Source organism: Hyperoodon ampullatus (assembly GCF_949752795.1).
Source record: "Hyperoodon ampullatus genome assembly, chromosome: 5".
NCBI classification, from domain to species: domain Eukaryota; kingdom Metazoa; phylum Chordata; class Mammalia; order Artiodactyla; family Ziphiidae; genus Hyperoodon; species Hyperoodon ampullatus.
Window position 1 is genome coordinate 33183160 of NC_136918.1, and position 72089 is coordinate 33255248.

The following is a 72089-nucleotide window of genomic DNA, read 5'->3' on the forward strand; positions in this document are numbered from 1 at the left end:
TGAAACCATCTGAACATAGGGTGAGCCCAGGAATTCTTGAGTTTCAACCTCAGCTATTCCTGATTCGTCCTTTCTTACAGAAAGTCTTTGTGTTTTCTGCCCCAAATGTCCCCATTGTTAAAATGGGAGTTGGGGGGATGGAGGGAGGAATTAATCTCATAGGAATGTTGGGAAAATACCTTAGTTGGGATGTCTAGAAAATACTTTGATTTTTTTAAAGTGCTACACACTGCCAGTGCTAAGAATTTTATCGATAGTAACTTTGAACATTCCAGGATTTCAATATTCATGTCTTTAGATACCATTTGAAAACTCATGAGATTAAATTCTATAAATTAATTTTAATTGGAAGTACTAGGTGCTCTTTGTCTGAATGTTATTTGGTCTTAGCCTGTAATTTCAATCATTTAAAAGCTTGTTACAGAAAAAGGTTAGGAGAGCTGATGAAGTGTTTGTCAATAAACTGTTTTCTCCAGTATGTCTTATGGCAGAAGCAAAGAGTGAGATGCCCTCCAAAGCAACCGTGACGCTCTTCTCAAGCTTTATGCTCTAGAAAAATTGACAGAGAAGAGCCCAAACAGCCACTTTCCTCACTGGGAGTGCAAAAGTGAGAATAAAATATTTTCTGATATCACAACTCATTTCTTCAGATTCTCACAGGTATCTATAATGAGGCAAATTAAACACACAGGTGTAGAAATGAATTGGACTGTTAGTTTTTGGAGGGCAAACCTTGGATTTTTTTTTAAAGATAATTAGGTGTTTCAGGAGTAGCATATTTGCTTTTCCATAGTCTCCATGATTTAGTGCCCGTGGGTTAGTCATTACTTTTTTCTTGACCTGTGGAAGAGCATGGAAATTTAGATTTGTGAGAATATGAGGGAGCAAATATGTTATAAACTAGATGGTGGTTACTTCTGTGTATTAACTAAAACCTTGTCCCATGAATTTGATAGAAGAGGAAATATTTCAAACATAAGGGGTCTCTGTGGTAGGGCAAAAGTGCAAACTCACCACTTCCTTGTTCAGTTTCGAGGAATGTGGGCCTTATTTATTTCTCTCCTGTGTAGCATCTCTGTGGAGTCTGGCAAACATAGTATGTGGGCTTTCAGTGTATTTATTTACATTACAGTTTTTCTTAACTACTTAAAATCTAGGGATCATTTGGAAATGAATGATTAAACCCAGGTTGGAGTTAGGAAGGATAAGGTTTACCAATTCTCCACTAAGAAAAGGGGAGCTACCACATTAATATCCATTTTCTAAAAACTATAAGGCTCTTAGTTGTTTCATTCATTTTAGAGGATTAAAAACGGCTGAAATTTGTCCATAGCATTAGACGTCTTTAATAGAGAATATTATGCATGTGAGAAATCTATATAAAAATAGTAGAACACAGAAATATCACAGGCCATATTTTCTATGAAAGACATTTCTTCCTCATTTTCAGTACATGTAGAAGTTAGAGGAGAGGAAAAAACAATTACTCTAAGACAAATTTTCATCTTTAAGGGACATTTATGGAAATACTGAAATTAATACTCATGGGCTATTGTGTTTCCTGTCAGCCTATTTACTGGGAGATTCTAAAATGTGGTCAGATTTACTTTTTATTCAAATGATCAAGATTAACTGTTTATTCAGATAAATGTTATTTCAGATAGTGAGGGTGGCTGAGAAAATGGAGGGTGGTAGAAAAGAGTGCAAATGACAATTCTCAGAGTCCCAATCCTGAGACTTAATTTAAGCAAGCGAATTTGCTAGCCCAGGAATAGCTAGTATAATAGTTCCATCAATGCCTGATTTCCATCAGGAAATGAAACCACATTCTGGAGTGTTATGGGGACTGTTACTGTGATCTCAAAGACTGTGGTTATGAATTTGAAGTTAACAAAACACACATCTTCTCTTACTAACTTAAGCCATATCTGTCATCTCTGTGTTTGATTTTTTTGACCCTGGTGCTTTTACTTCTGTTTCTGCCAAACTTCGGCCTACTCTGTGGGGAAGGTGAGTAAAACTAGTAGTTAGGACAAATGTGAAGACTGTGAAAAAACTAAACCTGTTCTTCAGAATGAGATCCTAGTCAGAGAACAGTAGTGATCAAAGTGCAAACTGTTGGAAAATATGGATATATGTACATCTGTACATGTATATAGTGTATAATATGTATGTATATGTTATTGCTCATATGCAGAAATCTATCCGGTTAAAGACAGCCCAGGTGTGTCAATTTTTCTAGTAGAAAACCATCTAAGGCCATTCAAAACCATTAGGGCTGATAGGTAGGGTTAGATTCTACTCACTGGGGAATTATTTGCTGTCTTTTGAAGTCTACAAGGCCAAATGAACAAAGCTTGAAACATAGTGGGACCATCATATAGGTTATTCCTTTTACCTGGAGTCAGAAGGATCTTTATATTTGAATATTTAACAGTTGGTTTGCAAACTTCACTGGCACCTCTTGGTTTTGAGTGACCCCTCCCCACCAAGTCTTTTGAGAGTTTGGGGTGGGCTTCTCTGGCCATTCAGATAAAGGGCCTTATCCATAAGTGGACAGGTTTCCCCATAGGGACCATTATGCATATACATATAAGTACGTACTTCCATCAGGCTTGTAACAATTGATTTAAAATCACTCCACAGTATTGATAAATAGCTCTATATTTTCAAGGTGCAGAAGAATTCCACAGCCTTAATTATTTCGGTGTCTTGCTGGTCTGCCTTAAGTGTATCTTCTGGGTTTTTGGTTGTCTCATTATTTTTAAATTTTTCTGCAGTTGTTCATTTTGTATGCACACAACGTCGTTTTGTAAAGGTAGGTTGTAAATATTTTATTTGTAAGTCAAAATCACTCATGTGTGATGTTGTAAAGTGATGACCTGCTGTCTTGTTATTATTACTACAGTAAATGTTATAAGTTATGGATGAAACTTCAAAATGTACATCTCAAGTTATGCATTCCTATAAATATACTATATTAAAGATATTATTTCTGGTGGTCTTTTGTTTTCTAATTAAAACTTCTGGTAGGGCTTCCCTGGTGGCGCAGTGGTTGAGAGTCCGCCTGCCAATGCAGGGGACACGGGTTCGTGCCCCGGTCTGGGAAGATCCCACATGCCGCGGAGCGGCTAGGCCCGTGAGCCATGGCTGCTGGGCCTGCGCGTCCACAGCCTGTGCTCCGCAACGGGAGAGGCCACAGCAGTGAGAAGCCCGTGTAATGCAAAAAAAAAAAAAAAAAAAAAAAACTTCTGGTAGAAAGAAAAGAGTAATTTTTTTTTTTTTGCTCTTCCTCCAAATATATGAAAGCCTTTGACAAGGTGAAAATGTTGCGTTATTATTACATAACACATTTTGCCCAGCATTTGGAAAGAAAGCAACAATTTTGTTGCCTGGAGAAGTATTCAAAGGCATTTCTCTATCCAAAAGTGCCAAATACGCCTCCCTGTATGTTGTTAACTTCATTCTGATGTTTTATTTGGCAACTTCGTTAGAAAATTGGCAGGCCATTTGGGATGGATCTCACAAGTTTATGCAACATATTGTGGACTCCAGGAATCTGGATTAGACTCTGCAGACATGATCAGGCTTTGAAAGAGTCTGTGTGTGCCACCCAAGTGCAAATGAAAGTGATTCATAGTACACTGTAAATTAGCTAGAGTGTGTGAAAACTAATAAAGGAAAATCTCATTTAAAGTAGAGTGAGGAATTCCTGAAGGAGGAGCTTTCATGCACACACCAGCACATACCACCCTATGCAGCTTATTTTACATCCCTGGGCAGGAAGATGCTTACTTAACTTCCCTAGCACGAGGGCGGAATATGTTCTCCTTGCACACCAACAACGCAGCCAATAAGAAACTGTCACGACTCTGAACTCTTGATTTCCTCCAATGGACTTTCCTTCAAAGCAGCCCCTCCCAACTTCCCCTGTTTCTCTGTAAAGTAACATTCCTCGCCTTTGTTCTCCAGACTTGCCTATGTTTTGCAAGTTTCCATGCCTCAAACGCAATTCCTCTGACATTCCCAAGTAAAACTCATTTTGTTGGTAAACTAACAAGCCATTTTATTCTTAAGGCTGACAAGCATTTGGGATTGAAGTATTTTGATTAGATTATTTTGCACATAAGAAGAAAAATGTTTTAACAGTGGGTTTCTATTTCATCAAGATTTTACTGCATTTATTTGAAATGAGAACTGTCAAAAGCATGGGCTCCTTCACACTGGCTGGTCATCTTGCCTTCAGAGAAAACAGACAAATATAAAAGAACATAGAAACATAGAAATGACTTGAGAATCAATTTTATGAGTAACAATCGTGAGTCTTATGGTTTTAAAGGTAATTATCCTTAAAGTATTGCCTTCTACCCACAATGGGAATTTCCTCTACTTTAAGGAATTTGTGAATACAAAATACGCTTAGATTTTCAGATTAGCTGGCATGATTATCCTCCTGCATAACCTTGATACCAAGGTATCAATTCATCTTCTTCTGCTCTCTTCCCTCTCTTCTTCATCTGCTATACACGTATTATGTGCCAAACACTTGTGCTACTCTAAATGGGACTAAACCCACGTCCTCCTCCAGACGCAGAGGGCCGACAGAAGAGGTAATGAACAATTACCTGCTAAGAGCTTTATAGTCCCAAGTGCAAATTGCTATGACACTGACATTTGCCAAATGCCATGAAGTTAATAGAAGAATTAAGCAAAGGTCCCCGTCTTCCAGAACTTACACTCTATTTGGAGAAAGGGGAGGGGAGGGGACAGTGGTGTTTAATAACGGGCAAATAAAGATATGCTCGCCCAAGAAGGAGAATTAAGAGGACACTGCGCTATAAAAAGTAGGCAGGATTCATACAAATTCTCTTGAGAGTCTTGATTTTATGATCCTGGAGCCAATCTAACTATTGGGGCTTCAAAGTCCAGCGATCTCACCCACAGACAGCGTCGGGGTAAAGTTCGCTACCACTGCCCGGAACCGGACCTGAAACCCTGAGCCCTCGCTACCTGGCACCCGGAGCTGAGCGGAGCGAGCTCGCCCAGCCGCCGGAAAAAGGGCCGGAAGAGGCGGGATTTCTCAGGTGACGTCACTGGGCGCCGCGGGTAAGCGGCGATTTGGAGTTCGGAGTGAACTGGGAGAGGGAGACGATGGCGGCCGATGTTGCAGCTTTGGAGTCATTGGTAACGGGTCTGTACGACGTGCAGGCTTTCAAGTTTGGGAACTTCGTGCTGAAGAGCGGGCTCTCTTCCCCCTTGTACATCGATCTACGGGGCATCGTGTCCCGACCCCGTATTTTGAGTCAGGTACCTACCCAGGAAAGGAAACAAGAGGGTTGGGTGGCGGGAATGGGGACCAGGAGGAGCGGGGGGATGACAGGAGTTGGGCTGTGGGTGAGAGCAAAAGAGCCAGGCAGGCGGGTCGACCCTACTATCGGCCTGGTGGAGTCTGTTTGCGAAGCCCAGAGACCAGGAACTGTTAGGCTTTTGAGGACCTAGAGGGCAGCAGCCTGCACTGTCACTCGCTTGCTTTGACACGTGCTCTGCAAGAGAGTCGGGGGAAACCCAGTTTGGGGCCTTGTCTTGCACAGAAGTACATGAAGGAGTTCCGCGTATTTAGCCTCGTGACAATGGGACGGCGGGGGGAAGGGAGGAAAAGGTGTGTGAGGGGAGAATTTGGTAGCTGCTTAAATACTTGGAAGGGCTCTTGCTAGGAAAGGGGGATTCGATTTTGCACTGTGTGTCCAGGAGCAAGAATTAAGGCCAGAGAGTGGACATTTCATGGAGGCAGTTTTTTGGTGAATAAAAGGGAAAAACTTTGTACAGATTAGAGTTTTCTAGCACAAGGCTTCTTAAACTCTGAGTAGATAGGAATCACCTGGAATTTTGTTAAAATGCATACTCTGATTGAGTAGGTCTGAGGCAGGGTGGGAGGTTATGCATTTCTCACAAGCTGCCAGCAAAAGCTGCAGACCACAGTGTAAGTAGAAGGGTCTAAATGTGCTGTCTAATAGAGTATCTACTAGCCGCGTATGAATATTGAGCATTTTTAATTTTTAATATTGAGCATTATGAATTTTTAAATTTATAGTCATATGCGACTAGTGGCTGCCTTATTGGACAGTGCAGATATAGAACCTTTCAGTTATCACAGAAGTTCTATCTAGAAGACTTATGTAAGTTTTCTCCACCACTAAGGGTTTATGTTCGTTCGCCCTTTGTGAACCCCAGTCTGATGTTATTATGAAAAGGACTGAAGCACTGGGGCTTCCCTGGTGGCGCAGTGGTTGGGAGTCTGCCTGCCGATGCAGGAGATACGGGTTCGTGCCCCGGTCCGGGAAGATCCCACATGCCACGGAGCGGCTGGGCCCGTGAGCCATGTCCGCTGAGCCTGCGCGTCCGGAGCCTGTGCTCCGCAACGGGAGAGGCCACAACAGTGAGAGGCCCGCGTACCGCAAAAAAAAAACAAAACTGAAGCACTAGTTGATGTGGGTTAGACTATTCTCACCATCCAGAATCTTGCTGTGGTGCATCTCATCAGTGCTGAGAAAGTGAATGACTAGGGATCTTCCTTTGAAAAGTTGGTTTATATTTGAAAAAGTCACCAGTTAACAGATGACTAAGAATTATTTTTGATACTAGATTTTGGGGTGTGTGTATGTGTCTGTGATTTTTGGTAGTTAACTCAGAAGGAGTGCAAAATATTGAGAGAGCTAGATGTAACAGAACTCCTTTCATGTCTACTTATTTATGCAAATAGGGTTTCTTATTATTTGCACCCCCAAAAAGCAAAAGAACTTACACTGAACTCTGACTTCCTAGTAGTAAGTAATAGTCAACTAGAGTAGATACATAAATTAATTGCCAGGATCAGGTACCATTCATCTCACTAAGAAATGCATTTCCAAAATAATCTGTTTTTATGCTTCTATCAAAATTTGCGGATTATGTTTTAATTAATTTTATGCTTATAACAATTGTAATAATAACAGAATTTTTAACACTTAGAGACTTATGGTCACAGGAAATTTTTTAAATTTACAATTTAAAATTTCAGTTTACATACATTTTTGTTGTGGAGAAGTATCATAGAATGATCAGTAAAAGTTTTTCAAGCACAGATATATATTGCATTAGAATAAAATTTTGTGGAGACAATGGAATGAAAATATGAGTTCAAAAAAATGTAAAATTTTCCAAGTTCATAATTCAGCATTTTCTTTTTTTTTAAAGCAGATGTTGAGTATCAAATCAGTATAGCATTTGGATCCCATTGTATTCACTTAAAGGAGTGATGTAACAGTTCTAGGATAATATGTTAATTTCTTCAGTACTCTAGAAGTTACATTTTTTGTAGCTTAAAAATATTCATAAATTTTTCAAATCTTTAGAAATATAGGAACAAAAAATTTTGAACACCTCTGATCTAGTTCACTAAGTAACTCTGCTTTTCTTCTTAAAATAAGATGGTGTTGGGTGGGAGTATGCATTCTGGCGTTAAAATGTGATGATTTATGTAGAAAAGGATATTATCAACTAATGCTTCACACAGTAGGCTCTGTATTTATGAGACCTTTATTTTTTTTTAAGTCACCTTTCTTTTTAATTAATTTATTTATTTTTGGCTGTGTTGGTTCTTCGTGTTAGGTCTTCGTTGCTGTGCACAGGCTTTCTCTAGTTGCAGCGAGCAGGGGCTACTCTTTGTTGCGGTGCACAGGCTTCTCGTGGCACTGGCTTCTCTTTATTGCGGAGCACAGGCTCTAGGTGCGCGGACTTCAGTAGTTGTGGCTCATGGGCTCTAGAGTGCAGCATCAGTAGTTGTGGCGCGTGGGCTTAGTTGCTCCACGCACTTGGGATCTTCCTGGACCAGGGCTCGAAACCATGTCCCCTGCATTGGCAGGCAGATTCTTAACCACTGCACCACCAGGGAAGTCCTATGAAAACTTTAAGAAAACACTTTGGTGTATATTCTTCCGTTGATTTTTTATTGAGATATAATTGACATATAAAATTATATTAGTTTCAGGTGTACAATGTAGTGACTATTTGTATATATTGTGTAATGATTGTCACAGCAAGTCTAGTTAACACGTCTGTGTTCATAGTTACAAATTTTTTTTTCTTGTGCTGAGAACTTTTAAGATCTCTCAGTAACCTTCAAATATGCAATACAGTATTATTAACTCTAGTCACCATGCTGTGTATTACATCCCCATGACTTACTTATTTTATAACTGTAAGTTTGTACCTTTTGAATCCCTTCACCCATTTTGCCTACCCACTACCCTCTGCCTCCAGCAACCACCAATTTGTTCTCTGTATCTATGACTTATCTTTTTGTTTGATGGTTTTTGTAAGATTCCACATATAAATGAGATCATGAAGTATTTGTCTTTCTCCGTCTCACTTATTTAACATAATGCCCTTAAAGTCCATCTACGCTGAGCAAATGTCAGTGTTTTACAATTATCATGGCTGAATAATATTCCATTTTGTGTGTGTGTGTGTGTGTATACCACATTTTCTTTATCCACTTGTTCATTCATGGTTGTTTTGCAATTTAGGTTGTTTCTATATCTTGGCTATTGTAAATAATGCTGTAGTGAACATGGGGGTGCAGATATCTTTTCAAGATAGTGTTTTCATTTTTTTTCAGATAAATATCCAGATGTGGAATTGCTGGATCACATGGGAGTTCTGTTTTTAATTTTTCGAGGAACCTCCATACTATTTTCCACAGTGGCTGCACCAATTAACATTTTCTCCATCAGTGCACAAGGGTTCCATTTTCTTCACATCCTCACCAACACTTATTATTTCTTTTTTTTTTAATTAATTTATTTTATTCTTGGCTGCATCAGGTCTTAGTTGTGGCATGTGGGATCTTCATTGTGGCATGTGGGATCTTTCATTGCAGCATGTGGGCTTCTCTCTAGTTGTGGCATGCGGGTTTTCTCCCTAGTTGTTGCTCATGGGCTCTGTAGTTTGCAGCACACGGGCTCAGTAGTTGTGGCACATGGGCTTAGTTGCCCCGTGGCATGTGGGATCTTAGTTCTCCAACCAGGCATCGAATCCGCATCCCCTGCATTGGAAGGCGGATTCTTCACCAGTGGACCACCTGGGAAGTCCTTATACTTATTATTTCTTGCTCTTTTGATAAAAACTATTCTGAAAGGTGTGAAGTGATATCACATTGTGGTTTTGATGTGCATTTCCCTGATGATTAGTGATATTGAGCATCTTTTCATATGCCTGTTGGCCATTTGTATCGATATGTCTTCTTTGGAAAAATGTCTGTTCAGATCTTCAGGTTTCTTTGGGTTCATCTTCTTTGGAATACTCTGGACTTCCTGAATCTTCAGGAAATTTTCAGTCATTCTTTCCTTTTTTTTTGAATTGTGTTTTTTTTTTTTTAATATTAGAGTATAGTTGACTAACAATGTTGTGTTAATTTCAGGTGTGCAACATAGTGATTCAGTTATACATATACATGTATCTATTCTTTTTCAAATTCTTTTCCCATTTAGGTTATTACAGAATATTGAGCATAGTTCCCTGTGCTATACAATAGGACCTTGTTGGTTATCTATTTTAAATATAGTAGTGTGTATATGTCAATTCCAAACTCCCAATTATCCCTCCCTGCCCCCACCGCCTTTCCCTTTGGTAACCATAAGTTTGTTTTTTAAGTCTAGGAGTCTATTTCTGTTTTGTAAATAAGTTCATTTGTGTCATTTCTTTTTAGATTCCACATATAACGGATATCATATGATATTTGTCTTTCTCTGTCTAACTTACTTCACTTAGTGTGATAATCTCCAGGTCCATCCATGTTGCTGCAAATGGCATTATTTCATTCTTTTTAATGGCTGATTAATATTCCATTGTATTTATATACCACATCTTCTTTATCCAGTCATGTGTTGATGGGCATTTAGGTTGCTTCCATGTCTTGGATATTGTGAACAGCACGGCAGTGAACATTGGGGTGCATGTATCCTTTTGAACCATGTTTTTTTCCAGATATCTGCCCAGGAGTGGGATTGTTGGATCATATAGTAGCTCTATTTTTAGTTTTTTGAGGAACATCCATACTGTTCTCCATAGTGGCAGTACCAGTTTGTGTTCCCACCAAGAGTGTTGGAGGGTTCCCTTTTCTGCAAGCCCTGTCCAGCATTTATTGTTTGTAAACTTTTTGATGATGGCCATTCTGACTGGTGTGGATGGTACCTCATTGTAGTTTTGATTTGCATTTCTCTGATAATTAGCGATGTTGAGCATCTTTTCATGTGCCTCTTGGCCATCTCTATGTCTGTCTTCTTTGGAGAAATGTCTATTTAGGTCTTCTGCCCATTTTTTATTGGGTTGTTTGTTTTTTTGATATTGAGCTGCATGAGCTGTTTGTAAATTTTGGAGATTAATTCACTGCCAGTCACATCGTTTGCAAATATTTTCTCCCATTCTGTGGGTTGTCTTTTCATTTTGTTTATGGTTTCCTTTGCTGTGCAAAAGTTTTTAAGTTTAATTAGGTCCCATTTGTTTATTTTTTATTTTATTTCCATTACTCTAGGAAACGGATTGAAAAAGATCTTGCTGCAATTTATTTCAAAGAGTGTCCTGCCTATGTACTCCTCTAAGAGTTTCATAGTTTCTGGTCTTACATTTAGGTGTTTAATCCATTTTGAGTTAATTTTTGTATATGGTGTTAAAGAATGTTCTAATATGCTTTTACATAGCTGTCCAGTTTTCCCAGCACCACTTATTGAAGAGACTGTGTTTTCTCCATTGTATAGTCTTGCCTCTTTTGTCATAGATTAATTGACCATAGGTGTATGGGTTTATTTCTGGGCTTTCTATACTGTTCCACTGATTTATATTTCTGTTTTTGTGCCAGTACCATAGTGTTTTGATGACTGTAGCTTTGTAGTATAATCTGAAGTGAGGGAGCCTGATTCCTCCATCTCTGTTTTTCTTTCTCGAGATTCCTTTGGCTATTTGGGGTCTTTTGTGTCTCCATACAAGTTAAAAATTTTTCTGTTCTAGTTCTGTGAAAAATGTCATTGGTAGTTTGATAGGGTTGCATTGAATCTGTATATTGTTTTGACAATATTGAGTCTTCCAGTCCAAGAACATGGTATATCTTTCCATCTGTTTGTGTCATCTCTGATTTCTTTCATCAGTGTCTTATAGTTTTCAGAGTCAAGGTCTTTGGTCTCCTCAGGTAGGTTTATTCGTGGGTATTTTATTCTTTTTGATGTGCTGGCAAATGGGATTGTTTCCTTAATTTCTCTTTCTGATCTTCTGTTGTTAGTGTATAGAGATGCAAGAGACTTCTGTGTATTAATTTTGTATCCTGCAACTTTACCAAATTTATTGATGAGCTCTAATAGTTTTCTGGTAGCATCTTTAGGATTTTCTATGTATAATATCATGCCATCTGCAAACAGTGAGTATTTTATTTCTTTTTTTCCAATTTGGATTCCTTTTATTTCTTTTTCTTCTTTGATTGCCATTGTTAGGACTTCCAAAACTGTTGAATGAAAGTGGCAAGAGTGGACATCCTTGCTCGTTGCTGATCTTAGAGAGATGCTTTCACCTTTTCACCACTGAGTATGATGTTAGCTGTAGGTTTGTCATATATGGCCTTTATTATGTTGAGGTATGTTCCCTCTATGCCCACTTTTTGGAGAGTTTTTATCATAAGTGGGTGTTCAGTTTTGTTAAAAAGCTTTTTCTGCATCTGTTGAGATGATCATGTGATTTTTATTCTTCGATTTGTTGATGTGGTGTAGCATGCTGATTGACTTATGGATACCAAAAAATCTTTGCATCCCTGGGATAAATCCCACTTGATCATGGCGTATGATCCTTTTAATGTATTGTTGGATTTAGTTTGCTAGTATTTTGTTGAGGAGTTTTGCGTATATGTCCTTCAGTGATATTGGCCTGTAATTTTTTTTGTGGTATCTTTGTCTGATTTTGGTATCAGGGTGATTGTGGCCTCATAGAATGCGCTTGGGAGTGTTCCTTCCTCTGCAATTTTTTGGAAGAGTTTCAGAAGGATAGGTGTTAAGTCTTCTTTAAATTTGATAGAATTCTACTGTGAAGCCATGTTGTCATGGACTTTTGTTCGTTGGGAGGTTTTTCTGTTTATTTATTTATTTTTAAAATATTTATTTATTTATTTATTTATTTTTTGTTGCATTGGGTCTTTGTCGCTCCACGCAGACTTTCTATAGTTGCGGCAAGTGGGGGCTACTCTTTGTTGCGGTGCACGGGCTTCTCACTGCAGTGGCTTCTTTTGCTGCAGAGCACGGGCTCTAGGCATGCGGGCTTCAGTAGTTGTGGCACATGGGCTCAGTAGTTGTAGCTCCCGGGTCTAGAGTGCAGGCTCAGTAGTTGTGGTGCACAAGCTTGGTTGCTCTGCGGCAGGTGGGATCTTCCTGGACTAGGGATTGAACCTGTGTCCCTTGCATTGGCAGGTGGATTCTTAACCACTCTGCCACCAGAGCAGTCCCTGCTGGGAGTTTTTAAATCACAGTTTCAATTTCAGTACTTGTGATTTGTCTGTTCATATTTTCTATTTCTTCCTGGTTCAGTCTTCGGAGAGTGTACCTTTTCAAGAATTTGTCCATTTCATCTAGGTTGTCCATTTTATTGGCATATAGTTGCTTGCTTGTAGTAGTCTCCTGTGGTCATTTGTATTCCTGTGGTGTGTCCGTTGTAATTTCTTCGTTTTCATTTCTAAGTTTATTGATTAGAGCCCTCTCCCTTTTTCTTGATGAGTTTTTCTAAAGGTTTATCTGTTTTGTTTATCTTTTCAAAGAATGGAATTTTAATTTCATTCATCTTTTCTATTGTTTTCTTCATCTCTGTTTCATTTATTTCTGCTCTGATCTTTGTGATTTCTTTACTTCTACTAATTTTGGGGTTTGTTTGTTCATCTTTCTGTAGTTGCTTTAGGTGTAAAGTTAGGTCGTTTATTTCAGATGTTTTTTGTTTCCTGAGGTAAGATTGTATTACTATAAATTTCCCTCTTAGAACTTTTCTGCTGCATCCCATAGATTTTGGATTGTCATGCTTTCGTTTTCACTTGTCTCTAGTTATTTTTTGATTTCCTCTTTGATTTTTTCAATGATCCATTGGTTGTTTAGTACCACATTGTTTAGCCTCCACTTGTTTGTGTTTTTTACAGTTTTTTTTTTTGTTGATTTCTAATCTCATAGCGTTGTGATCAGAAAAGATGCTTGATATTTCAGTTTTCTTAAACTTACTGAGGCTTGCTTTGTGGCCCAGCGTGTAATGAATCCTGGAGAATGTTCTCTGTGCACTTGGGAAGAATGTGTAGTCTGCTGCTTTTGGATGGAATGTTCTATAAGTATCAATTAAGACCATCTGGTCTAATGTGTCATTTAAGATGTGTGTTTCCTTATTGATTTTCTGTCTGGATGATCCGTTCATTGATGTAAGTGGGGTGTTAAAGTCCCTCACTATTATTGTGTGACTGTCGATTTCTCCTCTTATGGATGATAGCATTTGCTTTATATATTGAGGTGCTCTTATGTTGGGTGGGTATTTACTTATAATTTTTCTACCTTCTTCAACTGATCCCTTGATCGTTATGCAGTGTCCTTCTTTGCGTCTTGTGACAGACTTTATTTTATTTATTTATTTATTTTTAACATCTTTACAGTCTTTATTTTAAAGTCTATTTTGTCTGACATGAGTATTGCTACTCCAGCTTTCTTTTGATTTCTGTTTGCATGGAATACCTTTTTCCATCCCCTCACTTTCAGTCTGTATGTGTCCCTAGTTTTGAAGTGGGTCTCTTGTAGACAGCATATATACTAGTCTTGTTTTTGTATCTATTCAACCAGACTGTGTCTTTTGATTGGAGTGTTTAATCCATTTACATTTAAGGTAATTGTTGATATGTATGTTCTTATTGCCATTTTGTTAATTGTTTTGGATTTGTTTTTGTAGATCTTTTTTCTTTCTCTTTTGTTCTCTCCTCTTGTGATTTGAAGTTTATTTTTAGTGTTGTGTTTGGATTTCTATATCTTTTTTGTATGTGTATCTATTGTAGATTTTTGGTTTGCCATTACCATGAGGTTTTGATATAGCAGTCTATATATATACAAGATTGTTTTAAGTTGCTGGTCTCTTAATTTCAAATGCATTTCCAATATCCTGCATTTGTACTCTCCTCCTCTCACAGTTGCTGGTTTTGAGGTCATATTTGTGTGTGTATGATTTCCTACCTTTACTGTGTGTTTGTCTTTCCTGGTGAGCTTTTCCATTCGTAATTTTCTTATTTCTAGTTGTGGCCTTTTCTTTTCTGCCTAGAGAAGTTCCTTTAGCATACGTTGCAAAGCTGGTCTGATTGTGCTGAATTCTCTTAGGTTTTGCTTGTCTGTAAAAATTTTGATTTCTCCATCAAATCTGAATGAGAGCCTTGCTGGGTAGAGTATTCTTGGTTGTATGTTCTTCCCTTTTATCACTTTAAATATATCATGCCACTCCCTTCTGGTCTGCAGTTTCTGCTGAGAAATCAGCTGATAACCTTGTGGGGATTCCCTTGTATGTTATTTGTTGCTTTTCCATCATTGCTTTTAATATTTTTTCTTTGTTTTTAATTTTTATCAGTTTTATTACCATGTGTATCATCATCTCCCTCTTTGGGTTTATCCTGCCTGGGACTCTCTGTGCATCCTGGACTTGGGTGACTGTTTCCTTTCCCATATTACGGAAGTTTTCAGCTATTATCTCTTCATATACTTTCTCAGGACCTTTCTCTCTTCTCCTTCTGGTACCCCTGTAATGCGAATGTTGGTGTGTTTAATGTTGTCCCAGAGGTCTCTTAGACTGTCCTCATTTCTTTTAATTCTTTTTTCTTTATTCTGTTCCACAGTCGTGATTTCCATCATTCTGTATTCCAGCTCATTTATCTGCTCTCCTACCTCCATTATTCTGCTGTTGATTCCTTCTAGTGTAGTTTTCATTTCAGTTACTGTATTGTTCATCTCTTTTTGTTTGTTCTTTAGTTCTTCTAGGTCTTTGTTAAATGTTTCTTGTATCATCTCTGTGCTTCCATTCTTTTTCTGAAATCTTGGATCATCTTTACTATCATTACTCTGAATTCTTTTTCAAGTAGATTGTCTGTCTCCATTTCACTTGGTTGTTCTTCTGAGGTTTTATCTTGTTCCTTCATGTGGGACATATTCCTCTACCATATCATTTTGCCTAACTTTCTTTGATTGCAGTTTCTGCAGGCTGCAGGGTTGTTGTTCTTACTTCTGCTGTCTGCCCCCTGGTGGATGAGGCTGTCTAAAAGGCTTGTGCAGGCTTCCTGGTGGGAGGGACTGGTTCCTGCCCACTGGTGGGTGGAGCTGGGACTTGTCCCTCTGTGGGGCAGGGCCACGTCAGGGGGGTGTGTTTTGCAGGCAGCTGTTTGCTCAGGAAGACTTTAAGCAGCCTGTCTGCTGATTGGTGTGGCTGTGTTCCCACCCTGTTGGTTGTTTGGCCTGAAGCATGCCAGCTCTGGAGCCTACCAGCTGTTGAGTGGGGCCAGGTCTTGGTGAGTGAATGGCACCCTCCAGGAGGGCTCATGCCGAGTACTCCCCAGAACTACCACCGCCAGTGTATTTGTCCCCACAGTGAGCCACAGCTGCCTCCCCCACCCCACCTCCATAGGAGACCCTCCAGTACCATCAAGTAGGTCTGGCCCAGCCTCTTATGAGGTTACTGCTTTATTCCCTGGGTCCTGGTCACATGAGACCTTTTGTGTGCCCTCCAAGAGTGGAGTTTCTATTTCCCCCAGTCCTGTGGAATTCTTGTGATCAAACCTTGCTTGCCTTCAAAGCCAGATTCTCTGGGGGCTCCTCCTTCCATTGCCAGACCTCCAGGCTGGGGAGCCTGATGTGGGGCTCAGAACTTTCACTCATGTTGGAGAACTTCTGTGGTATAATAATTTTCCAGTTTGTGGGTCACCTACCCAGCAGGTATGGGTTTTGATTTTATTGCGATTGCACCCCTCCTACCTTCTCATTGTGGCTTCTTCTTTGTCTTTGGGTGTAGAATATCTTCTTTGGTAGGTTCCACCATTTTTTTGTCTATGGTTGTTCAGCAGTTGTGATTTTCGTGTTTTTGTAAGAAGAGGTGAGCTCAAGTCCTTCTCCTCTGCCATCTTGTCTTTGCTCCCCAGTCATTATTTCTTCAAATAAGTTTTCTGCCCCTTTTTTTCCTCTTCTTCTGGGACTCTTCTCATCTATAATGTGAATGTTATTCTCAATATTTTTCCTTAGGTCCCCTAGGCTATTTTTGCTTTTTAAAATGCTGGTGTTTTGTTCTGTTTATTGCTGCTCTGTTAGGGTGAGTTCCCCTGCCCTACTGCCCTGTCTTCCAGATTACTGATCTTTTCTTCTGCTTCATCTTGTCTGCTGTTGAACCCCTCTAGTTTATTTTTCAGATCAGTTATTGTATTCTTCAGCTCTTTGACTTGTCTTTGGTACGTTTTTATATTTTCTTTCTCTTTGGTGAAGTTCTGTGTTCATCCGTTCTTTTTCCTATTTTGGTGAGCATCTTTAAGACCATTACTTTGAGTTCTTTATCAGGTAAATTACTTATCTCTGTTTCATTAAGGTTTTTTCTTGGGGTTTTATCTTTTGCTTTCGTTTGGAACGTATACCTGTTTTCTCATTTTGCTTGACTCTGTTTCTATGTGTTAGGTGATACAGTTATCTCTTCCAGTCTTGAAGGGGTGGCCCTGTTTGGGAAATGAACCTTACTGTTTAACCTTGCTCTAGTTCTTGGTTGTTTCTCAAACTGTGTCTTTGATTGTTTCACACCTGTGGGGCCCAGAAATGCAATTCCCCCTAGCAACGAGAGCACACACTCAAGTGCTGTCCCCTATTTGGGCTACATGTGCCCGCTGGCTTTGGTGTGTATCCACACCACTGGTGTGGCTGCAGGGTCAGTGGAGGGTGGGGGGACGGGCTGCAGCAGAAGCATGGGGAAGTGGTGTATTTACCCACTGCCTCTGGTGGGGCTGGGGCTGTGGTGCAGGGAGGGCAGGCAGTAGCAAGTTAGAAAGAGAGTGTAAAAATGGTGTCTGCCAGTGGCTCCATACCTGAAGAGAGCCCCAACAGAGCCCCTCTGGCAGACCCTTTAAGATTAGCAAGTGAATTTACTTCACATATGATCTAGGCTTTTTTCAGACTTCAGCTTTTGTGCTGGGTCCCAGGGTGAGTGAGTCTGCACACAAGTCATTTAAGAGCAGATCTCTATTCCCTACATCCATATGGTTTTCCTGGATCCAAGCCCTGTTGGTTTTCAAAGCCAGGTGTTTTAAGTGCTCATCTCTCTGGTGTAGGTCCCAAGGGTTGGGGTGACTGATGTGGAGCATCAGGGAGAAGTTCCGTATTTGTGAGATCCCTCCTGGTTATGGGTTGCTGAAGTAGTGATGGAGTTTTTGCAAGACTGTCTCTAACTCTCCTACCCATCTCCATGTGCCCTTTTATTCTTTGTTGTGGAGTAGCAGTTCAGCTAGTTCTCAGGTTCTTTTCAGAGGGAATTGTTCTTAATGTAGTGGTAGATTTGTTGTGTCCATGGGAGGAGGTGAGTTCAGGATCTTCTTACTCCACCATCTTTAACCACCTTCCCACTTGTGTATTTTTGGTTTTATTTCTTTGCTTTTGGTGTCAAATCCAAAAAGTCATTGTTAAGACCATTGTCAAGGAACTTACCACCTGTTTTCTTCTAGGAGGTTTATGGTTTCAGGTCTTACATTCAAGTCATTAATCCATTTTGAGCTAATTTTTGTGTATGGTGTAAAATGTAGTCTAGTGTTCCCAAAACCATTTTGTTGAAGAGACTGTTCTTTTCCCTTTGTGTATTCTTAGCTCCTTTGATGTAAATTAATTGAACATAAATGTGTAGGTTTACTTCTGGGCTCTCTATTCTGTTCTGTTGACCTCTGTGTCTGTATTTATGCCAATACCATAGTGTTTTGACTACTATTACTTTATAATATAATTTGAAATCAGGGAGTATGATACCTCCAGCTTTGTTTTCTTTCTCAAGATTGTTTTGGCTATCCAGGGTCTTTTGTGGTTCCATACAAATTTTAGTATTGTTTGTTCCATTTCTGTGAAAAGTGCCATTGTAATTTTTTAGAAATTTCATTGAATCTGTATATTGCTTTTAGTATGGACATTTTAACAGTTTAATTTTTCTGATCCATGAGCATGGAATATTTTTCCATTTACTTATGTCATCTTCAGTTTGTTTGTTTTTTAAATCAATGTTTTATGTTTTTAGTGTCCAGGTCTTTCACTTCCTTGGTTAAATTTATTTGTAAGTGTTTTATTCTTTTTTTTCTTTTTTTTTGGCCGTGCTGTGCGGCATGCGGGATCCTAGTTCTCTGACCAGGGATTGCACCCGTGCCTCCTGCAGTGGAAGCACAGTGTCTTAACCACTGGACTGCCAGGGAAGTCCCTGTTTTATTCTTTTAAATGCAATTGTTTTCTTAATTTCTCTTGTGAAACTTTTTAATTGAAGACTTCTGTTGGGAAAATAAAGCTAGCAGGTGATAGGTTTAGACATGACAAGCATGATGAATTACTAAGGAAAACTGAAGCCTAGGGGTCATCCTTAGTCTTCAGGGTGAACATCATAGCCTTTCCTAACACATTCCATGTTGCCCTTGGAGCAGCCCTGAGTCTAGCTAAGTAGGTTAATTCTTCTGTTTTTATATTTATATTTGTAAACTGGGATTTGTGGAGAGAATAATTTAACAAAAAGGCATTTATATTTTTCTGATCAGGTTTAAGACTCTCCCCTGCTGGGTTGTTACTGTCTTTATGTTGTTACATGATTTATACACCACTTAAAATAATAATAATAATAATTGGTTTATGTGTTGTTTTTTAACAGGTTGCAGAAATTTTATTCCAAACTGCCCAAAATGCAGGGATCAATTTTGATACTGTGTGTGGAGTACCTTATACAGCTTTACCATTGGCCACGGTTATCTGTTCAACCAACCAAATTCCAATGCTTATTAGAAGGAAAGAAACAAAGGATTATGGTAAAGTAAAAATAGTATAAGCTTTAAGTTGATATGTAACCTGATACTTTTAGAATTTGTTCTTCTAGGCACTGATGTTCATAGTCACCTTGAATATTCTTCATAGGGCCTTTAAGTTGTTATGGCCTGTGGAATTTGTTAACTGTTGTTATAAATCACCTCCCTTTCCTTTAGAGTCTAGGGGTGAAATGCTTTGTATTAATTAGGCAATGAAAAAAAGTGCTTTTTTGGTGCACCAAATTTATGAAACCCAACATTTTTACCAGCGTTTCCCTCATCAGAAGAATGTTCTAAGAGCGCTTACTTTCCAAGTGTATTTATATTTAAACTGCATGAATAAAATTAATCTCTTAAAGCAATGTAAGGGAATTCCCTGGTGGTCCAGTGGTTAGGACTCTGCACTTCCACTGCAGGGGGCCCAGGTTCGATCCCTGGTTGGGGAAATAAGATCCCACAAGCCGTCCAGGGTGGCAAAAAAAAAAAAAAAGACAATGTAAATGCCACATGAAATTCTAAATGGAGATTTTTTTATGGGTTCATGGCAGTAGGTTATCAGGTGGGTGTTTTAAACATGGGCTGCTTTAAAACTAAATCAATCTAAAAGTATTGGAACTGACTTCATATTTGACGACCTTAAGAATTAATGATTTTTTCGTGTTGTTTTATGTTGGTGTGATACTGTTTTTGTTACTTATTTTTGAAAAGAGTCCTTTTTACAGATGTGTTCTAAAATTTTTATGATGAAATCATATGTCTGGGATTTGCATCTAAAATTATGGGGGGAGGGTGGTGTTGGAGTTATAGTTGAAACAAGATTGCCCATGAGTTGTTAAGTGGTGAGGTGCTGTATTTGTGGAGGTTTGTTATACTATTTTGTCTAGTTTTGTTTGAAATTCTCCATTATAAAAAAATTAGACAAATATTTTTGCCACTTAGTTTCACAGTGTTTATCTATATGAATCCTTGCCATAAGACTACTGTTTCTATTTCCTTATTATGTATCTTCAAAAATATTTCTTAGAATAAGATCATTAATTTTAAAATATACCTATAAGTACTCTCAGTCTTATGTTCTCGTCTAAGGTGATTCAGTTAAACTTGCCAATTCTGCAAGAGAAGGAAAGGAGCTGGGGAAGGGGCAAAGACAGTACCTGTGGAAAGTTCAGAAAGTAGGCAAAATGCCCACTATATCTATTCTGTTTCAAAATAAGATAAATTTGGTAGTGGAAAATATAAAAATGAATCTCTAAACCATGAGTCTGTGTAGTCTACAGCCTGAGTATTTACAGTTTGTAGATTATCTGAAAATAGTCTGCGGTAGGGGTTGGAGTGGGGAAGTGTGTTTAGTCACATTACATTACATAGCTCATAACACTGTGGTGATTGACCTCAATGGTTGTCGAATATTTTCCCTCCTGCATTTATATGCTCAGAAGGCCAGTTGTCTGGCTGATCTTGAATAAAGAAATTGTTAATGGAAAAAGGAATGATTTCATTGATGATATTGGGCTATTCTTTGTTTCATAACTTTCAATGACCTAGGTGATCTTGCCTTAATAAAACCTGTATTTGAAATTTTGATCATAAACACATTAAATGATGTTTTACACTGTTAAATAATTTGCTAGTTTTACTAAAAATGTTCTGTATATATAACTTTGACAATTTTGAAATACATAGGCACTGAACAAAACAGTAATTGTGGCACATTGAAGATTCATTAGGAATTTTAAAAATAAAGTGGTTCCAAAGTAGATGATCAGAAAATATAATTTAGATTATCCCCCTCTTCATGAATACATGCCAAATTTATACTGCAATATACATCTTGAGTTGGCTGAAATATATAACTTTAAAACAGAGTCAATGTAATTTTTTCTTTTCTAGGTACTAAGCGTCTTGTAGAAGGAGCTATTAATCCAGGAGAAACCTGTTTGATCATTGAAGATGTTGTCACCAGTGGATCCAGTGTTTTGGAAACTGTTGAGGTTCTTCAGAAGGAGGGCTTGAAGGTCACTGATGCCATAGTGCTGCTGGACAGAGAGCAAGGAGGAAAGGACAAGTTGCAGGCGCATGGGATTCGTCTCCACTCAGTGTGTACATTGTCCAAAATGCTGGAGATTCTTCAGCAACAGAAAAAAATTGATGCTGAGATGGTCGAGAGAGTGAAGAGATTTATTCAGGAGAATGTTTTTGTGGCAGCTAATCATAATGGTTCTCTCCCTTCTGTAAAGAAAGGACCCAAAGAACTAAGCTTTGGTGCACGTGCAGAGCTGCCTGGGATCCACCCAGTTGCATCAAAGCTTCTCAGGCTTATGCAAAAGAAGGAAACCAATCTGTGCCTGTCTGCTGATATTTCAGAGTCCAGAGAGCTGTTGCAGCTAGCAGATGCTTTAGGACCCAGAATCTGCATGCTCAAGACTCATGTAGATATTTTGAATGATTTTACTCTGGATGTAATGAAGGAGTTAACCATTCTGGCAAAACGCCATGAGTTTCTAATATTTGAAGACCGGAAATTTGCAGATATAGGAAACACAGTAAAAAAGCAGTATGAAGGTAAGTATTATTCAGGAACCAACAAGAATCACAAATCCAGCTTAAATTGGCTGAAGGAAATGTATTGGCTCACATGACAAAGTCCAGCTGTAAAAAAGCCTGTCAAGCATGGTTGGCTCTAAGAGCTCAAGTGATGTCTTTTGGCCTTGCTTTCTCTCCAAGGCTCAGCTCTGCTTTCTTCTCCCTTGACTTCTTTCTCAGGTAAGCACACTCCTCATACCTGCCCCAGACCAATCACTCAGACCTGGGGTATAGAATACCTTTATTAGCTCACCTGGGTAATATACCCTGCTCCTGGTGATGTGAGGCTATTTTTAAAAAATTTTTATTGCAGTATAGTTGCTTTACAATGTTGTGTTAGTTTCTATTGTACAGCAAAGTGAATCAGCTATATGTATACATATATCCCCTCTTTTTTTGGATTTCCTTGTCATTTAGGTCACCACAGAGCATTGAGTAGAGTTCCCTGAGTTAAACAGTAGGTTCTCATTAGTTATCTGTCATAGTATCAATAGTGTATATATGTCAATCCCCACCTCCCAATTCATCCCCCCTGCAACTTGGTGTCTATACGTTTGTTGTCTACGTCTGTCTCTATTTCTGCTTTGCAAATAAGATCATCTATACCATTTTTCTAGATTCCACATATATACATTAATATACAATATTTGTTTTTCTCTTTCTGACTTATATGACAGTCTCTAGGTCCATCCAAGTCTCTACAAATGACCCAATTTTGTTCCTTTTTATGGCTGAGTAATATTCCATTGTATATATGTACCACATCTTCTTTATCCATTCTTCTGTTGATGGACATTTAGGTTGCTTCCATGTCCTGGCTATTGTAAATAGTGCTGCAGTGAACATTGGGGTGCATGTGTCTTTTTGAATTATGGTATCCTCTGGCTATATGCCCAGTAGTTGGATTGTGGGTCACATGGTAGTCCTAGTTTTAGTTTTTTAAGGAACCTCCATACTGTTCTCCATACTGGCTGTATTAATTTACATTCCCACCAACAGTGCAAGAGGGATCCCTTTCCTCCACACCCTCTCCAGCATTTATTGTTTGTAGATATTTTATTGATGGCCATTCTGACCCGTGTGAGGTGATACCTCATTGTAGTTTTGATTTGCATTTCTCTAATAATTAGTGATGTTGAGCATCTTCTCATGTGTTTCTTGGCCATCTGTATGTCTTCTTTGGAGAAATGTCTGTTAAGGTCTTCTGCCCATTTTTTGATTGGGTTGTTTTTTGATATTGAGCTGCATGAGCTGTTTGTATATTTTGGAGATTAATCCTTTGTCAGTTGCTTCGTTTGCAAATATTTTCTCCCATTCTGTGGGTTGTCTTTTTGTCTTGTTTATGGTCTCCTTTGCTGTGCAAAAACTTTTGAGTTTAATTAGGTTCCATTTGTTTTTATTTTCATTACTTTAGGAGGGAAGTCAAAAAAGATCTTGCTGCGATTTATGTCAAAGTGTTCTGCCTGTGTTTTCCTCTTAGAATTTTATAGTGTCTGGCCTTACATTCAGGTCTTTAATCCATTTTGAGTTTATTTTTCTGTATAGTGTTAGGGAGTGTTCTAATTTCATTCTTTAAAATGTAGCTGTCAAGTTTTTCCAGCACCACTTATTGAAGAGGCCGTCATTTCTCCATTGCATATTCTTGCCTCCTTTGTCATAGATTAGTTGACCATAGGTGTGTGTTTATCTCTGGGCTTTCTATCCTGTTCCGTTGGTCTATATTTCTGTTTTTATGCCAGTACCATACTGTCTTGATTACTGAAGCTTTGTATTATAGTCTGAAGTCAGGGAGCGTGATTCCTCCAGCTCTGTTTTTCTTTCTCAAGATTACTTTAGCTATTCAGGGTCTTTTGTGTTTCCATACAAAATGCAAAATTTTCTGTTCTAGTTCTGTGAAAAATGCCATTGGTAATGTGATAGGGATTGCATTGAATATGTAGATTGCTTTGGGTAGTATAGTCATTTTCACAATATTGATTCTTCCAATCCAAGAACATGGTATATCTCTCCATCTGTTTTTGTTGTCTTGATTGCTTTCATTAGTATCTTATAGTTTTTTGAACACAGGTCTTTTGCCTCCTTAGGTTTATTCCTAGGTATTTTATTCTTTTTGTTGCAGTGGTAAATGGGATTGTTTCCTTAATTTCTCTTTCTGATCTTTCATTGTTAGTGTATAGGAATGCAAGAGGTTTCTGTGTATTAATTTTGTATCTGGCAACTTTACTAAATTCATTGATTAGCTCTAGTAGTTTTCTGGTGGCATCTTTAGGATTTTCTATGTATAGTATCATGTCACCTGCAAACAGTGTTTTATTTCTTCTTTTCCAATTTGGATTCCTTTTATTTCTTTTAATTCTCTGATTGCCATAGCTAGGACTTCCAAAACTGTTGAATAGTGGCAAGAGTGGACACCCTTGTCTTGTTCCTGATCTTAGATGAAATGCTTTCAGTTTTTCACCATTGAGAATGATGTTTGCTGTGGGTTTGTCATATATGGCCTTTATTATGTTGAGGTAGGTTCCCTCTATGCCCACTTTCTGGAGAGTTTTTATCATAAATGTTGAAAGCTTTTTCTGCATCAATTGAGATGATTGTGTGGCTTTTATTCTTCAGTTGTTAATATGGTGTATCACATTGATTGATTTGCGTATATTAAAGAATCCTTGCATCCCTGGGATAAATCCCACTTGATCATGGTGTATGATCCTTTTAATGTGTTGGATTCGGTTTGCTAGTATTTTGTTAAGGATTTTTGCGTCTATGTTCATCAGTGATATTGGCCTGTGATTTTCTTTTTTTGTGATATCTTTGTCTGGCTTTGGTATCAGGGTGATGGTGGCCTCGTACAGTGAGTTTGGGAGTGTTCCTTCCTCTGCAGTTTTTTGGAAGAATTTGAGAAGGATAGGTTTTAGCTCTTCTCTAAATGTTTGCTAGAATTTGCCTGTGAAGCCATCTGGTCCTGGACTTTTGTTTGTTGGAAGATTTTTATTCACAGTTTCAATTTCATTACTTGTGATTGGTGTGTTCATATTTTCTATTTCTTCCTGGTTCAGTCTTAGAAGGTGGTACTTTTCTAAGAATTTGTCCATTTATTCCAGGTTGTCCATTTTATTGCCATATAGTTGCTTGTAGTAATCTCTTATGATCCTTTGTATTTCTGCAGTGTCAGTTATAACTTCTTTTTCATTTCTAATTTTATTGATTTGAGTCTTCTCCCTTTATTTCTTGATGAGTCTGGCTAAAGGTTTATCAATTTTGTTTATCTTCTCAAAGTGTACCAGCTTTTAGTTTTATTGATCTCTGCTATTGTTTTCTTCGTTTCTATTTATTTCTGCTCTGATCTTTATGATTTCTTTCCTTCTACTAACTTTGGGGGGTTTTTGTTGTTCTTCTTTCTCTAGTTGCTTTATGTATAAGGTTGTTTGAGATTTTTCTTGTTTCTTGAGGTAGGATTGTATTGTGGTAAACTTCCCTTTTAGAACTGCTTTTGTTGCATCCCATAGGTTTTGGGTCGTCATGTTTTCTTTATCATTTGTTTCTAGGTATTTTTTTATTTCTTCAGTGATCTCTTGGTTATTTAGTAGCATATTGCTTAGCCTCCATGTGTTTGTTATTTTACAGTTTGTTTCCTGTAATTGCTTTCTAATCTCATAGTGTTGTGGTTGGAAAGTTGCTTGATACGATTTCAGTTTCTTAAATTTACTGAGGCTTGATCTGTGACCCAAGATGTGCTCTATCCTGGAGAATGTTCGTGTGCACTTGAGAAGAAAGTATATTCCGCTGCTTTTCGATGGAATGTCCTGTAAATATCGATTCAGTGTATCTGGTCTAATGTGTCATTTAAGGCTTTTGTTTCCTTATTAGTTTTCTGTCTGGATGATCTGTCCATTGGTGTAAGTGGGGTGTTAAATTCCCCCACTGTTTGTGTTAATGTCGATTTCCCCTTTCACAGCTGTGAGCATTTGCCTTATGTATTGAGGTGCTCCTGTGTTGGGTGCATAAATGTTTACAGTTGTTATGTCTTCGCCTTCTAGGGTTGATCCCTTGATCATTGTGAGGCTATTTATGTAAACTTCTTGAACCCCAAGGTATAGTTAGGGGCAGTTTCCCTAAAGAAAATGGCTGTGCTTATGCCAGAAGAAAGGGACATGGGTTCTAGGCAGGCAAAGATGACAGATGTTGGCCCTGCAGAACACAATGAGTTCTGAATAATCAAAGAATGAAAATTGCAGATATAGGAAATGAGGAAAAGGTAGTATAAAGTAAGATTTATTTTTAGCAGAAAAAGATCTGTTGATATGCATCCTTTTTAAAAAAATTTGTTAAATAGGAGCTCAAGGTAGAGCATACATTAGTTTTAAAAGACTGCTTAATTCTTTACCAATTCTTTACCCATTCTTCTATGCAACTTTCTGTTATATTGGGTATATCTCTTTTTTCACTTACCCTTACAACAGACATTTTATGTTATTTAACAGTTATAAGCATCTTTTGAGATAACAATTTTTATTAAAGTAATACATACATATTCTTAAGCTATTTCTTTAGGAGAGATTTGTCTTTAATGACTTTCTTCATGTGCTAAAGATACTGACTGTTGGGACTTCCCTGGTGGTCCAGTGGTTAAGACTCTGCACTCCCAATGCTTGGGGCCCAGGGTCAATCCCTGGTCAGGGAACTAGATCCCGCATGCTGCAACTAAGAGCCCACATGCCGCAAGTAAGACCTGGCGCAGCCAAATCAATAAATAAGTACTTTTTAAAAAAAAGATTGACTGTTGAAAGACTTAGACAAACTTTCTACAAGTTTGCATATATGTTGTTTTTCAAAAATCTACTTGGTTTTACTGTTGTCTGCTTTTAAAATGAATACAATTTTCTGTTGAAATTTGAAGAGCTAAAGAGACCTAAGGAACAAGTAGATTTGAGAGATGGTAAAGTTTCTGAGAGATCCCTACAGAATGAAAATTTGTCATCTTCAGAGGAATTTCAGTTGATATCTTCCACTCAACAAACAACCTGTCTTCACTGGACCCTTTCCAGTTGCATAAATCTTATTGGTAGTCACAAGTGTCAGCCTGCAAGGAAAAACAGTCATATCAGTTTTGCTAGTAAACTAAGTGTAGAGCTTATAAGATTATTTTCTTCTTGTGATTTCTCAACTAGCTAACCAGGTGGACAGATAAATTTTTCACAAGTAGGTCCATTGATAATCACTAAAATTCTTGAAGTGTTTCTCTATTTCATTAACATGTTACTAGGAGATTATTTCCATATTGTAGTTGGTTGTTTGGGTAAAAAAGTTAAGGGTTTTTGTTTGGAAATTGACGGATATCTTTTTTCCCCCTTTTCATAGGTGGTGTCTTTAAAATAGCTTCTTGGGCAGATCTAGTAAACGCTCATGTGGTTCCAGGCTCAGGAGTTGTGAAAGGCCTGGGAGAAGTAGGCCTGCCCCTGCACCGGGCATGCTTACTCATTGCAGAAATGAGCTCTGCTGGCTCCTTGGCCACTGGAAGCTACACTGAAGCAGCGGTAAGTGACAGAGGAGAGAGATTGGGGCAACAGAACGCCAGGGCTGTGACACTAGATGTTACAGGGGAAGAAAGTGTCTTAATTTCGGGTCTATGGAATTGCTGTCAAAAACAAAAAAATTACCTGCTGGTTGTGTGACAGTATATTAATACTAGTTGACTAGAATACCCTGATGGTTAATAGCATTTTATATCTTGCAGTGTACACCAAAGAAATTTGAACTGTACTCTAAGAGAGAAACATTGAAACACAGATATTGAGTCAAATAAACATATGTCTGTATTTACCTGGTCTTTAAGATAGAGGAGTTTTTTCCCTTTCACCATGAATTGAAATTGAATAGCTTTTTCCCAGATATGCAGTTTCTTGGAATCTCCCGAGTCACACAGAGATGCACATTCTCATGACAGCAGCCCACATGAAGCAGCTTACCTTTTCAGTCTTTGATATTGATTGGCATTGTATGGGAGAGCTCTTAACTAGAGTCCAGACACATTGTTTCCTTTAGTAACTCCCCATTATTAAAAATCCTTATAACACCATACATGTTAGTACCCAGCTCCAACCCCCTGCATGCCAGAAAAAAATGAGAGATGGATAATCATCTAGTTATAAAGCTCCTCTCCACATTCTCCTCTGGGCAAGTTACATAGTCGGATAGTCACCTAGAAAGATGGATGGATTATCTTTGCAGATATTTTAAAGACTATTACTTTTTAAAGTAACAGGAATTTTTATGTTAATAAAATTTTAATTTTTACATGAGAATTTATTTTTCATATTTCAAAGCCCGTGGAACTGTGAAGAATTCACATGGCCCTAGGGCCAGGTTTTAACACCATCCCTGAATTGACCATAAATGTCTATGATTTCCCAACTCTCATAGCAGAGGGTCCATGAGTCAGTGCTAATATTTGGCATTCTGGATCTGGCTCAAGGACAATACATTGATTTTTGGTTGGTGGTAGTACTTAGTGGCAAGAACGGAACAGTCTGGGCCTCAGGGAAGAGCCAAATTAGAAAGTCAGGCAGACCTTCTAGGGAAACTTCTATGAATGTGAGGTAATGGTAGAGAAATTGTGGAGACAAGTTATTGGCAAATGTTAAAGAAGAGGGAAAGCTGTAGAGGTAAGATTTCTTTAGCTAGCTCTTAACAACGTAGCAATTTTTTATGTGGTGGCTGTCCTTGAGTATCTATGTAGATAGGCAGTAAGTCAGTGTGGTTTTATACCATTATAAATGTATTCTAGAGTACTACTTATATCCTTTCTGGAAGCAGGTAGGTCCCCAAGCATTATTACAAATAAGTAACAATGCAGCATCTAGATTTTAGATGCACATAATATAGGATTTTTAGTGTTTTTAGTGTTTGGTTATAGGAGAAGGGGACAGAAGGGGTTGTTTCAGGGTGCTCTTAATGGAGCAAGTATGCAGATTCATATCTAAGATTACCCGTTTTACATGTAATTAGTTTAATATGAAATGAGGAAATGCATCTATGAAATAAAGTTTCTTACATTCTGTGTGGTTAAGTGCTTTCTTGTAATCTTTTATTACATTCCATTTAGGTGAGAATGGCTGAAGAGCATTCTGAATTTGTGGTTGGTTTTATTTCTGGCTCCCGAGTAAGCATGAAACCAGAATTTCTTCACTTGACTCCAGGAGTTCAGTTAGAAGCAGGAGGTAAGTCTATTCATTGGTAGTGGTTTTTCCAAAATGCTTCTTTACCCAAGTCAGCAAGGACAAAATAAAACCTAGATATGCAAAATAGCTTGCAGTCTAATTATAGGATGAAAATCTAGAAAGCTACTTTTTGTTGAAAAATGCCCAGAAACTGCTAATTTTATTGTTCCCAACTGATGTTCCAAATATGCTGCCAAAAAAGGTGTTCTGTGCTCAAGGAGGAATGCTCTAGGTTAAACAAAATCAGACATTTGTTTAGGATTTTGTAGAGCCTTTGATGTGCTAATGTTCATTGTGGCTGTTCAGTGTGGAGATACATGGTTCTGTCATGTCATCCAAACTTACCTGAACACGTTAACACTTTTAGCAGTCTGAGAAATGCAGTTGCAGTGGCTAAAAGAAAAAGAGCAAACTTTCTCAATGATAGTCTCTAGTCAGTGAAGGAGTTATCTAGGTTATTAAATGTCCTTTTGGGGTTCAAAGTTGTTTTGTTTTGTTTTTTTACTTTTTAAAATAGAAATATAGTTGATTTACAATGTTGTGTTCATTTCTGCTGTGCAGAAAAGTGATTAAGTTATACATACTTATATTTTTAAAGTATTCTTTTCCATTATGGTTTACCACAGAATATTAAATATAGTTCCCTGTGCTATACAGTAGGCCCTTGTTGTTTATCCACTCTGTATATAATAGATTGCATCTGCTAACCCCAAACTCCCACTCCATCCCTCTCCCACCCCACATCCCACTTGGCAACCACAAGTCTGTTCTCTGTGTCAGGGGGTCTGTTTCTGTTTCATGGCTATGTTCATTTGTGTCATATTTTAGATTCCACATATAAGTGGTATCACAGGGTATTTGTCTTTCTGACTTACTTCACATAGTATGATAATGCCTAGGCCTATCCATGTTGCTGCAGTTGACATTATTTTGTTCTTTTTTATGGCTGAGTAGTATTCCTGTGTGTGTGTGTGTGTGTGTGTGTGTGTGAGAGAGAGAGAGAGAGAGAGAGAGAGAGAGAGAGAGAGAGAGAGAGAGAGAGAGACTTTATCCATTCATCTGTTGATGGCCATTTAGTTTGTTTCCATGTCTTGGCTATTGTGAATAGTGCCTCTGTGAACATAGGGGTGCATGTATCTTTTTGAATTATAGCTTTGTCCAGATATGTGCCCAGGAGTGGGATTGCTGGATCATATGGCAACTCTATTTTTAATTTTCTGAGGAACCTCCTTACTGTTCTCCATAATGGCTGCCCCAACGTACATTCCCACCAACAGTGTAGTTAGGTTTCCTTTTGTCCACACCCTCTCCAGCATTGTTATTTGTAGACTTCTTAATGATGGCTATTCTGACGTGTGTGAGATGGTACCTCATTGTAGGTTTGATTTGCATTTCTCTAATAATTAGTGATATTGAACGTATTTTCATGTGCCTATTGGCCATTTGTATGTCTTCTTTGGAGAAATGTCTATTTAGGTCTCCTGCCCATTTTTTTGATTGGGTTGTTTTTTTTAATTGTTGTTGAGTTGCATGAGCTGTTTGTATATTTTCTGAAATCAAGCCCTTGTCAGTCACATTGTTTGCAAATTTTTTCTCCCGTTCCGTAGTTTGTCTTTTCGTTTTGCTGATTGTCTCCTTTGCTGTGCAAAAGCTTGTAAGTTTGATTACGTCCCATTTGCTTATTTTTGCTTTTATTCTATTGCCTTGGGACTGACCTAAGAAAACATTAGTATGGTTTATGTCAGAGAATATTTTGCCTATGTTCTCTTCTAGGAGTTTTATGGTGTCATGTCATATATTTAAGTCTTTAAGCCATATTGAGTTTATATTTGTGCATGGTGTGAGGGTGTGTTCTAACTTCATTGATTTACATGTGGCTGTCCAGCATTCTCAACACCACTTGCTGCAGAGATTGTCTTTTCTCCATTGTATATTCTCGTCTCCTTTGTCAAGATTGACCATAGGTATGTAGGTTTATTTCTGGGCTCTCTATTTCTGTTCCATTGATCCATGTCTGTTTTCATGCCAGTTCCACACTGTTTTGATTACTGTAGCTTTGTAGTATTGTCTGAAGTCTGGGAGGTTTATGCCTCCTGCTTTGTTCTTTTCCCTCAGGATTGCTTTGGCAATTCTGGGTCTTTTTTGGTTCCATATAAGTTTTAGGATTATTTGTTCTAGTTCTGTGAAAAATGTCATGGGTAATTTGATAGGGATCATGTTAAATCTGTAGATTGCTTTGGGTAGTATGGCCATTTTAATGATGATATTAATTCTTCTAATACAAGAGCCTGGGATATCTTTCCATTTCTTTAAATCATCTTCAATTTCCTTTATTAATGTTTTATAGTTCTCAGCATATAAATCTTTCACCTCCTTGGTCAGCTTTATTCCTAAGTTTGTTTTTTTTCTGTATGACTTTAAAAGGTATTTTTTTTTACATTCCCTTTCTGATATTGTGTTGTTAGTGTAAAGAAATGCAACCCATTTCTGTATGTTAATCTTGTATCCTGCTACCTTGCTGAATTTATCAGTTCTTTAGGGTTTTCTATATATAGTATCATGTCATCTGCATAGAATGACAATTTTACGTCTTCCCTTCCAATTTGGATACCTTTTGTTTCTTTTTCTTGTCTGAATTCCAATACTATGTTGAATAGAAGTCATGAGAGTAGGCAACCTTGTTCCAGATTTTAGCAGGAAGGATTTCAGCTTTTCACTGTTGAGTATTGTATTGGCTGTGGGTTTGTCATAAATAGCTTTTATTATGTTGATATGTTTCCTCTATAACCCACCTTGGTAAGAGTTTTTATCATGAATGGATGTTGAATTTTATCAAATGCTTTTTCTGTATCTATTTAGACGACCATGTGATTTTTGTCTTTTCTTTGTTAATGTGATGTATCACATTAATTGATTTGCATTTGTTGAACCATACCTGTGATCCTGGGGTGAATCCAACTTGGTTGTGGTGCATGATCTTTTTTATGTGTTGTTGGATTTGGTTTGCTAATATTTTGCTAATATTTTATTTGGTTTTGCTGGTAGTTTTTTGCTCCTGTACTCATCAAAGATATTGGCCTGTAATTTTTTTTTTTTAGTGGTATATTTGTCTGGTCTTGGTATCAGCGTGATGGTGGCTTCATAGAATGTCTTTGAGAGTGTTCCCTCCTTTTCAATCTTTTGGAAGATTTTGAGAAGGATTGGTATAAGTTCTTCTTTATATGTTTGGTAGAATTTGCCTGTGAAGCCACCTGGTCCTGAACTTTTGTTTGTAAGGAGTTTTGTTTGTTTGGTTTTTTGTTTTTACAGATTCTATTTCACTTCTAGTGATTGGTCTGTTCAGATTATTTATTTCTTCTTGATTCAGTTTTGGTGGGCTGCATGTTTCTAGAAAAACTTGTCCATTTCTTCTAGGTTGGCAAATTTGTTGGCATGTAATTGTTCATAATATTCTCTTACAGTGTTTTGTATTTCTGCAGTATTGTTTATTTCTCCTTTTTTCTTTGGGTTCTCTCTCTTCTTGATGAGCCTGGCCAAAGGTTTGTCAATTTTGTTTACACTGTCAAAGAACCAGCTCTTGGTTTTATTGATTTTATCTGTTGTTTTTTTAAAAAATCTTTATTTTACATTTTTTGTCTCTGATCTTTATTATTTCCTTCCTTTTGCTGACTTTAGGTTTTGTTTGTTCTTTTTCTAATTCTTTTAGGTAGTAGATTAGGTTGCTTGAGATTTTTCTAGTTTTTTGAGGAGGGCTTGTATTGCTATGAACTTGCCTCTAACAACTGCTTTTGTGACATCCCACAGATAATGTATGGCTGTGTTTTCATTGTCATTTGTCTCAAGGTATTTTTTTAATTTCCTCTTTGATTTCATCATTGACCCATTGGTTTTTTTAGTAGCATGTTGTTTAGACTCCATGTAATTGTTTTTTTCTCATTTCTTTTTCTAAGGTTGATTTCTAGTTTCATGCTGGTGTGGTCAGAAAAGATGCCTGAAATAATTTCTATCCTGTTAAATTTGTTGAGGCTTGCTTTGCGCTCTAGTATGTGGTCAATCCTAGAGAATGTTCCACGTGCACTTGAAAAGAATGTGTATTCTGGGTTTTTTGGATGTAATGTTCTAAAAATCTCAATTAAGTCTAACTGTTCTGTTGTATCATTTAGGATCTCTGATACCTTATTGATTTTCTGTCTAGGAGGATCTGTCCATTGATGTGAGTGGGGTGTTAAGGTCTCCTACTGTTACGGTATTCCAGTCAATTTCTCCCTTTATGCCTGTTAATATTTGTTTTATGTATTAAGGCGCTCCTATATTAGGTACATATATGTTGACGAGAGTAATATCCTCTTCTTGTATTGATCCTTTTATCATTATATAGTGTCCTTCTTTATCTTTTTTTTATGGCCTTTGTTTTAAAGTCTATCTTGTCTGATACAAGTATTGTGATCCCTGCTTTCTTATCATTTCCGTTTGCATGAAATATCTTTTTCCATCCCCTCACTTTCAATCTGTCTGTGTGTCCTTTGCCCTAAAGTGGGTCTCTTACGGGCAGCATATTGTAGGCTTTTGTTTTTTTATCCAGTCTGCCACTCTGTGCCTTTTGATTGGGGCATTTAGTCCATTGATGTTTAAGGTAATTCTTGATAGATGTGTATTTATTGCCATTTTAAATCTTTTTTTCCAGTTAATTCTGTACCTCCTCTTCTTCCCCTTTTCTTTGTTTTTCCTTTGTGGTTTGATTTCCTTTTATTTTATTCTTGTGTTCTCTTCTTTTTGGTTTTTGTGAATCTATTGTGTGTTTTTTGACTTGTGGTTACCCTGTTTTTCAAGTATGTTAACCCCTTCATATATCTACTTGCTTTAGACCGGTAGTCATATAGGCTCAAATACATTCTAAAAAAAAAAGAATCTACATTTTCTTAACTCTTCTCAACATTTTATGATTTTGGTGTCCTCTTTTACATCTTCATGTTTGTCCTTTTGCTGTTCACTGTGGTCATCATCACTTTCACACACACAAAATTTATGTTTTTCCTTTTTAATCTGTATAGTGGCTTATTTAAGTGATTTACTTTTTGATTATAATTTTCTCTTTGATATAGCTTCTTGCTTTTCTATTTAGAGAAGAAGACCTTTCAAAATATCTTTTATGATAGGTTTAGTATTGCTGTATTTTTAGTTTTTGCTTGTCTAAGAAATTCTCTCTCTCCTATTCTAAATGATTGAATATATTTTGCTACTCCTTCCTGGCCTGCAACGTTTCTGTAGAGAAATCAGCTGAGAGCCTTATGGGGGGGGGGGCAGTTTCCTTGTAATGAACTGTTTTTCTCTTGCTGCCTTTAGAATCCTCTCTTTAACTTTTGCCTTTTTAATTATACTATGTCTTGGTGTAGGTCTGTTTGGGTTCATCTTGTTGGGACCCTCTGTGTTTCCTGTACCTGGATGTGTTTCCTTCTTTAGGTTTGGGAAATTTTCAGCCATAATTTCTTCAAATACATTTTTGATCCCTTTTCCTGCTGGTGAGGGGGTTTCCGCGGGAGTCTTTCCTCTTTCACAGCTCCCTCCCAGGGGTACAGGTCCTGTCCAGATTTCTGTTTTTTTTTCTTTTCTCCTACCTGGTTATGTGGAAATTCTTTTTGTCCTTTCAGAAGTCTGAGGTCTTCTGCCAGCGTTCAGTAGGATTCTGTGAGAATTGTTCCACATATAGATGTATTTTTTGATGTATTTGTGGGAGGAGGTGAGCTTCTCATTCTTTTTCTCTGCCATCTTGATTGCTCAGCTTTGAATGGGGAAGAAATGGTGACCTGGAAACATTTTTCCTGAATTGGTTATTGTACAAGAAATCTTGCTTATCACAGGAATGGGAGTTCATTCTATCCCACTTTCCATCTGTTTCCTTTCTTAAGATTGGAACTGTGAACATCTGGTTCTCAGCAAAACAATTTAAGATGAAAACAACTCTGCTTCATAGAGTATGGAGAATGTTTTGTGTATGTGCTGCTGTGTTACGTTTCCATGTCTAGAGTTACCTTTTTACAACTTCATAGTGTATCCTAGTTACAGTTGGGCCATAATATGTTTAAGCACTCCCCTGTTGATGCATTTGGACTTTTTACAAACTGAACATCCTTGTTATTTTTTGCATGTGTAGAGTTTTGGAATACTCTCCCACTAGGCTACAAACTCCTTGAGGATGAGAGCTCTTTCTGAAGAATGCATATCCTCTAGCACAGTACCCCTGTGCATCATAAAGGTTCTGTAAATACTTCTTATACAGATATTGAAGGGATGGATGATGTGCTGTATAGGAGCAGATGTAAGAGTTGGTGTTTCTGTGAGTGGAACACTGAGAATGTAATGATTGAGACTAGATTTGGTAAACCTTGTTTTTTTTTAAAAACCCTGAAATACTGGAACTGTTGGATACCTATCAAACTTGACGGAGATAGTTATTTTATATAAATAATATAACCACACTTGTAAAGAAAGATACTACCTTTTTGGGGTTTTGATTTCAATTAAGTACTTTAAACAAAAAACATTATAGAAGGTTAACCAAAGAAAAGTAGATGTTCCCCTGGGGTTAGGGAGGATTGGAGGTCTCTGTTCCATTTCTCAAGTTTCACATTACAGGTTTTATATACTACAGAGTAGGCCTCAGCAGAATGACTTGCCTATCTAAGGCTTTAGGATAGTTGGCTTAAATACTCTGCAATTTTTAAACTCTACATTTGTGCTGAACATTACATGAATCAGGTAGATTTGTATTCCTGGCCCTTCCAGTATCTTTGGACAAGTCACTTCCATTCTTTAGGTCTCGTTTTCTTGATCTGTAAAATGTGGTTAGTAACACTGTTGAACCTCACAGGGTTGCTGAGAGGCTTAATGAGATAATGTACATAAAGCAACTTAGCACAATGTCTTAGCACAGAGTAAGCACTCTGCTTGGCAACTGTTAATGTTCATTGGAAGCCTCCACAATCTTTGGCTAGATAAGTACAGTTAGGATCTAGGCTTTTAGGGATTTTTAAAGCATCTTGGATTTGAAAGATAATAATAAGCCATTTATAGGAGGCTTCTGGAACAGCAGAATTTAAAAAGAAGGAAAAAGTGGGGTTCTGGTTCAAGATGGCAATGTAGGAAGATCCTGAACTGACCTCCTCCCACAGACAAACTGAGTCTATAGCTATGTGTGGAACAATTTCCTTGGAAAGGCTGGCTGAGCACAGACTACACATCAGGCAAAGGAGAAGAAAACCGCATTGAAGTGGGTAGGAGAGGCTGGGATGCAACCTCACTGCTAACCCCACCCCTGGTATGGAGACGCAGAATCAGGGTGGAACTCAAAACCCAGAGCTTCTCCCTGAGGAGTGAAGGGTTTGAACTACACATGAGGCACCATAACTTTTAAGACCTGTACCTGAAAGATGAGCCCCCCAAAACATCTAGTTTTGAAAGTCAATGGGGCTTATGTCCACAAGACCCACAAGACAGTAGTGATCTGAGAAATGGCTCTTAAAAGCCTTGCAAGCTCAGACTCACCTGCCCCAGGACCCAGCTCAGAGGGAGCCCGTGCTCAGACTTTAAGTAAAAAAGGCTCGTTTGCTAATATTAAAGAGTTGGCCTGAGGGGTAGGCATAAACTTTAACACACATCTCCAAGAGCTTGCTGGAACACCCTCCAGGGACAGAGACTGGTGGGCACAATCTTCACACTCTCCCTCTGCTTTGGCTGGCAGCAGCATCTCTTTCTCTTTTTTTCTTTTTAACTTTTTCCCACAGGTGCCATCTTTACACTCCCTGTCAGCTTTGCTACAGCCATTGGGCACATCTTCGCACTTTCCCTTTCCTCATCTCCTGGAAGGGAGCTTTTACATGTGGCTGGTGCCCTGATTTTTGCAGTTGCTGCCCAGGGAACACCCCTTGATTGCTTGGCCCTAAAGGCCAGGGGGAGCTTATGTTCCTGTGTCCAGTGGGACTAACAATTGAAGAGACAGTTCCTGGCAGGCTACCACCCCCCAGGGCACTGCACAGACAGCATACTGAAACACCCCCATCTTTCTGTGAAAGAGGCCTGTTTGCTTGTCCAGGAGCTTTGGCCTGAGGCCTACAGAGCTGTTTTCAGGGAACATAAGCTGATGGACACCATCTTTGCACTCTCTTTCTGCCTCACTACAGCTGTTATCTCCCAGAAAAGAATTTAGATGCTCATCTGGGGGCAGCAGAACTTATGCTTGCAGTCCCACGGGACTGTATGTATGTATTTGCATACTTCAAAAGCTATTGCCAGGGTTGGAGACAAGATGGTGGAGTAGAAAGACTTGAGCTTACCTCCTCTCACAAAAACACCAAAATCGCTGAACAACCACTGGCAAAAAAAGATTTGAACCTACGAAAAAAAGAAGTTCCACACCCAAAGATAAGCCAAAACAAGACAGTAGGAGGGGCACTTTTACCATATAATCAAATTCCTTACCTGCCGGGTGGGTGACCCACAAACTGGAAAATAATTATATCACAGAGGTTCTCCCACAGGAGTGAGAGTTCTGAGCCCCACATCAGGCTCCCCAGCCTCAGTGGGGGTCTAGCATCAGGAGAAGGAGCCCCCGGAGCATTTGGCTTTGAAGGCCAGTGGGGCTTGAGTGCAGCAGCTCCATAGGACTGGGGGAAACAGAGACTCCACTCTTGGAGGGCACACACAAGGTTTCACGTGCACTTGGACCCAGAGGAAAGCAGTGACTCCATAGAGGGCTGGGTCAGACCTACCTGCAGATCTTAGAGGGTCTCCTGGGGAGGTGAGGGTTGGCTGTGGCTCACTGTAGGGCAGGTACACTGGTGGCAGAGGCCCCAGGAAATATTCATCAGCATGAGCTTTCCCTGAGGTCACCATTTTGGTGAGGCCTGGCCCTACCCAACAGCCTGCAGGCTCCAGTGCTGGGACACCTTAGGCCAGACAACAAACAGGGTGGAAACATAGCTCCACCCATCAACAAGCAGGCTGCCTAAAGTCGTCCTGACCCCACAGCTGCCTGCAAATATAGCCCTTGAGATGGCCCTGCCCACCAGAGACAAGACCCAGCTCCATCCACCAGTGGGCAGGCACCAGCCCCTGGACCAACCTCACCCACCATGGGGCAGACAACAGAAGCAAGAACTACAATCCTGCAGCCTGAGGAACGGAGACCACAAACACAGAAAATTAGACAAAATGAGATGGCAGAGATGAAGGAACAAGATAAAACCCCAGAAAAACAACTAAGTGAAGTGGAGATTAAATTCTTTTTCAGGTAGATTGCCTTCTTTTTCAGGTAGATTGCCTGAGTAATGATAGTAAAGATGATCCAAGATCTTGGAAAAAGAATGGAGGCACAGCTGTGACAAAGCGAAAGAGAGGCATGGACATATATACAGTACCAAACGTAAGGTAGATAGCTAGTGGGAAGCAGCCGCATAGCACAGGGAGATCGGCTCGGTGCTTTGTGACCGCCTAGAGGGGTGGGATGGGGAGGGAGGGAGACGCAGGAGGGAAGGGATGTGGGAACAGATGTATATGTATGACTGATTCACTTTGTTATAAAGCAGAAACTAAAAAAAAAAAAAAAAGAATGGAGGCACAGACTGATATAAGAAATGTTTAATAAAGAGCTAGGGGACTTCCCTGGTGGTCCAGTGGTTAAGATTCCATGTTTCCACTGCAGGGAGCATGGGTTTGATCCCTGGTTGGGAAACTAAGATCCTCACATGCTGCACAGTGCAGCCAAAAAAAAAGCTACAAGCTTCAGAGAACAAACAGATGAACAGTACAATAACTGAAATGAAGAATACACTAGAAGGAATCAGTAGCAGAATAAATAGGGCAGTAGAACAAATAAGCGAGCTGGAAAACAGATTGGTGGAAACCACTATTGCAGAACAGAATAAAGAAAGAAAAATGGTAGCACTATTTACAATAGCCAGGACATGGAAGCAAGCTAAATGTCCATCAACAGAGGAATGGATAAAGAAGACGTGGTACATATATAGAATGGAATATTACTCAGCCATAAAAAGGAATGAAATTGGGTCATTTGCAGAGATGTGAATGGACCTAAAAGAGTGCCATACAGAGTGAAGTAAATCAGAAAGAGAAAAACAAATATTAAAGCATATATGTGGAATCTAGAAAAATGGTATACATGACCTCAGTTACAGAGCAGAAATAGAGACACAGACGTAGAGAACAAATGTATGGATATGAAGGAGGAAAGCAGTGGGGTGTGAGGAATTGGGAGATTGGAATCAACACATATATACTATTGATACTATGTATAAAATAGCTGATAGGAATGTACTGTATAGCACAGCGAACTCAACTTAATGCACTGGTGTCCTAAATGGGAAGGAAATCCAAAAGGGAGGTGATATATGCATATGTATGGCTGATTCATTTTGCTGTGCAGTAGAAGCTAACACAACAGTGTAAAGCAACTATACTCCAATAAAAATAAAAAATGAAATGAGGACAGAGGCCTCTGGGACAACATTAAATGCACCAACATTCACATTATAGGGGTCCCAGAAGGAGAAAAGAGAGAGAAAGGGCCTTAGAAAATATTTTAAGAGATAATGGCCAAAAACTTTCCTAACATGGGAAAGGAGACACTCAAGTCCAGGAAGCACAGAGTCCCATGTAGGATAAACCCAAGGAGGAACACACTGAGACACATATTAATCAAATCAACAAAGATTAAAGACAAAGAGATAATATTAAAAACAACAAATAACATACAAGGGAATCCCCACAAGGTTATCAGCTGATTTTTCAGCAGAAATTCTGCAGGCCAGAAGGGAGTGGCATGATAAATTTAAGGTGATAAAAGAGAAGAACCAGCAACCAAGAATACTCCACCCAGCAAGGCTCTTGTTTAGATTCAACAGAGAAATCAAAAGCTTTACAGACAAGCAAAAGCTAAGAGTATTCATCACCATCAAAACAGCTTTACAACAATGCTAAAGGAACTTCTCTAGATGGAAAAGAAAAGACCACAACTAGAAATAAGAAAATTACGAATGGGAAAGCTCACCAGTAAAGGTAAACATACAGTAAAGGTAGGAGATCATCCACACACAAATTTGATATCAAAATCAGCAATTGTGAGAGGAGGAGAGTACAAATGCAGGATATTGGAAATGCATTTGAAATTAAGAGACCAACAACTTAAAACAATCTTGTATATATATAGATGGCTATGTAAAAACCTCATGGTAATGGCAAACCAAAAATCTACAGTAGATACACACACAAAAAAGGAATACAAACACAACACTAAAGATGGTCATCAGGGCTTCCCTGGTGGCGCAGTGGTTGAGAGTCCGCCTGCCGATGCAGGGGACACGGGTTCATGCCCTGGTCCGGGAGGATCCCACATGCCGCGGAGTGGCTGGGCCCGTGAGCCATGGCCGCTGAGCCTGCGCGTCCAGAGCCTGTGTTCCGCAACGGGAGAGGCCACAGCAGTGAGAGGCCCGCATACCGCAAAACAAAAACAACAACAACAACAAAAAGAGATAGTCATCAAATCACGAGAGAACAAAAGAGGAAGGGAAGAAAAAAGACTTATAAAAACAAATCCAGAACAATTAACAAAATGGCAATATGAACATACATATCAATAATTACCTTAAATGTAAATGGATTAAATGCTCCAACCAAAAGACATGGACTGGTTGAATGGATACAAAAACAAGACTTGTATATACGCTGTCTACAAGAGACCCACTTTATTATTTTTATATTTTTGTGTGCATGTGTGTGTATTGATAGTTTATTCTTTTTTATTGCCAAGTAAATGCCCAGGAGTATGATTACTGAGTTGTATGGCAAGTGTATATTTGGTTTTTAAAGAAACAGCTAAATTCTTTTACAAAGTGGCTGTATCATTTTATATTCCCACCAGCAATGTATGAGGGATTCAGTTTTTCCACAATCTCGCCAACACCTGGTTTTTTTTTTTTTAACATCTTTATTCAACATCTGGTATTGTTGCTATATTTTTCATTTTAGTTGTTCTAGTGGGTAGGTAGTGATATTTCTTCATGGTCTGCATTTTCCTAATGGTTAGTGGTGTTTGTTTTCTTTTCTTTTTTTTTTTTTTTTTACTGGGGTATAGTTGTTTTACAGTGTTGTGTTAGTTTCTACTGTACAGCAAAGTGAAGTAGAGTTCCCTGTGCTATACAGCATGTTCTCATTAGTTATCTATTTTATACATATTAGTGTATATATGAAGAGACCCACTTTAAATATAGGGACACATACAGACAAAGTGAGGGGATGGAGAAAGGTATTCCATGCAAATGGAAATCAAAAGAAAACTGGAATAGCAATACTCATATCAGACAAAATAGACTTTAAAATAAAGACTGTTATAAGAGAAAAGAAGGACACTACATAATGATCAAGGGATCAATCCAAGAAGATAGAACAATTGTAAATAAATATGCACCCAACATAAGGGCACCTTAATATATAAGGTTTCATCCATAAAAGAAATTGATAGTAACACAATAATAGTGGGGGACTTTAACACCCCACCTACATCAATGGACAGATCCTCCAGACAGAAAATCAATAAGGAAACACAGGCCTTAAATGACACATTAGACCAGATGAACTTAATTGATATTTATAGAACATTCCATCTGAAAGCAGCAGAATACACATTCTTCTCAAGCTCACAAGGAACATTCTCCAGGATAGATCACATCCTGGACCACAAAGCAAGCCTCAGTAAGTTTAAGAAAATTGAAATCATATCAAGCATCTTCTCTGACCACAACATTATGAAATTAGAAATCAATTACAAGGGAAAAAAACCTAAAAAACACAAGACACGTGGAGGTTAAACAATATGTTACTGAACAACCAATGGATCACTGAAGAAATCAAAAAATACCTAGAGACAAATGAAAATGAAAACACAACGATCCAAAACCTACGGGATGCAGCAAAAGCAGTACAATCTGTACAATCTATATTTATAGCAATACAATCTTACCTCAGGAAACAGAAATCTCAAACAACCTAACTTTATACCTAAAGCAACTAGAGAAAGAAGAACAAACAAAACCAAAAGTTAGTAGAAGGAAAGAAATCATATAGATCAGAGCAGAAATAAATGAAATGGAGATGATGAAAACAATAGAAAAGATCAATGAAACTAAAAGCTGGTTCTTTGAAAAGATAAACAAAATTGATAAACCTTTAGCCAGACTCATCAAGGAAAAAAAGGAGGTCTCAGATCAATAAAATTAGAAATGAAAAAGGAGAAGTTACAAAGGACACCACAGAAGTATGAAGGATCATAAGAGACTACTACAGGCAACTATATGTCAATAAAATGGACAATCTAGAAGAAATGGACAAATTCTTAGAAAGGTACAAGCACCCAAGAGTGAACCAGGAAGAAATAGAAAATATGAACAGACCAATCACAGGTACTGAAATTGAAACCGAGTAAAAAACTTACACCCAACAAAAGTCCATGACCAGATGGCTTCATAGTAGAATTCTATCAAATTTAGAGAAGAGTTATCACCTGTCCTTCTGCAACTCTTCCAAAAAATTGCAGAGGAAGGAACACTCCCAAGCTCATTCTATGAGGCCACCATCACCCTGATACCAAAATCAGACAAAGATACCACACAAAAAAATTACAAGCCAATATCACTGATGATCATAGATGCAAACATCCTCAACAAAATACTAGCAAACCGAATCCAACAATACATTAAAAGGATCATACACCATGATCAAGTGGAATTTATTCCACTGGATGCAAGGATTTTTCAGTATCCACAAATCAATCAGTGTGATACACCACATCAACAAATTGAAGAATAAAAACCATATGATCATATCAATAGATGCAGAAAAAAGCTTTTGACAAAATTCAACACCCGTTTATGATGAAGACTCTCTGGAACCTGGGCATAGAGGGAATCTACCTCAACATAATAAAGGCCATATATGACAAACCCACTGTGATAAAAAGCTGAAAGCATTTCCTCTAAGATCAAGAACAAGACAAGGATTTCTGCTCTCACCACTGTTATTCAACATAGTTTTGGAAGTCCTAGCCATGGCAATCAGAGAATGAATCTAGGAGCTGACTGAGACCCTCTCCTTTGGGACACTGATAGGTCTTGGCATACCCTCGGGTACTCGGAGCTATTACAAATATAATAGGCTGCTTTGACGATCAAAAGATTTGAGAAACAACCAGGAGCTAGGGTAGGGTTGAATGACAAGTTTCATTCATACATGAGGCTACTCCTTTAAGACCAGCTGAGACAGTTGTTTCATGTAATGCATAGAAACCAACCCAGAGTCAAGCAAAATGAAGAAACAGAGGCATATGTTCCAAATGAAAGAACAAGATAAAAGCCTGAGGAAAAGACCTAAATGAAATGGAGATAAATAATTTACCCAATAAAGAGTTCAAAGTAATGGTCATAAAGATGCTCCCAAACTCAACTTCAACAGAGATGGAAAATATATGTATTAAATAGTCACAGAGCTGAGGAATACAGTAACATAACTGAAAAATACACTAGAGGGGTTCAGACTAGATGAAGCAGACTAGATGAAGCAAAGAAATGAACTTGAAGACAAGGCAGTGGAACTTACCCAATCAGGACAGCAAAACCAAAAAAGAATGAAAAAAGTGAAGATAGCTTAATGGACTTATTGGACACATCTATCAGACTGACATTCTCATTATAGGAGTCCCAAAAGAAGAGAGAGAAAGGAATAGAAAACTTGATGAAATAGTGGGTGAAAACTTCCCTACCCTAGGGAAGGAAACAGACATCCAGATGCAGAAAGTCCAGAGTGTTCCAAATGAGATGAACCCAAAGAGACCCTCATCAAGACACATTATAATTAAAACACCAAAAGCTAAATACAAGGAGAGAATCTTAAAAGCAGCAAAAGAAAAACAACTTGTTATGTACAAGGGAACCTCCATGAGACTATCAGCAGATTTTTCAGCAGAAACTTTCCAGGCCAGAAAGTAGTGGCATGATAATATACAGTGCTGAAGGGGGGGGAAAAAAAAACTTGCAACAAGAACTCTACCTAGCAGAGTTATTCAGAATTGAAGGAGAGAATTTTCCAGATTAGCAAACCTAAAGGAGTTCATCATCATTAAACCAGCCTTACAAGAAATGTTAAAGGACTTCTTTAAGCTGAAAAGAAAGGGTGCTAATTAGTAACAAGAAAACATAGGAAAGAATAAACTTCACTGAAAAAGGTAGTGGATCAACCACTTAAAAGGTTAAGAGACAAAAGTAGTGAAAATAATTATAACTACAATAATTAGTTAAAGGACATACAAGATAAAAAGATGTAAAATGTGACATCAAAAATATAAAACCTTGTGGAGGGAGTTAAAATGTAGAGCTTTAGAATGCAACCAAACTTAAGTTGTTATCAACTTAAAATAGACTGTTATGGATACAAGTTGTCATATGTAAGCCACATGGTAACCACAAAGCACAATCCTGTAGTAGACACACAGAAGATGAAGAGAAAGGAATCTAAGCATACCACTAAAGAAAGTCATCATAGCACAATGGAAGAAAACAGAAGGAGGAAGAGAGACTCAATAGATGCAGAAAAAGCATTTGACAAAATTCAACATCCATTTATGATAAAGACTCTTAACAAAGTAGGTATAGAGAGAACTTAACCTCAACCTAATCAGGACCACAGCTAACATCATGCTGAAAAAGCTGGTGGAAGCTTTTCCTCTGAGATCAGAAACAAACAACAATGCCCACTTTGCCACTTTTATTGACATTAGTGGTTGGAGAGCCTAGCCAGAGCAGTTAGTCAAGAAAAAGAAACAAAAAGCATCCAAATTGGAAAGGAAGTAGTAAAACTGTCACTATTTGTAGATGGCATATTATATATATGAAACCTTACAGACTCAAAAAAACTGTTAGAACTAATACACAAATTCAGTTAAGTTACAGGATATAAAGTCTAAAATCTGTTGCATTTTAATACACTAACAAACAATCAGAAAGAGAAATTAAGAAAACAATCCCATTTACAATTGTAACAAAAAGAATAAAATACCTGCAAATACTTTTTTTTTTTTTTTGTGGTACACAGGCCTCTCACTGTTGTGGCCTCTCCTGTTGCGGAGCACAGGCTCCGGATGCACAGGCTCAGCGGCCATGGCTCACGGGCCCAGCCACTCCGCGGCATGTGGGATCTTCCCAGACCAGGGCATGAACCCGTGTCCCCTGCATCGGCAGGCGGACTCTCAACCACTGCGCCACCAAGGAAGCCCACCTACAAATAAATTTAACCAAGGAGCTGAAAAACATGCACACTGAAAACTATAAGACAAAGACATTTATGAACAAAATTGAAGACAAAGATAAATGGAAAGATATTTCATGCTCATATACTGGAAGAATTAATACTATAAAGATGTCCAGATTATCCAAAGCAATCTACAGATACAGTGCAATCCCTATTAACATTCCAATGGCACTTTTCACAGAAATAGAACAAAAAATCCTGAAATTTTTTGGAATCACAAAAGATGCCAAATAGCCAAAGTAGTCTGGAGAAAGAGCAACAAAACTGGAGGCATTACACTCCCTAATTTCAAATTATATTACAAAACTATAGTAGTCAAAACTGTATGGTATTTGCATAAAAACAGACACATAGATCAACTGAACAGAATAGAGAGCCCCAAAATTAACCCACACATATATGGTCAGTTAATTTTTGACAAAAGAGCCAAGAATATACAATGGGGATAGGACAGTCTCTTCAATAAAATGGTGTTGGGAAAACTGGTTAGCCACATTCAAAAGAATGAAACTGGACCACTATCTTACACCATACACAAAAATTAATCCAAAATGGATTAAAGATGTGAATGTAAGATCTGAAACCATAAAATTACTAGAATAAAACATAGGTGGTAATCTGCTTGACATAGGTCTTGGCAATGATTTTTTAAAATCTGATTCCAAAACAACAAAAGCAAAAATAAACAAGTGGGATTTCATCAAACTAAAAAGCTTCCACACAGCAAAGGAAACCATCAACAAGATTAAAAGGCAACCTACTGAATGATAGAAGATATTTGCAAATCATATGTCTGATAAGGGGTTAGTATCCAAATATGAAGAACTCATACAGCTCAATAACAACGACAACAAAAAATCAGATTAAAAAGTTGGCAAAGGATCTGAATGGACATTTTTCCAAAGAATATGTGCAAATGGCCAACAAGCACATGAAAAGATGCTCAACATTGCTAATCATCAGGGAAATGCAAAACAAAACCACAATGACATACCACCTCCCACCTGTTAGAATGGCTATTATCAAAGCTTTTCCTGTATGATCAAACAAAACAAGGATGCCCACTATCAAAAGACAAGATATACAAGTGTTGGCGAGGATGTGGAGAAAAGGGAACCCTTGTGCACTGTTGGTGAGAATGTAAATTGGTGCAGCTCCTATGGAAAATAGTATGAAGTTTCCTCAAAACATTAAAAGTAGAACTGCCATCTGATCCAGCAATTTCACTTCTGGGTATTTATCCAAAGAAAATGAAAACACTAACTTGAAGATATATCTGCACCCCCATGTTCGTTGCAGCTTTATTTATGATAGCCAAGATATGGAAACGACCTAAGTGCCCAATGATGGATGAGTGGATAGGGAAGATGTTGTGTATATATACAATGGACTATTACTCAGCTATCTAAAAAAAAAATGAAACCTTACCCTTTGTGACAATATGGATGGATGCCCTTGAGAGTATTACGCTAAGTGAAATAAGTCAGAGAAAGACAAATACTATATGATCGCACATATGTGTAACCTAAAATCAACAGAAAACAGATTGGGCATTCCCAGAGTTGTGGGGTAGGGGTGGATGGAATGGGTGAAGGTAAAGGGTACAAACTTCCAGTTACAGAGTAAGTCCACAAGGATGTAATGTACAGTATGCCAACTTTGTTAATAAAACTATATAGCATATTTGAAAATCGCTGAAAGTTCTTAAAAGTTTTTAAGATCTTAAAAGTTCTCTCTTTTAAGTTCTTAAAAGTTCTCTTTTAAGTTCTTAAAAGATCTTAAAAGTTCTCATCACAAGAAAAAAAAGTTTTGTGACTGTAAGGTGACGGACGTTAACTAGACTTATTGTGATGATCAGTTTATAATGTATCCAAATCATGATGTACACCTGAAACTAATGTTACAAGTCAGTTACACCTCAATAAAAAAATTTTTTTTAAAGAACAAAAAAGCCAGAATTAAGAATTAGGATTTGTATGTAATCTAAGCATTTGGTGGGGCTGAGGGGAAAGGCTGGCTCACACATGTGGTCAGGTTAGATGCCTTGCGAGGACTTTTCCAACAGCATGTCACACTGCTTCTGTGATATACGCTACAATTATCTTCAATTGTGAGGCAATTTTTATCGTATTTTATTTGCTACTGAAGCTTTTTTGGCAATATAGGAAATTTATTTATTTGTTTTTTTGATGCTGTTAAAGTATAAATGCTCTAAAATTAGACATTGAAAAGGAATTGGTTAGTATCTGTCCCCACTGTGGAGGTCTCTGGCCAATCCAAGGAGTCCCTTCACCTGCTTTTATTCACTTGCTCTGTAGAAGGGGCGTGGTGAACAAGAGCATATTTTTATTTAAAGCGGGTTAGATACTTTTCAGAAAAGTCATATGACAGGTTTTCTGATTTCCTGTATTAATTAAACAAACTTTTGTGGTTTTGTAGGTGATAATCTCGGCCAGCAATACAACAGCCCACAAGAAGTGATTGGCAAACGAGGTTCTGATATCATCATTGTGGGCCGGGGCATAACAACATCAGCTAATCGTCTGGAAGCAGCCGAGACATACAGAAAAGCTGCTTGGGAAGCTTATTTGAGTAGACTTGCTGTCTGAGTGTCTTGGATACATTTTTGTGAAGGCCTTGAAGATACATAGTCTCCTGAGATGCCACTGGCTTGAAATAATAAGCAGCCTTTAATACTGCTTGGATTCTTCCATGGGTCCTGTGTGGAATGACTTCTGGAGTTACCACAGCACACAGGAAATATTCAGTGACTTATAATCACTGCACTATCACTATAATCAGTTCATTTTCAAGCTGTGTTTTAGTGAGACTGACGTTGGTTAAGCAATCACAGCCCTGTCCTGTTAGAATCTTCCACATTTGAGGAAGTCCCCCTTCTCTAGATCAGACTTTTTGATTCTTTGAATTGCCGTGAGACAGAAATTTTAGGTCATGAAGAGGCTAAAACCAGTACAGCATTTCTTGTGTCCTTTATTCTGCGTCTAATGTGGTACCCTAATAATATTTAAATATTAGCTGTTCTCCTCCTCTTCTGCTTAAAATAGTCCAGGTGTCCAAATGGTGCTGGCTCCCAGCACTGCCGTTGCTCACTCACCGGAGGGGGCCCAGTAGGAAACAGGAGATGACTGTAGCTGAGCCCCTGCAGCCAATATCAGGCTTTCATTTCAACATGGAGAGGGCTTCTGACTCAGTTCTTCCCCGGGGCGGCAGTTTAAACCTGTGCTGAACCCCAGTCACCGATTCCTTTTGCCTTATTTCTATTACAAATGGACCAGCTTCTCCTTCATTTATTTAAAAAGACAGCAGCATCAAGAGGTCTAAGGTTTCATTCGGAGGTTTGCTTGAGGATCCTACATGATTGTCCCAAACGCCGTTGACAGAGAGGGCTGTCAGCCTTCACATTTAGAAATGAAGAGAAAGGAGCCCAGCAACAGAGCTGAAGTTTTTGGGTCTCCACTGTGGTGGGGCTGGACACTTCACACGTGTGGCAGTTAGTTAGGCAGCCTCTCACTCTGGTCCCCAGTGCACTTTCTCCTAGAAATTCTTCTCAGTTTCTGGACGATCCCTGTACTCCGATACTGATACAGATTTTCTCCATTTTTATATTTCTTTGGTCTGTTCAGGAAGCATCTTAGAGTGAGGGGAGTGACGGGTGTGGGCTCAAGTGATCATTTTGAAATGGCCCGGCTGCACATTCAAGGCCCTGGGGTTCCAGAGGTGGGAGTTGCATTTGAAGGCTCTCAGTTCTGATTCCACCAGCACACTCCTGACCTGCTGTTCTCATCTCAGTCATGCCTACAAGCAGTGGCAGGTGTCAGAGGACACTTGCCATTTCCTCAGGATGACAGCTGTTCCCATCTCTGACTGCCCCACTCTTCAGCTTTCGTGAGTCAGATAGAAGCCTGTTAGGTTAAGCCGGGTGCTTATCTTGGAGTCTACACTTAACAGCTTCTGCTCTGAAGTCCAGTTGAGCTTCGGGTCCCAGTGCCGAAGCTCCAGAGAAGTTCCCTTTGGGAAAGGCAAATTATCGCGGAATAAGGCTGGAAGGAAATGGAAGAGGTGTGGCCTCGGGGCTACTCTGGAGGAGCTGAAAGTTAGGAAGAGGTGGAAATTTTTCTAATAAGAACTTATGGGAATTTCTTGGATATATTAAAAGTCCTGGGGCTTCCCTGGTGGCGCAGTGGTTGAGAGTCTGCCTGCCGATGCAGGGGACACGGGTTCGTGCCCCGGTCCGGGAAGATCCCACATGCCGTGGAGCGGCTAGGCCTGTGAGCCATGGCCGCTGAGCCTGTGCGTCCGGAGCCTGTGCTTCGCAATGGGAGAGGCCACAACAGTGAGGCCCGCGTACCGCAAAAAAAAAAAAAAGTCCTGGTGACCTCAAGGCCAAGAGACCTTTGCAGTAATGTGCTGAGGTCTCAAGTGCCCACTTAATGGACTCACTGGTTCTCACACTTCAGCATGCGTCAGAATCACCTGGAGTCTCGTTAAATCAGACGTTGGCCCAGCTCCATTGTCGACTCTGGGTAGTTCTAGGATAGGACATGAAAGTTTGCATTTCTAACAAGTTCTCAGGCAATGCTAATGCTGCTGGTACAGGGACCACACTTAGTGCATCACTACCCTGGTTAGTCACATTTTTCTTCTGCAATGAAATGGTCTTGGGGTCTCTTTCTCCTGCTGAGAGCAGGAGAAAAGTCCTGCCATAAGCAGTTCTGTTACTGAAGCTCACTCAGGGCCCCTTCTGGGTAACTTGAAGGGAAATCAGAGGAGCATCAAAGAATCACCTGGGCCCCACCATCGGAGATTGTTTCAGCAGATTTGAGGCGAGGCCTGGAAATCTGCATTTCAACAGGTACTTCAGCTTATTTTGATGTTTCTTGAGAATAAGCCCAGCACAGTCTGGAGTCATAAAACATTGGAGCACAAATTGATTGAGACAAGTCGAAGAACTTGGCTGTCTAGGACCTATGAGGGGACTACAGCATAGGAGCATTTTAGAGGCATTTAATAGTTTAGCCCTTTCTCAGTCAAGAAATATTTACAGAGCATGAGCTCTGAGCTTACAACACCGGCCCTAGTGAAGAAAATGGGAACAGTCTTCACAGGGTGCCCAGAACATCTGTAAGACTAATGGGAGTGGAGAATATCAATACTGGCCTCTTCCAGTACTCTGGGTGTTTAGTAGAGCATCAGCCAGTCAATTTGTAGTGCCGCAGGAACCTAAGAAACCTGGTCCGCTCTCCTTACTTTAAAGCGACAGAAATATAGACCCTGAACAGTGAAGGGAACAAACAGCTCATGACCAGCTTGTGAGCAACAGAGGCCTGGGGCCTCAGGCCCAACTCATCCTCACTCATGGTGATGCGGACTGTCTGCGGTCTCTGGAAGAGGGCACGGAGGGTGAGGGCGGCAGCCCGAGGACACGCAGCACTGAGCCAGCTCTCCTAGCACAGTGCTGCTGGGCCCACGTAGGCAAGGCCCAGAAGCACCGCCACAGGCTTTGCCAAGAGCTCCAAAGAAGAGAACAGATACGGGGTATCTCCTTTGAGATGGGTAGACACAAGGAGCAAGAGTGGGGAGGCTCAGACCAGGGCGCGTGCACTGTGTGTGTGTGCGCGCACACGCACGTGTGTACACATCAGAGGGCCAACTGGATGTTTCTGCCACGAGAGGAGCTGAGGTTTCTGACAGCCCATCTTGGTCAGTGCAGTGCTGGCCCATAGATGCAGTCTGTGGCCTCCTACCAACCATGGGTTTGCTGCTACGTGCCAGGGTGGGCAAAAGAAAGAAAATACCTGAGGAAATCCAGCAACCAGGAGAGGAAAGCAAAGAAAACCACCTGCAACGGGTGTTAGCTCCAAGAGAGCAGGGATTTCACCTTGTGTTCAGTGCAGTATCTCTGCACCTGGAACGGGCCCAGCAAATGTTTCTGAATGAATGCAGGCATAGGTGCCTTCTGGTGAAGGAACTGCCACCGGAAGCAGACCCGCTTCAGAATAACAAAAATAAGATGACAATTTGTGTGTGTTGTGGGGAGGGGGGACTAAAATGAAAATTTTCATTTTGAATGTGAAAATGTGATGGAAGAATTTCAAGATGGTATGATTATATTGAGAACTACATCTGTGGGCAGGAAGATCAAGTGGAAGGAATACCAAAATTCAAAACAGGGACAAAGAAATGGAAATAACGAGGGAGTAGAAGAGAGGCTTACAGAACAGCTTCCTGAATGTAAAGAGGAAAAGACAACGGGAGGACAGGGAACATTTACAGAAATAACTGAGGAAGTTTTCCCCAGTTTGAAAAAATACTTGAGTCTGCAGAAGCAAAGGGCCCAGTGAGTTCTAGGCAGGTGTTGTGGACAAAGGCATACACCTGGGCACATCCTGTCAAAATTACTGAACTTCAAAGATGGGACATTTTGGGCTTCCCTGGTGGTGCAGTGGTTGCGAGTCCGCCTGCCGATGCAGGGGATGTGGGTTCGTGCCCCGGTCTGGGAAGATCCCACATGCCGCGGAGCGGCTGGGCCCGTGAGCCATGGCCGCTGGGCCTGCGCATCCGGAGCCTGTGCTCCGCAACGGGAGAGGCCACAGCAGTGAGAAGCCCGCGTACCGCAAAAAAAAAAAAAAAAAAAAAAAAAAGATGGGACATTTTACAGACATCTAGAGGAATAAAATACTTGGAAAGTGAAAGGAATCCGACTAGCAGCAGACAGTCATCTGTAACAGTGGAAGCTTGGAGACAGGTAGTGACATCCACAGGCCCTGAGAAAGGCCTGTCACAACCAGGAATCCTGAGCCCAGCCTTGTGATCCCCTGCCGGGCTGTAGCAGCCTGGTTGTGAGTGTTCATGGTGCACCTCAGTGCTCTGACTCGTATCGACACCAGTGAGTGAGAGGCACTGAGCATGTGCCTCTGAAAAGGCTCCTTGAGGGAGGCCGGGAGTGCACAGGCAGAGCGGGGGTATCTGGCCAGTAAAAATGGGACCTGTCAGTCGCTGAAGCAGTGACTATATCCCAGAATCTTAGGAAACTGATTTTGGAAGGTCCTTAGAGATCATCTAATCTGATCGCCCCATTTCACAGATGAAATTGAGTCCCATTGGGAAATGATTCACGCAAGGTTACAGAAGAGCCAATTACAGGCAGAGTAAGGACTAGAATCCCTGTCGTTACCCTCAAATTTGGTATTTTTGTTATTACACTTTTTACCCCATTTCTGTGAGGTAGATACATTCAACTTTGTCCCCCTTTCTATCAACACGCAGATACATACTCTACATATAATATTCTTTCACCATTTAATCAAGTATTTATTGAACACAGGGAGTGAGCCTGACATACATCGTCCCAGTCATTACAGAACTTAGTTTCCAAACTAAACTTTCAAAAGGACTTCCATACCATCCTAAGAGACAGCCAGCCTTTCCTTCCCCATCAGTCACAACCTCATTGCTACCAGGACTCAATAAAGTACCAAAACAAGTGGCAATTCTGTTAACGTCCCCATCCTTCCTTCCTCCCTGAATCCATACACTTTGCCTTACGACTCAGCAGTTCCTCCCATTTGAGGTGGAGAGTATTTCCACAACCCACTGATGTTGGACTCAGCTGTGTAGGTTTCTCTGGCCAATGGAATGTGGGGGGAGGGGTCAGGGTCCCAGTTCCGAGTCTAGACCTGTGTTTCTGCCACCACGAGAAGAGCATGCCCTGATTAGCCCACACGTCCCAGGAGAATAAGAGCGGGGCAGAGCCCACACCAGCCTTCCGCAGCCTGATGCCCGGGGGCCCCACCTGGCCCGCGAGCCTGTGAGCATGGCAATCAGTGCTCATCCCTGGACGCCATGGGATTCGGGGTGGGGGGTTGTGCAGCAGTAGCTAACTAATAGTTACAGTGTGCTGCGGCGCCCCATGTCTAGCCCTGGTCACCGGGAGGACAAACGCTTGACTCCACCAAGACTGCCTTCCCCGCCTTCACCTGCGGCTGCTTTCAGAGATCTCTCCAAAAGAAACAGCCACTTGGCTCTTGTGGGAATACTGTGCTTCAGTAGGGAGCCCACTGTCAGCCAGTAGGTAACCATGGACTCTGCAGTTTGCTTCCTCCACCCCTTAGCAGGTGGACGTGACACGTGTCATCAGCGCCCCTGGCTGACTGGGCAACGGCTAAGAGGACCAGTGGGGCAGGGATACCAAAACATGTTTTTTGGAGGAATCTGGTATTTTTTTAAAAAGGGGGGATGGGAATCAGGACTCCTTAGGGTTCTTTATTTTATAGTTAATGCTGTCTTTATTAAATGCTGTTTTATTTTGGATTATAGGACATAGGATGCTATATCTTTTTTTAGATCCTAGGACCTTTAAAGTTTGTAATCTGGCTTTGAATGAATTATCAAGTGCTTTTATTTTTTCCTCTTCCATCTGTTTTCTCCATAGCCCTTCCAAGCCCACACCTGGCCTTTGTGCCTCAGGAAAGGGATGCCACAATGGAAATACAAAGAGAAACAAACAATTAGAATATTTTTTAACTTTTAAAGTTCAAGGTCTTGGCATTAAGGACTGGTTTGGAAGAACGTTTGCCTCTCTCCTTCCCACCAAGGGAGCCGGGGAGGAGTGTTCCTCTGGCCTGGGGAGAGGAACAGGAGGTGGAGGGGTGGACACAGTCCGATCCTGGGGTGGGCTGTGATACGGAATCCCCACCCCAGGCAGGGAGGGAGGGAGGAAAAAAGAGGCACAGACAGCAGAGGAGCTCTGAGCCTCGCTTTTCTAGGAGGAGCCCAGGAGAGCAGTGATGCCAGAAAACCCACCCCAGCGCGGAGCGTGGCAGTGGACTTGGAGGCCACGTGTGGCTGAGGCAGAGCCTGAGGCAGCCTGAGCTTCTGTGGCTCCATATAACATGAGGATTTCATCATTTCCCTGAAAAGGGCATGGAAGTTAGCTGAGAAACAGATCCGGTGGGCCTGAAGGCTCTCCCCCCCACCATGTAGGGACATTTCAGCAGAAAGTGGCCCTGATGAGGACAGTGACATCTAAGCAGGTGCTGTGTGCACAGGCAACTCTGTGGGCCTGCCTCCAATGTCATGCTGCTGCACTTAGCCTGCAGCATGGGGCGCAGGGGACCCTGAAACGACTGTGATTAACAAAACACTGTCCCTCTTTACCTAGTAACTTTGTTTTCTGTCATCACTTGAATAGAGATGGTGATGTTAAAAAATAAAAATGTTTTTTGCACACCTGAATGATGGCCTGAAGAGTCTTATTCGCCTCATAGAATTTGCTCAGGGAAAAACAGCCTCATCAGTCTCCGATCTCCTTCCCCCGCTTATGCTTTTGTCTTCCGCCCTCACCCCTGCCACCTTGCTGCCCTCAGACTTCCCCAAACCCCTGTGGTCTACTCTTGGGCTGTAGCATCCCCTCTTCCTCCCTCCTGTTGCCTTCTTCCCCTTTTAAACTCCAGGTCCATGCGATAGGGGATGTCTCCCAACTCAGGTCAAGCCTACAGTCCCTGAGGCTTGAGCAGGAATGAGCCCTCAGGGACAGCTCAGCAGGCGGAGAATAAGGCAGCCCCGGCCTCCCCGTCTCTCCTGGGGCCTCTGCCCAGCTCTCCCCTCCCATCCACGTGGGACCCTCCCATGGGTGCAACCCACAACCCTCAGTTGTGGTGGGTTCTGTTCAGTGTAGGTTTTAAAATATTGTTTTATGGTCACAGGCCAGGATGTGAATGCCAACCATCACATACAACTGCTCATACAAATATTCCATTCCTGCAGGGCTGGCTGGACCAGCAGGGAAATGAGCCACAAACCAGTGCTTGCACCAACCCATGGTCACCTCATGGAAGAAAGTCTTTAAAGTGTTAAACTTTTATGCCAGGAATCATGAAATGTGTGTCAGTTGTCATCTTCCGTCATTTTCCCCCCACTTTTTAAATAGAAAAGCTCCTTGAACTGTACCTGGATTTTCGGTCACCACGCATATACCAGAGACTGCTCATAAGGTGAGGACAAGAGAAAAAGATGCAAGGAAGGAGGAGGGGAAGAGGCGTTTTATAATCTCTCCATCTGCACATAGAGGTACTTCGTTTAATTTCAGTAGAGATGTGTGCCTCCAAGGCAGAAATTCAGATGACTCTCTAGTCATACCGCAGAGTTCTGAGATAAGAAACGACAGTCTTGCTTTTCCCAGAGGGTGCAACACAGAGGAAAGAGCATCAGACTAGAGTAGGGATCCCTGAGCTGGGGTCTCACTTGCCAATCTTCTCTCCAAGGTAGGGACCGATCTCAATTTCCTCCTTAGTAAGATGGGGCAATACCTTCCTTGAATACCATGTGGGCCTACCGTGAGGGTCGAACGGAGAGAGGCTGCTTTTGTCTCAGGCGTTTGATAGTCTGTGCAGGTAGGACCAATGAAGCTGTAATTGGCGAGCCTTCCAGGGGGTTTCTGAAGTCAAACTAAGATGGTAAATGGTAACAGCTGCCCTCATAAATAGGCCCAGGCCTTGTAATATGTTCCCTGTTTACACACGTATTAGCATTATTCTGACAAGGGTCTGTAGCGTTCACTAGAACGCTGAAAGTGTCACCGACACAAAGTGGTTAAGAACTCCTATCCTAGAAGGTCACCACCTCGGCGCGTGACCCTATGGTTACCTACAGTTTAGAGCTTGCCTTTTTGCAAGACTTTGAGGCCACTTAAAATGAAGACACTAGGCAGCAGAACATTCGTCAGAAGGATCAGAAAGCGGGTGTGGAGGGGGAGGCAGGGCGAGGATGAGGGTCAGCGGAGGGGGCGGGATTCAGTGGAGAGGACGGGGATCCCAATAAGAACTGGAGGTAGGTTCCATTTCCTGGCATTTAGTTCCCAGCCTCCTGACAATCAAGACACCAAAACAGGCCAGATTATACAAGTCCCACACTATGACAAAAGGAAGCATCGAACGTCCCAGCACTGAACTCCGGAGAAACCAGTTGGATATGAAGACCGTCTATCTCACTGTGACACATCACCCAACCCATCCTGGAGGCGGCTCTGTCAGCCGGGGCCGGCCAGGCAGGGACCATCCCTCGCAGAGCTGCAAGACCGGCAGAAGAAGCCATGCGGGCTGAGAAGAACGAGCTCTCCCCTCCCAGCACCACCACCTGCTCAAACGTCTCTCTCCGTCTCCTGCCTCCACTTGCATCCTCTCCCGAGGGCCACAATGGAGCCCCGTCCTGCCTGAGAAGTCTGCAACCCCTCAGCTGGGTGAGGACAGAAGCTGGGGGGAGGGAGAGACCTAGCCAAGCCTCGTCAGCCCCCCACCAGGACGAGAGGGACGGGCGCGCCACATTCACGGGCACGCTGACAGCCACAGATGGACAAGCTCCCAAGCGGGTCCCACACGTCCGCAAGGGATGCCTCAGAGGCTCTTACCTCCTCCTGAGTTTCCTCCACGCTGCTGCCCTCCTCCTCTGCCCCACTGCCCAGTCTCAGCCAGGCACAAAAGGGATGCAGAAGCTGAGTCCACCAGGCTGCCCTTCTCAGAAGCAACAGGAGCCCCGCACGCCTGCCGAGAGCCCTCCAGTGAGGGAGGAGCTTTTCAGTGAAGAGATGTCACGTGAACAGAGAAAAGGACCTTCTCTCCTCCCCTCTGATCTTCCCATCTGTTTGCTGTTACCTGAAATTCATCCCAAGAGTTTCATGATAATCAACTCCAGCTTTGATCCTAATTAAGCAAATTAAAAAAACACGTCTTCCGAGGAGAGGCAGCTGTTAGTTACTTTAGTTTGTCTAATTACCAGTCAACCAAGTGGAATGAGAATCCCCAGTTCTCTTTAAAAGAGTGACAGCATAATCCTGATTTGGTTAAAATTACACACATATGCACAGAAAAAAAGACCAAGACGTAGTCCCCAAAAAGGGCAAGAGTCGTTACCTCTGTGTGGTGTGATTATAAAAGATTTTTGATTTCTTTATGATCTCTTTATTTTCCATCTTTTCCATGTACTACTTTTGCATTAGAAAAGTAAATTGTTAAAAAATCAATCAATAAAAATAAGTACCATTTGGAAATCTGTATTAAATCAACATAGATTGATTTTAAAGGTAAACAGTCCCTCCCCACTCTTCCTTTCCAACAAACAAGTGCATTACTGATCATCTTTCCAAACAGAAACGAGTAAAGAATTTTCCAGAGACCACGAGGTGCTCCTTGCAGGGGTTCCTGCGGCCACACAACGAGGAGGTCACTCCCATCTGTGTGCTTCCACAGCCCAGCAACGACAGAAAATGCCTATCAGCCCTCGGTTTAAGAGAGCTTTGCAACCCACCTGCTCTGTTACCTGTGTTAACTGGGGGCGGTGAGGGCATGGCCAAATCACCAGAGGAAAGAAGTAAGGGAGCCACACCCTGGGTCAGCATCTCAGGAGTCAGGTCTCCGAACAGCTGTTCCCAGAGCTTCCAGCAGGTGGCAGCAGGGCATTGTCAGCGACAGCTCCATCAATAGTCATCTGGTGTCACGGAGGAAACAGCCCTAACTTCCACATCCGGTGGAAGCCTGGAGCAACTCATCCTTTCTGTCTGTGGCTCAAGAACGCTGTGCCCTTACAGAGCTGCCTGATGGAAAATGAGACTTCGAACAAGTAAATGATGTGTCTCCAGGAAACCCACAATCAAACAAAAGAGAAACCCAAAGTTTCTTCCGAAATCATATTTTTCTGTTTAGAAAAGTCTCAAAACCACCATGTGTCTATTTTGTATATTTATCTACATTTGGCTTTATTCCAAGAAGGATTTAAGGCAGCTTCACCAAGTCACAAGGTCTCTGTTTCATCCTAATTACACAGGACAAAGGAAACACAGAATCTGTTCATATTTGCCCCAGGTAATAAATAGGCTGTTTACTGACAGGCATTTGTCTTAGTGTTTGCCAAAATGAAGTAAAGGGAACTTGGTCCAAGCTGAGAACAGATGAATCTGGGATGAAAGCCCAATAGCCTTGAAGTGATGCCAGCAGCAGCAAAGTGATTAGTGAAAGAGACTTTACAAAAAGGAGCAGGTAGCAGGAGGCAGGCACTGTACCTGAGACCTGGCTCTTTGTACCAGCCTGTCATTAGTTAGCCTTGTGACACGTGGGAAAGCCACTGCCCCTCTCTAGCAATCTGTTTCCTCTTCTATAAATGAGGGATTCCTACTCCCAGATAACTTTTGACTCAGATACGAGAACAGAGGGGACTTAAGGGCCCTGCAGGGAAGGACAGCTGAAATGGGTTTTGTGCTTTGGGGCACAGGACTTTGGCTGGGGAGGGCGCTGGAAGGAAACTGTTGTCAATTATCACATGCAAGAAGGGACTGTGTGTGGAAGCCACATCCTGACCCTTCTTCATCTGCACAATCTATTTCTAGCCTTAGCACCTGGGAACAGGGCAGGGAGGCCAGAGGGGTGGTCTTCACAGTTTCTAGCCTAAACTTTTTCTTTAAGTAAAAGCTCGGAGGCTCCAAAGACACCTGCTTACCTAGGGCCACCCCTGCTACCCCCCTGGGTACCGCACAGAGCCCTGTGTGATGAGCCCTGGTCCGGAGTATCGGAGTATTGGACTGGCTTGTGTGGCGAACCCCTGAGTACACAGCCGTTTCAATCCCCGCTGGGGCACCATCCACTTCAGAAAGAACGTGCACGTCGTAAAGAGTGTCAGGCAAACACAAAATCTTTTGGTTTTAATCTTTACTTTCAATCCCAAACAATCTCTTTCCTTTTTGTTACAAAAGTACTAAACAAACACAGACAGGGGAAGAAAGTTGACATCTGCAAACTATGTGCCTTCAACAGGCGTCTCAGTAATCCCATCACCAACACCCATGTGCAAGGCAGAGACACCAGGTAGGTAATTCTCAGGAATCGGAACTATACCATAGATGCACGGGCACTTTATTTCATTTAAAAATGATCAACAGGAGTGAAGCCAGACTGTGTGGGTTTTACTCACTCTGACACTCCCAAGAGCCTTCTCATCTGGCCAGCCTGGAGGCCCAACCCTTCCGGAAGGGAGACGTGGCCTGCATCTCAGCAGTTCATTGAGACGACAAGCTGGAGGTGCTGAGGAAAGCCTAGAGCGCTGTCGCCGGGCTTGGAGGGGTGGCCAGGTGGCACGGCCGGGCACCTTCCTGTGTAGGCTCCTCGCCCAGGCTCACCGGAAGGTCTCTGCGCTTGGCCGTGCAGGGAACTGTGCTCAAGCCGAGCAGCTGTCCAAAGCGTGTCCGTCTCCGGCCTGACCGCTTGCCCCTCCAGCCCTCTGAGGGGAAGGAGCCATCAGTCCACTGTGCCATTGTAGGATTTGTTGAACTTGTTGAAGGTGAAATCCACGGTGTGTGTGGAGATGGGCTTTCTGTACAGAGGGTTTGAAGCCTAGAGAACACGGGAGGTAAGAGGACGTGTGTTAGTTCATTCGTTCGTTCGCACACACACAGGGTTAGAGGCCCTTCTAGGGTCAGTCACCCAGGAAGGCAGTGGGCCCCGCCCGCGGGTGAAGGCAACGGCCTTGTGCTGCAAGACTGGCTCCTCTAAGCCTGGGACGGTCCCGCCCCTCCCTGAGCTTTCTCTCTCCATCTCTGAAACGAGCGGCTGTGTCTGTCAGATGGTCTCTGAAGTCCCTTGCAGCTTTAACACACTCACTGGGGATTCATGGGGTGCTCCCTCTTGCTCAGTCCTTCGGGAGCGTGCAGTCTGCTTGGGGACATAAGACACACACGGACACTGCAACAGACTATGAGCGCGTGGGACCCTCTCCTGGACTGCTGGACACAGTCTCCCTGCCGGGGCTGTGGCAAGTGCCTCTGCCGTGAGCCTCCCGACCGGGGCCTGCTGCGGGGCTCCGTGCAGGGCGTCCAGAACTGGGCACACACCACCTCTCAGGTTCGCCTCTTTGTGTTTTTTGTTTTGTTTTGTTCTTTTTAACTTTTTGGCCTCACCGCGCAGCATGTGAGATCTTAGTTCCCCGACCAGGGATCGAACCTGAGCCCCCCTGCAGTGGAAGTGCAGAGTCTTAACCGCTGGACCACCGGGGCAGTCCTCGCTTCTTTGTTCTGAATCCCAAAGACGTTAGTGGGCCTCTGCTTGAACTCAGCCGGACCGCCAAGCTTGACATTTTTTCTACTCCCAACTTCCCATTGACTTACCATTTCGTAGCGGGCCCTGGATCGCTCACTCTGGAACTTTGCAAACTCTCTCCGGTCATGGATGGTGACAAGCAGCTTCCAGATGGCCAGGAGCGCAAGCCCAATCAGGATGATGCTGCCGACCACAGCCAGGAGGATGGTCATGGCATTGGGGGCAGTTCCACACTCTGGAGGGGACCAGGGCATGATGAGCAAAGCCACCGCCATCACCGTGCCCCTACCCCCCGACCTTAGGCCCGTCAGCTCTCCCCAGAGGCCTTCCCTGGGTTCTCTGAGATCCCCACACTGCTTCTGAGAGACCTGGGTGGCAGGCAGGTTTCTCCAATGCACATAAAGTGGAAGATTCAAAGAGGGCTGGTCACTGTTCCAAGGCCACACAGTAAGTCAATGGCAAAGTCTAGGAGAACCTTGGTGGCTGCTCCACTTTCTCCCACACGCTGTGGGTACAGCTGCATCTCCCCAACTCGAAGCGCCCACGCCCCAGCCCAGCCCCACCTCCCGTGCAGGACACTGGACCAGGTCTCAGCTTTCACGTAAATGGTTTTAGGAGTAGACTGGGCAGCAGGAGATTTCATGAAGCCGCTTCCACAAGGGCTGGGCTGGGGGCCAGCCGACACTTGTAAGCCCTTAGTGTGGAGCCTCTGGAGCAAATGTGCTTATTTTCAAAGAACCGCAAAGACAGCGCTTGGAAACAGAGCCTCATTCTTACAGGCGTGCACCCTGGGCTAGGACCACAATCCTTCCCTCTGCCTCTGGCCTAGGGAAGGCACATTATGTGGTCTAGCCCCATTTGGAAAAACAGTTTGCAATGTTTTGAAAGGAAGAGAGCAGATCTTTTTCTGCACCGCCCGCCTCTGCCCCGGCAACCTCCACCAGAGAAGAATCAAAGGGGTCATACTAGAAACCCTCATTACCCCAAGGGAAAGGGCCATTGGTCCCCGGGCCCAGAGCGTGGGGCAGAATTGCCTGTGTTAGATGAGAGCGTGCCGTCCTCAGGGGCCCAGGGAGCGAGGCATGGCGCTTGCAGGAATGTCAACCTAGCGCTCCATCTGCCCTTCTTGGACTCCACTCCAGGAAGCGGCAGCCCGGCTAGGGCTGTGTGTACCCAGATGCTTCCTGACGCCCAGCCTTGATGGTCCAGACCTGCCCTGCATGCTCGCACCACCATTAGCCATGTAGGCTAAGTGTGTTCTGTGCTTACTGTCACCCCCGTGTCCCCTCCTTCAAGAAGAGACACTCCCCCAGGGCAGGGCACTATCCTCCTATAACTCCCATTCCCCCAAGTCATGCCCCCCCAAGCTCCGCCCCCGTGATGGGTCCCTAGACATACAACCATCTTTCTTCTAAACTATAGCAGTCAGGTAGAGGCGACCTTAGATCTTGATCTTTATATGGAACTGTATCCCTCCCCTCTCTGGAGTTTGGAAAGGACGGTGAGAACGGGTGATACATCAGAAACCGAGCCCCCTGGGGGAGCAGACGGAAGTGGCCCTCACACACCTGGCTCCCTGAGGACTGTCAGGTTGGACTTCCCACTGGGGAGCTCTGCATAGGTGAACATCATCACACAATCCTTGGCAGTTTTGTAGAAACAAAGCACAGCCTCCTGGTCATCTTTCACTGGAAGAAAACCAAGCAGAAATGTCCCGAGTGTGTCTCTGAGTGATGCAGAGCAGCTAAGGGACGGGTGAGGAGCCGGACCCCGCCAAGAAGAAAAGGGGGTGCAGAGAGGCTTAAAGGGAAGGCTGGATCTTAAAAATGAATTTCTCAAATCAAGAACGCAGGCCCAGCGCTAAGTTAGGCTGCACTGGGGACGTGAATTCCCCTCCATGCGAGGGAGGCCTCCGCAGGCTCACTGGGGTGAAAGGAGAGGGGGCACTATGGCTGGGGCGGGACTGGGCAACGGAATTGGGTAAAGAAAAGAAAGGGCCATCCTGCTGTCCGCGGAGGGCCTGAGTGAGAGCTCACGCTTGAGTCTACCTGGCTGAGAGCCGGCTGCAGAGGCCAGGCGGCGGCAGCGCTGCTTTCCTGAGATGAGAAACCAAAAAGATCCAGGCCGCAAGGAGGATGGGTGGATGAGAGACTGCACCTCCCACCCACGGTGCGCACCGCTGGCCTCGCTCCCATAGTAAGAAGCCCCCTTCCTCAAGTTGCCTCAGCACCTGCCATCCCCACGTGGCTGTTCCCTGAGGGGAAGGTATCACCAACCCCACTCCCCCCCGCTCCGCCCCGCCAGGCACTGTCTGCATTCCAAGCCTCCCCTGGGACAGGGTTAGACTGATTTCTAGGGTGGAAAGGAAGCGGGGAGGAGTGTGAAGCAAGAGAGAGGCAGGTGGTAAGGGAATGACCCACTGGTCCTGAGTAACAACTGTGGGCAATTTTGTGACACGAAATGCTTTCTAGCTCTGCCCTTTGTAACCCTGTTGCTCCAAGGAGTCTCCACCTAGAACCAGACAGTTTTGAGTGGTTATCAGACACGGAGGCCTGGGCTTTTTCTCTCGGCCCCCAGTCCTAAGCCTGGTCTGGGTGAGTGTGAGCGGGCATGGCTATGAAAAAGACTGGGGGAAGGAAGGAAAAGGATAACTGGTGAATGCGAACAGAAACCTTCTCTGTGAAGCAACTGACTCATGACAAAGGGACAGACGGAGAGGCAGCTGTGCGTGAACAGCTGCATTTGCTCCAGAGCGAGTAAGTAGTCAGTGGGCCGGGGGGAGGCATCGCCATCTTTCTGTGGGTGCCCAGTCAGGGGGCAACGGCCCCAGGTCTGCAGGCAGAACTTGCTGTGAGCCAGACCTCAAGTCACAAGACAGAAGCAGGGCAAGAAAAGAGGCATGAGAGGCCGGATTTGGGGAGGGCGGGGCGGGGATCCCTGCTATGGTACAGCCCTGGCACACAGTAGGAGCTCAATGAACATGTGTTGGCGGAATACATGACTTGGCATCCTCAGGAGCCATGATTCGGCCAGAGCATCACGCAAGGTCGGGGAGGCAGGAAAAAGGAGCGGGGAGACCTGTAGGAATGAGGAAGAGCCAGGGTAGCCCTCGATCCCGGGTTCATTCGGACAGCGTGAGCTCTGCCTTGTCTAATGCTGGCAGAGCATCGCGAGAGCTGAGCTGGGCTGAGGCCAAACAGAGACTGGCGAGCTGGTCACCAAACATGGTGTCCCAGCTTCCCGGGCACAGCTGGACGACACTTCCCGCCATCCTTGTAGTAAACGTGGCCGGATGACTGAGCTCTGGGTGGGGGGGATGTTGTGTGCACCACATCCAGGCCCCACCCATGTAAACCTCCCCCATGATCTTTCCCCATTTGCAGGTTCAATGGAGAGAATTCTGAGGACCCGGGGGAGGGTGGAAACACAATCTAGAGGGTACCTGGGCTCCTGAAGGAGCACAGAGAGGCCTTGTCAAGCAGGAACATCCTCACTGGACTTCGAGTGAGTGACAAACTGACTTTTATTTTGTTAAGTCATTGAGGTTTGGGGTTTGTTTGTTGTAGCAGCTCACAGTACTTATTCTAACTAATATACCAACTTTTCAGGAAGCCTGGGAGAAGATGTAGGAAGGGACTAGGCTTCAGGGATGGGACAGAAACTTAAGAACAGGAAGGTCTTACACCCTGGAGAGCCCAGAACCTATGACCTAACACAGGTACTCCAAGTCCTCTTGGGGAGCCAGCAAGGACTAGCCAAGGACACTGAGGTTGCTTCCTAACTCAAGGTTAAAACTACCCTCCTGTCTGCCAGGCAGCCCTGAAGATCGTCCCCACGAGGGAGAAAGTCTCTACACGTCTGCCAAGATCCAAAAGGGGCCGGCTGCCCAGGGCCACTCCCCACACTCACCGATGGTGTCCACCCGTGTGATCACCTCATCCTTGCACAGGTTTTGGCAGGTCTGGTTGTCCACTGAGCTCCCTGAGTGAAGCAGCAAGCACTCAACGCAATCTCTTTGGAAAAGAGGCAATAAATGTGGGTGTTAGATGCTGGGTAGTAGCTCCACACATGTAACTGAGTGCATGTCCCAAGAGTGCAGGTCCCAGCCCTCCTGCAAGCCCCTGAAGGCTTTAGCTTCTCCCATGTTCAGATGTTTGGCCTCAAGGAACATTTCTGCTCTGTCCTTCTTGCTGCTATCATGCAGGGAAGCCCAAGGGTTCTTGGAGGAACATATGTGGGTTTAGAAGCATGTCTGATACACATGTCAAGTTGCAGGTTGGAAACCTTTCAAATTCTGACACCAGAAGCCAAATCCATCCGCACTCTGGTGCATCAAATACCTCACTGAGGAGCCTGCCCCGAACAAGAAGTTTCTGAAGATAAAAAGTGTTCCTGGCCTCGAAGAGGGGTCCTCACCCCGCCATGGCCCCACTTCCCAGGATCCCCACCAGGAGACCATCACCCAGGCAGGGCTCTCAGCACATTAAACTCTCTGGGTGGGCTTTCAAGACAAAACACCACTGCCTGGGCCCAACCACACCCATGGAATCCGAATCTCTGGGGCTGGACCTGGGCTCTTGGGGATTCCGAGTAAAGGTGAGGGCTGAGAACCAATGTCCTGGAGACTCTCAGGCCCTGGCCCCCTTCCTGCTCCCAGACAGAGCCCACCTGGCAGGGGAGCTAAGCTCTAAGGGTCTGTAAAGCTTGTTGTGGAGGGGAGAGAGGGTCTCTGACCTCTATGGGGGCCTGGGGGATGGGGGAGCATAAATGGGATGGTGAGAACTCAACTCCAGGGAGAAGTGGGTTGGAACAAAACCACCAGCTGACGGGGAACGTGCAGGCACTTTCTGAAGTGATGGTGCTCGGTGGCCGGCAAGGATGGTGAGAGACCCCAAAAGAGAGGTTTCCCCAGGAAATGGGGTGAGGACTCCAGAGCCAAGTGTGCTGGGAGGGCCACTGCCTCCCTGCCGCTGTGCCCTGGCACCCGAGGGCAGGGGAGCCTCACAGAGCCTCAGCCACATGGGGGGACAGCAGCCCAACCTACCCCACAGGCCTGTGGGGACCAAAGGGGCTGCATGTCTGGAAAGCTCCCTGGCAAAAATATGGAGGGTTGTACCATCACAATGCATTGCCTTTATTAGTATCATTTAAAAATTCTGTGGGATGGAGAGACCAGTTACTACGTTTCCAGGGCAGAAACTGTGGCCTGAAGGGAGCTGAGAGCGTTTCATTAAGTCGCCCTATTTTACAGGTGAGGGAAGTGAGGAATCAGTGACAGCAGGGTCCAGCACCCAGGTACCTGCCTCTCTGTCAAGTCCCTCCCTGAGTCCTTACTCCACTTTCCGAACATTGAGGAGGAATGGGCGAGTGAGTAGATTGTGGAGGGAAAGTAGGTAAGACTTTCTTACCAGGGTCCTAATATCCTTAAGAATCCAACTATCCTCGGATTGGCCACAAAATCCCACTCTCCTGGTAATGACTTCATGGAAACATTCTGAAGTTAAACAAGTAGGTAATTTTTGCATTTCTCCTGAGGCCAGAGCTCCAGCAGGCAGGCAACTGAGACTTGGCTGGGCACCAGGAAGGCATGGCTCCAGCTCTGGTCATTCATGCTGATGCCACTGCCCCTCGTCCAGTCATGGATTAACACACTGCAAAGAAAGGCGGCCGCTTCCGGTCTCCTCTAGGATTCACTGAGCCCTCCATCTGCATGCCCTGTTGTCATGAAACCACAGGGCCGCTTCCAGGGAACATTCCCTAATCATCCATGTGGACAAATCAGTTTAACCTGTGTGCTCCGCACACTGGATTGAATCTTGTGATCTATTGTAGTCACGTATTAAAACGTCTGGCCTTTAAACAAACAAGTTGCTGAGACAGACTTTGCTCAGGGAGACTGTTAATTGAAATCAGCTGAAACTGAATATGCACTCACCCAAGGTGAAGAGCGTGTTTGGTTAGTTCTAGAAAGTAGAGATTGACTGCTCTGAAACCCCAGAAAAAAAAAGGACATAGGCATTCAAAACCTGTTGGCTCTCAGCAAAGCAGCAAGTAGAAAAACAGCCTGAAATAATAAGGCACTATCAAAGGTACTTTGTTTAAAAAAAAAAAAAAAAAGTGACAACTAGGCTGTGAAAGAGACTGTGTCAGTGTGGCCCGGAGACAAGTAAGAAGAATGAGTGAGGTTCCCCTACGGCACCTCTTTGCTCTCCTTGCTCCTTTGATATTGCTCAACGGATAACAAATCACCAAGTCTATGTCTTCTTGGAAATGAATGCTTTAAACATTTAAAGCTAAGGTGGTCTTCCCAAGAGGCCTTTTAACTGACCTAAGCCAACCCTATATTGCCTTGCTGCTCCGGAAGAAGGAAAGAAACAGGCTTGATCTGCCTTTATTGGTTCCATGTGTATTGTCCTAGCTTGGCACCAGCCCCCATCAACCTCATATGCCCCAAGGTCTGGGAGCACATACTCAAAAGGGTTCTGCTGGTGGGAGAGCTGGGGGTAGGGCACCTCCCTCAGGCATTAAATGTTGATAATGGCCATGATTCCAGGCTCAGATAGCCACAGCTATTTGGGCTCCAGATCCTGGATCCTAACTTCCTCCTTCCCCTGGGATGTTTCTATTTGGATTTCTGTTGTTTCTCTGCTCTTAGCAGGTCTAAAGTAGATCTGTGTTTCTTCTCCCTTACTCTGCCTGGCTTCCCTCTAATTACACAGAATAAAATCTGGCCCTGTCTATCTTGTCTCTCCATCTGCGGCCAGCTTTCAATTACCCACGCCTGGATTATTTGTGGCAAACATCCAACCAGGGGTTCTGCCACCCAGAATGTTTCTGAGTGCAGACTGACCGGCAGCCACGGCTGCTCAGGGAGCATGAACTCGTCTCATTAGGAGCCCGAGCCAGGGGTTTGGAAGGGAAATCTGCCAAAAAAAAAATTGCACAGTTGCCTTTCCCAGCCAAAGAGAAACAACGTCTGTATTATTATCTGTTTCTGATTATCTGTGCCCTCCGTCCTGGCCCCTTAGGACAAGGATGATCATGGCACAGCTGTTTCTCTAGCAAAATTCAAGAGAAACTGTCACTCTTGCTTTCCCGATGGCATAACTCCCTGATTTAATTCCCTCGCATTCGCACTCTGGCAGAGTGTGAAGGGCAGAGCCGTGGGGAGGTCATCAGGGGAACGTAACCCCGTGGATGGGTCGGTGGAGGCCTGGAACCCGCGTCTGGACAATCTCTGCATTCCGCAGCAGCGCAGAGACCCACTCCATTATCTGTACAAATGGAGCAGAAAATTCAAAAGCCACTGCAGTTTGTTCCTGGCTTGCCTTATCTAGGTCGGGTGCCCTCCTGTCCAATGTACCTTCTGATGATGTTTTGTTTAAAGCAGCATTTCCCATATGGGGGGGCCTGTGAAACATTGTTTGGGAGATGTTAATGGGGCGGGAGGTCAAATTCATTTGGAAGAAAGATGCGGGCTGAATGTCCTTTTAAAATACTCAGTGACACACTAAAGGCTCAAGAAGATGCTATTTTGGTACTAAAATCAGTTTAATTTCATTTAACTCAGTAATCCTGTAACTTCTAAACTTGCTTAGGAACAGAATAACAGTTTTTGTTGTTGTTGTTATGTTTTGATTTTGTTTTTTTTTTTTTTTACAAAATCCCCATGGAACCAGCGTTTCAAAGACCCTATTCTAGTTAATGTTAGTAAGAGTTTCGATCCCCAGCAAGGCTGGGTGGGGACGATGCAGGAGATGGGGGGTGAGAGGCTGGCCAGCCCTGAGGGCTGACTGGCCAGATGACAGGCCTGGTCTGGGGGAGACGCTGGGGTTGGGGCAGGGGTGGAGGGCTGTGTGGGGGGCAGCGCTTTACCTCTTGGTGCTGCAAGCATCCAGGCAGGTCGGGCACTTCTCACACGTCTCCCCAAAGGCCCCTGGTTCCGTGCACTGGCACTGCCCACAGACACAGTGCCCGCGGTCACTGCAGATCTGGCCATCCCTGGCCTGGCACGTACTGATGTCTGTCGAGCAGTTACAGTTGTCCCCGATGTAACCTGCGTGGCACTTGCATTCTCCGCAGTGACAGTCGCCGTGGCCTAAAGGACACACATGGCACATCAGCGCCTGCCTGCTTACACGGACACACAACCAACCGCCCAGCGCCTGCTGTGTGCCGGACACTGGGGATCCAACAGAATGAGATGCCGACTGTGCCCTCGCAGGCCGTCTGGGAAGACAAAGAGGGCCTGGTGCTGACACGGGGTGACAGCAGGGCACCCGGGCAGTGCATGTGGCCCGGCTGGGCTGAGTGCTGCTCCAAGTCGGTCCAGAACTTGGCCAAGTCGTGCCACAGGTCCAGGACACCAGAGAGCTTCTTCCTGTCTCCCGTGTTACGTGATTAATGGCCCCAGAACCTGTGAATGTGACCTCGTATGGCAAAGGAGACTTTGCAATGTGATTAAGTGAAGGATTTTAAGACAGGGGAGATTCTCCCGGATTATCCAGGGGGGCCCTAAGTGCCACCACAAGGGTCCCTATGAGAGGAAGGCACTGGGAGATCTGACTACAGAAGGTGGTGGCGACGGACAGGAGAAGCAAGATGCTGCGCTGCCACCTTTGGAGATGGAGGAGGAGACCTCGAGGAGCCCGGAATGCAAGGAACACAGCCCTGCAAGACGGAAAAAGGCGAGGGAAGGATCCTCGCCCAGAGCCTCAGGGCGAGGAGTGCGGAGGCCCTGCTGCCACCTCCACTTTAGCCAGAGGAAACGATTTCAGACTCTGACCTCCAGAAAAGAGAACACATCTGAGTTGTTTTCAGTCGCTAAATTTGTGGAACCCTAACACAGCCACGAAGGAAACCAACACAGTTGTTGCCCCTCAGTCTCAGTGAGACGCTGATTCTTGCTCTGGCCTTGGAGCCGCGGGCCAGAGCTGGGTGACTCATGAGCAGGTACGGGGGACGGCAGCGGCTAACACCGAACTCGCTATGCACGTGTCAGGCTTTACAGCACGAACTCGATGAATTCTTACAACCATCCCATGTGCACAAGTGACGAAACTGACACACGGAAGGATGAAGTGGCTTGCTGACGGTCAGACAGCTAGCGGCTGCAGAGCCGGGACCCAAACCGGGGAGTGTGGCTCCAGGGCCCACGGTCTGAACTCCAGGATCCGTGGCCTCTCAGGAGGAGAGGACAGAGCAGGCCCTAATCAAGATGAGAAACAGCTGAGGGGCCCCCGCTCCCCCCTTGCAGGAGGAGCCCTTTCCACAGCCTGCAAGGGAGGAGGAGCTGGGCATCCCCTCCCGGTTCTGCAGGCATCAAGGGCAGGGGAGCTGCTGGGCTCAGAGGACTGAGGAAGTGTGCGCACCAGGCACGCGCGTGTGCGCGCTGGACAGCAAAAAGCACGGACAGCACCAGCCTCCAAGGGGGCCAGGAGCCTGTTAGTGGATTCTCTATTTTTTGCTAACAGAGGCAGAAAGCAGTGCTACAGATGGCACTTAATTTTTTAAAAAATTCCTTATACTATCACTGCAGCATATCGTCCTTTCTCGTGCCATTTTGCTAAGGCTAATATTAATAGAACCAAGAATTTGTATTTACTGAGAACCCACTGACATACTAGCAGGAGACCAGGCAGGCAGGGGATGGCATCAGACAGGGGCGCCTTGCATTTTATGCCTGCTCCTGAGTCAGTTATCCTTGTAGTTGGACCTCAGCACCTTCTGAGACCACCAATGAGTGCGACCCACAATTCAGGTCAGGACCTAACTCCAGAGAGCCTCTTCACCCCCACTTCCTTCCTGTCCCCCTCCCCAACCTGTCTGCTCTGGAGAGCCTAGAATCTGCAGGAGGCAGGGAGGCCATCTGGAGCCGCCAGTCCTCCCCTCCCTCCCATGCATGCGGGGCAGCCTCTCTGCAGCCCAGGGATGCAGAGCCCCAGCAGATACTGTGCTGGGCGAGAGCACCCTCCCACTTCACAGCCAGTGCCGAGGCATATGGCAGCCCTCTGGGAGAGGTGAGGAAGGCCAGACCCCAGCCAGGAGGAGGCTGTGGAGTGCAGTTTAACTGCCTGGAAGCTGGGGTATGATGTGTGGGCCACAGGAGAGAGCAGCACCCCTGCTCATGGGTTACACGGTGGGGGGATGGGGCATGGGGGGGAGAGGGCAGCAGAGAGCACAACTCACCCCAGGGAGGGAGGCCTGCACACCCTTCCTCTGCACCAATCCCTGAACAGCCCTGGCAAGCAGGAAACCACCCCCCACAGGAAGTCTTCCCAAATGAAATGGATCCAATCTGCACAACTCCCTAACTCTCGGCCTCAGGACCACATGGGTCAAGAGGCTGTTTTAAATTAAAATGGTTCACACTCAGGGTGATTTTCCCCCCAACATTTTGTTATGACAATTCCAAACCTGCAGCCAAGTTGAAAGGACTGTACAGAGAACATCCATCCACTTACCACCCCCATTCCACCATCAGTATGCTGCCAGCTGCTTCACCACACATCTACCCATCCCTCTATCCATCGATCAATCCATATATTTTTTAATGCATTTCAAAGCGAGTTGCAGTTATCAGTGCACTTGAGGAGTGGTTTTTAGTACAGCTCTGGTCTCTCCAGTGGCTTGTACATCACGCCATCTCACCAAGCAAAAATAGAGGAAGTAAGAGGCATGGTTGGTTCCATATTTACAAACAGCAAAGACACTACTCAGGCCAGAGAGGCTGCTTTGTTTGACACGGTGAGTGTTGTTTCCCTTCCTTCTCTGTTTTTGGCAGCAATATAAAATGAACCAAATAAAAACCTAGCACAATATTCCAAAGTGTCAAAGGTTTGGTGAGGAGGTAGTATATTATTTCGTTTAGGGTGAAGTATGGCTGTGTGTATGTGTTGAAGGGAGAACTTGCTCCCCATGGTGACTGGGCATCTAATGTGAAAAGATCTGCTGCTCACTGAGAAGATGGCAAAGGTGCCAGCTGCTCTGTACTTCCCAACATGATGGTTAACTGGCAAGTGAACCCAGCTGCCTTGGGTACATCTGACATCATGAAAACCTGAGAGCTCCAAAACCCAGCCCCCAGTCAAAGCACCTGAGGGTGCCCCTAGATCTGGGGTGCAATTACAGAGTTAGGAGTCAAGGGCAGGAGAGAGTGGGAGCTGGCAACTCACCCAAGGTCACCACGGCTCCATGGAGAGGGACAGGACTCACTGTCAGAGATCTAAGCTGTTCCTGAAAGCCTCCTACAGCACTTGAGAGGCATGGACGTGGCGAGAAGGAAATGCTGTGCAAAGAACCTGTGAGGGAGAGCACGAAGCGCCCCGGCCCACAGGAGGAGGGCGGGCAAGCAGGTGGGAGCCGCTGAGGGCCGGGGGACCTCGGAAAGTCCTTAGCCACGTGGCGTCTTGGCCTCAAACATTTGCCAACTCCAACGCAAGGTCCCAGCAAGTCAAACTAGGAGAGAAGGCACGCTCGATGAAATGGCTGAAGCCACTGGAGTGCTGTCCTCAGGGACTCCCGTGATGGCCCCAGTTTGTCTGTCAGGTGGTTCACCGCCTCTCAAAGACAATGGAAAGCAGCTACGGCAGAGAGGTGAGGTGACGCATGCCTCGTCCTCCTTCACTCCACGCTGACCGTGCTGTCTAATCAGGGGATTCTCTGCCAGGGAGCCCGGGCTTGGCCTCAGAATCCTCCTCAACACTCTCCTCCAAGGAGGTTCTACCAACTGGTGGGACCCGG

At 42.8% G+C, this 72089-nt stretch overlaps 2 protein-coding genes across 4 annotated transcripts in view; one reads left to right on the forward strand and one right to left on the reverse strand.

The window, feature by feature from the left end:
* Positions 1–5151: 5151 nt before the first annotated feature.
* UMPS (uridine monophosphate synthetase) lies at positions 5152–48222 on the forward strand (the record flags this gene model as incomplete). Its single annotated transcript, XM_079705350.1, has 6 exons — positions 5152–5307; positions 18934–19087; positions 20975–21646; positions 27023–27198; positions 28767–28881; positions 47689–48222. 6 exons carry the CDS (start codon positions 5152–5154, stop codon positions 47856–47858), a joined length of 1443 nt encoding a protein of 480 aa, XP_079561476.1. The 3' UTR covers positions 47859–48222.
* Positions 48223–58953: 10731 nt separating this feature from the next.
* The window catches only part of ITGB5 (integrin subunit beta 5), a gene marked incomplete at its 5' end in the record, with an annotated part of 107326 nt that continues 94190 nt past the window's right edge, over positions 58954–72089 (reverse strand). For 2 of the 3 annotated variants that reach the window (XM_079704557.1, XM_079704558.1), the window contains 5 exons: positions 58954–59645; positions 60416–60582; positions 61916–62035; positions 64257–64360; positions 68223–68445. In XM_079704557.1, the coding sequence (XP_079560683.1) occupies positions 59550–59645; positions 60416–60582; positions 61916–62035; positions 64257–64360; positions 68223–68445 (710 nt within the window). In that variant the 3' untranslated portion in view covers positions 58954–59549. The remainder of the gene's footprint in view (positions 59646–60415; positions 60583–61915; positions 62036–64256; positions 64361–68222; positions 68446–72089) is intronic. The other variant, XM_079704556.1, reaches the window with a different exon arrangement.